Here is a 72,089-nt window from a genome sequence, read left to right as displayed (position 1 = left end):
CCATTTATATTATAAAAATTACAATAGGGCAAGCACACTGGTACAAAGCCTCAGGGTCAATAAGACATTAGGAATTGGTGGATACTGTAAGAGTACATACATACCTTACTTTAATTGGGCAGCCACTATTCCACTTCAACTGATTCACAATGTACACCCAATATTGCCCGATCTTCTAATTTTTTAAGAGAAGAGAGATTTTTTTGTGCATATATGCAATCTCCTAAATTTAGGTTTTGGCCAATAAGAAAAAATTATGCACTGGTGGAATAATTTTGTTTGACATTAGGCAGTACAAGATAAAACAATTGCAAGCCAGATTTGCCCAAGACTCACTGGTCTCTAGATAAGAATAGTTCTCCATCTGGCTAAGAGCAATATGACAGTTCAGCTTTTGAAAAATAAAACATTTCTGGGCCCTATCTTAGATGCTGATTTACTAGAAACAGGAATGAGTCCTGGGCATCTATGTGTTTTTTTGAAGTTCCAGAGTTCATTCTGTTTCACAGCCAGAATGAAGAAGTAGGTAATTAAATTTCAAGTAACAGTGTTTTGTCACATATCCCAACTTCAACACTGTATTCAGAACACTCTGCAGCCTTTCCAGGCTAACTGTACCTGATACTGAGCTCAAATAGTGATGTGGATTTCGGTAAGTTATAGCTGGTGATATACACACAGACAATGAAAACTCTCACAAGGCAGTTTTCCTTGTGTCTAATTAACCCAAGTGGCATCCAATTCTGGCTTTCCCATGTATTGCTTGAGGACATTTTAATAGCTGGCCTTTCTGGAAGAAACTTGGTTGTAAGTATATATGCTTATATATGACAGGAATTTCTTACTCATATGCATGCTCACCATAGGATAAAAACATCTCCCCAAATAAGGGAGACAATGAAGGAAATAGAAGAGGTAGATCAAAGGTGCTACATTTTTACAGGTAATTTAACAGGTAACATGTCTTGCAAAAACCAGTAAAAAGTCAAGGGTCACTAAGATTCCTAACCTGGGACTCTTGCCCTGTCAGATGAATATGAACTTAAAGTAAATAAATTACGAAGGTGCTATGATAGGAACCTGTCCCAAATGTTTTACAGTAAGTTCCTGAAAGCCCAAGACAAATGGGTCTTTATGGAAAATGGAGACAGTCAGTAACCAGATCCTCTCACCATTTGCATTTCAAGCCTCTGACTGGGAGTCAAGTAGCAAGCAAATGAAGAAAAACTGTAAGGAACCATTACCTGGGGAAAACATTGTAATAACACTGAGTGAAGGTCAGAAGATTGCAGAGGAGTATCAGTTCTTGGTGTGGAAACCTGAACATCAGGGCCAAAGAGAATGGCGACGGTAAAAACAGGTGTCACAGGTAAAGACACGTCCAGGTTTAAAACTATCTTCAACATGGGGGTCTCTCCAACAGGGCGCATCACTGGCATTGCTGGGAATGCCTCATCCTGGCCATACATAGGGTCAGGTGGGCCAGGAGCAAAAGACTCCCTGTTAGTGACTGCATTCGGTTTGTGTCGAGCTTTTCCAGGATCTTGTTACAGGTATGGATAATGCTGGGAATACTTACACTCTACTTTTCTGGATCACTTATAACCAAAACACAGTGTATTATCGTTTTCCAAGTCATCATCATTCCTCTCAGCTATTCCAAACTCCGGCTTGCTGCCTGGCTCAGTTTTTTGCCTTTGAATTACAAACTTTATTCACCTTTGTTCTCCATGATGAAGAGGAAAATCATGGTGCTGATGCCTTGTCTTCTGAGGATATCCCCATTCATCTCCTTATGCTTCAGCTTCCCTTCTCCACAGATACCCTCACTGCGTATGAAAACAGTTCCACTCCTATCCCCTCCTCCAACAACACTGAGAAGTACTTTTCTGAGACCAATGTGGTCAACCTGGTTCTTCTCTATGACCTGAGGATTTTCATTCCTCTGATCATGTTATCCACGCTGTCACCCTGCTGATCATCTCTCTCAGGAGACAGACACACTCTACACATGGAAAGCAATGGCACAGGCTTCAGGGCCCACAGCATGGAGGCTCACACGGGAGCCATCAAAGCTATCAGCTGCTTTTTCAATCTGTACATTTTCAATGCAGTCGCTCTATTTCTTCCATGTCCAACATCTTTGACATTGACAGTTCCTGGTATATTTTGTGCAAAATCATCAAGGCTGCCTACCCTGCTAGCCACTCGGTGCTACTGACCTTGGGCAACCCCGGGCTGAGAAGAGCCTGGAAGCAGTTCCAGCACGGAGTTCACCTTACCTATCGGGCAGACTCTGTGGCTGGGGCCCCCAGACTACCACGGGGCCTGGTCCAAACAGCTCTGCCTCATCCCTAACACACTGCCTGGCCCAGAATAAGCTCTTAATTGTTTGCTGTTAATATTCTAAAGTAAGGGATGTGTGGCTGAGAGGCAGGGTATAGAGAATGAGGATATTCAAAGCAAATTGGATGTGAAAGGGTCAGAGCCCACACTGAGCTGGAAGCACGCCGAGGACTCAGCTGCGCCGTGGGCTCCGGGGCAGAACCCAGCTCAGTCCGTAGCAGCTCAGTCATCCAAGAGGTGAGGGATGTGTGGGGGTGCCCTGAAGTATTCAGCTCCTGGACCCACTCCCGGCAATGTCACAGTGACATCTAGTATTCCCAGATTTAAGCCTCTGACAATTATTTGAGTGCCTGTTTTTAACAAAGCAAGGCACTAGGTCAGGGGTCAGCAACTTTCTGTCATGGGCCACATAGTAAATATTTTAAGCTTTGTGAGCCATAAATTCCCTGTGAAAGTCCCTGTCACAAGTACTCAACTTTTCTGTGGTAGCCCAAAAGCTACCAGAGACAACATGTAAATGAATAGAAATGGCTGTGCTCCCATAAAATTTTATCTATGGACTAGGAAATGTGAATTTCATATAATTCTTACACAGGAAATATTCTTTTGATTTTTTTTAGCCATTTAAACATGCAAAAAATATTCTTAGCTTGTGGGCTCTACAAAAAGAGATAGCGGGTCAGATTTGATCCCAAGCCACAGTTTGCCAATCTTCATTTGGCACTTACTCCAGCCCAAGAAGGAGCCAAAATTCACACCAAACCTCAGTTACCTTCACTGTAAACCAGTTATTACAACTTTTGCCATGATTTGAACACTGCAATTTTCAAAATACTTTTGCCACTTTGAATTTCTCCAGCTGGTGTCCAACACTTTGCAATCCCTAAAACACAATCCTTTATGTCTTTGAAAAAACAAACAACTAATGCCATAGTCTCGCCTCTCTTCCAACACCGTGATGCTGTTAAAATAAGACACAGGGCCCCAATTGTGTCTTTAGCTAAAGCTTTGAAAGATACCACCGTGAAGCTTTTCAATCCATAACGGAGTAAAAATTAGTAAGCAGGTTCCTACAGGGTCCTTGAGAATGTTATGAAGGCTACGTCTCCCGCTCTGAAATGACCATGCTCCTAAGAACTCCTGCTGTCAGACTGGACACTAGGCTGCAGTTCTCTTCATGGTTCTGATCCAGCAGGGAAATATTTATATTTTCATGTTCTTTTCAGATGGCTAAGTAACTGGCTGGTATTATATACTGATGGGAAAGGCCTAGAGTCAGTGTGGCACATGAAAAGACCCTAGATTTTCATGTCAAAGATCTAGATTTAAGTACTTACGCTCGGTGATCTTTGTAAAGTCACTAAGCCTGCCCTAGACCCATCTGGAGAACAGAAATGATCACAATAGCATTTCACGGGGTTGTTTTGAGGTTCAAAGGAAATAATATGTGCATAATAAACTATAAGCCACTGTACAAAGATGAGTGCACTTATTCATTCAACAAAAGTGTACTGAGCATATGGGCTACTAACTGAACAAGACGCTGATAACTCAAAGGTTAACACACAAAAATTCATCCTCTAAGAGCTCAGAGTCTGGGAGAGAACACCTCACTAAAAACAACTCAATGTGGGAATACTCCAGTGGAGGTCTATGTATTGAGGGGTCAGGGATGTACCTCAGACCTCAAATGTGCACAATTAAAATTCCTCTCAAAATAAATTTTATATCCTCACCTTCCTATTTATTTCCTTCTGGGGCAGAAAAAGAGACTCAGGACAGAATTCTTTTCTCTCGCTCTCACTGGACTAGTTAGGAAAGATAAGGGCCGAGAGAAGACTGTGCCACTGAGCATCCTCAGAGATCCCTGTCAGAGCCAGGGATGCAAAAGAGAAAAGGGTCCCATTACATCCAGGCCTCCCCAGGGAAAGCTGCTGTTTGCGTGTCCTGCCTAGAGCACTCAGAGACTACAAATAAATCTGCGGTTTATTCAGACCAGGTGCTGGATAATAAACTATGGCTGATGGCCCTGAGTGCAGCTGGGACCATGAATGATAGAAATCCTTATCAGGAGGGTGTGGCAATTCAACTCTCAGAAGCCTAGAGACCTCACAGGATCTCAATCTGGTGCCTTGTCTCATCTCCCTTCTCAGAGAAAAAGGACCTGACACTCGCACTGTACTCATAAATGCAGTGAGAAAAATTTCCTCATTTCTAGATTCAAAGGCCCAGAAAAAAATGCCTTGGAAAACCCAGTATAGCCACCTGGAGGTCAGTTCTATACAGATCCCTGCAACCACCCTCTTACATTTCTACCTAACCATGACCTGGCTCCCCAAGGAACAATGGCATGTCTGTTGGAGGATTCTGTGGGACATGGATGAAAGAGTCTGGATTTGTATCTTTTGCTGAGGCTGGAGATCAGAAGAACCATGACTTGGCTCATACCTCCAGCCCCTCACTCCCCACCTGCTCCCCTGACTCCCTGCCCTAGCAGTGGACTTACCCCGGATTCCCCATCACATGGGAGCAGGTCCAAACAAGCAGTGGCATCGGGAAGCGGAACTGGGTGAAGCCATTTCTCTGCACTCAGGGAGTCTGTGGAGATAGCAGCAGAAAGTAGATAAAGTCAAAAAAGGCTCTGGTCATTAAGTGATTGAGGTGCAGAAAGGAAAGGCCAGAAGACTTTTTGATCGCTTTGAGGTGTGTGAGCAGACAGGTCGATGCTCTGGTGAATCAGGACCCAGATAACCTCAGTGAATAAACCCCAATGTCCAAGCTGCAAACACAAGAGAATATACAACTTGGGATCTGCTCTCCACGCTGCATGGTGCAGCCTTCTGCCAAAAAGAAAAGACATCCACTGTCACACTGGAAAACTCTGACTCCTCTTTCCCATGGCCCAGGACTACCGTCACAGGGAGCACAAAAATGCCAAGTAGACTCAATCAATTAACTAAGACTAGCAAGATGGGCAAGGAGGGTTAGAATTACTTACTCTGGAGTATATTGTTAACTAAATGTTTATGTTTTATTTTTATATTTTTGACTGAGACTTGTTTAACTTTATGTGAGATTTATCTTAATACAGCAAAATATAATATGCAATAAAAATTAAATATTGCCAAAGAGTATTTTAACCTCTTTGTGAACTAATCAAATTGTTAAATGATTTAAATGCCTCTGTCTTTTCATGAGTATGTAATTAATTTCTGCATCTGTATTCTAATATCTAAAAGCACTGACATGACTTACATTTGTGGCACTGATTATTTTAATTGTATCCAATGACAAGAGCTTTTGTTTCTGTTTTCAAAGGCTAAGTAACTGAAGAATATGTCTGGCAAGTCCTGATTCGAAGAAGTCATTCTGAAAAGTCAGACCCTATAGCCTGAGTCTCCACCCTCTCTGGCCCCCCAGGGCATGGAGCATTGTTGACTACCCCCTATTTAAAAACTCTCCACCCTTGGCTTCTGTATCTCTTTAGCTGCCTGACCTTTATCCTGTTCTTTTAACTTTAATTACATAAAATTTCAAACATGCAAAAGAGTAAAGAAGTAGTACAATGATACCCTATGTATCTCAGCCTCAACAACTATCAACGTTTTGCCATTATTGTCCATGGAAGGTTTTTGAATAGGATAATTATATGAGTCAAATATTTCTAGTCACTTTGAGACAGGGACTGGGGGTGTAGGCAGAGTAGGGTGAGGGCCTCCAGAGAAAAAGCAGAGCAATATAATTACAGTCAGAACAATGTAACAACATGCAAAGAAGTCTGTATCAAAACTCTGTGTTAAGCATTATGCAAAATCAGAGTCACACTAATTCTCTAGGGTAAATATTTGTATACATGACTAGGAATATAGACATTTTTCAGTGAAATCGCTTAAAGCTCAAAAGCCCAGGAGCAACTCGACCTGGAATGGTTGAGTGTTCTGCAGATAAAGAAAAGTATCTCAGCATAAACCATCATTTTACTGTATCAATTACATTATGACAATGTAAAATTTACCTTATCCTGCTTAAAGGCCCAGTTTATTTTAATTGTAACTTTGTGCTATTTTCCCTTCTCTAATTGTAATCAAGTAATCTGCAACCTAGGCAAAAGACTACATTGGTAAGCAATCTCAACTATAAACAACCCAAGCAAACAGACAACACAGCCCACCTTAGGGGCAGGGCAGGCGTTCCTACAAGTCTGCACCCCTAACCCTTTACCCTCATTCCTGAAAATCCTCAACCACACATAAAACCCCTAGACAATGAGCCAACCACGGGCTCTCTTGTCCCCTCCTGGCGTGAACCGGGAGCTCTGTCCTCTCACTTTATCTCTAAATAAAAGCCTGTACCCTGTACCTTGCTCTCCTACCTTGAGTGTTTGTGAAGCTCATTCTTCAGCTTTGTGAACAAGAACCCTGGCATCAACTTTAGCCCAAAAGATTTTGTGGGTTCTAAATTAGAAAGTTGTAGCAACTTTGTGTCATTTTCCCTAAATGCCATGGCTATTCTCAGCCTATGATTTGAACCCCTTCAAGCTGGCATATGTGTTTTCTCTGAATTTTCCAATTCTTCTTTGCCCGTTTCAACACTTGTTAATGAGGTCCTGCTGTATTTAACTTAAGTTCCTCTAAAAATTGTTCTGCTTGTTTTCCAGACTCCTCTGTCCCTTTGGCCATTTTTAATGTGTGCTTTGCAACACAGACCCTGCAACTGTTTTGTCTTCTTTCCTCAAAAAGTAGTTGAGCAAATTCACATTACACTCCAGTAAGTCTTTCTTCATTTCAAGGAGCTCTACACCAGTTATAAGCTACCTGTTTCTGTTCTAATACACAAATCAAGAAAAAAAGTCTTAGGATCTTTTATCCTTTTGTTGTTTTCTCAAAAACTAGTTAATTGTCTTCCAAACATCTTTTCCAACTTTCCTAAACAACGCTTATGGCTATGTCTCTGAATTCTTAATTTTTCTCACCCAGAGTGTGTTGGCAAACCAGCTCTCTGGTGGAGAGAGAGAGAAGAGGAAGGAAAGAAAGAAAGGAGAATGGAAGAAAGAAGGGAGGGAGGGATGCATGGAGGGAGGGAAGGAGGACAGGGCCCTGATGTGTAGAATTCTGATTTCCACTGTGTAAATACTCCCACCGTGATGTTATTTGAACTACCAACATGATGTTACTGAATGGAAAGGTGGGGAGAGATGTACACCATCCATGCCCTCTAGCTGGTAGGAGTCAACTCCAGCACACCACTCCTTTCTCACAGGCAAAATAGCAAAGAGATTGAATTTACAGATTCTAGAGCCACACAGTCTCAATTTCAACACAGTACTAGCTCTGTGACCTGGGGCAAGTCGCTTAACCTCGATGAGCTTCAATTTCCTTATCTTCAAAATAGGTGTAATGAATATCTTTTTCTCATGGGGTTATTGCTGTAATGTGGAAATTTCTTAGACCAGTGCCTCACATCCTATAGGCGCTCTGAAGTGTTTTCCGCTATTCCTTAGGACTAAAGATCACACGGTGTAGTACATACTTATTCCCACCAGATGGCATTCTCCTCTTTTTTGTAGCATAAACTGCTTTTACGGAGCTATTTGTAACAGTATTCAAGCCAATTGGATCATATGAATTAATTGATAAAAATTTTCCCCTTTCAGCTCCCACTTTAAGCTTGTTATTTTCCTTTGACAATCTATTAAGAATACATCTATTGACCCTTGTGTGTAGCCATTTCTAAAGCTCTATACAGAATCTATTCTCAATAGAGAGTTTCTAATCTTCTATGATGAGAATTAAAGCCAAAGCCACAACTGTTCCTGTTACAGAAGCGAGTGGTCAACTCCCTGATCTTTGGTCTGTTCTTCCTCCTCTCACTCAGAAGAAGATAAGATGACTTTAAATGTGACCTCCATTATCACATCATTTATTTCCCTGCCCTGTCACTTTGAAAGGAGACCATAAATCAGTTGAATAATAGTTCATATTTACTGAGGTACTGTATATGTGAGACACTACGCCAGATAGTAAAAGTATAAAGGTAAAGAAGAATCATGTAGAAGCAAGGAATTTACCTATCAACAAATCTACTAGATGTTTTCAGAAATAAAATATAATTTTTTAAGAACTCAACAACTTACTTTAAAACTTATATAGAATAAAGATCCTTGAATCTAATCTCTGCCAGATATTAAGGCACACTACTAAGTTATAGTTAGAGGAAAATGCATAGAAATAGACTCATTTATCCATGGGAACTTAAAATATGATTTTTAAAAAAGCAAACCATATATAAGGGGTTAAAAGATTATTTATCAAATGGGAATAAGACTCATTATTTGGGGGAAAACAAAGTTGGATCCCTTCCTTTTACTTCATAAAAAAGTAAATCCAAATGGATAAAAGATATAGATGTGGAAGGAAAATTATAAAATCAATAGAAGAAAATATAGACAAATTTTGTGACTAAAGGGTAGAGAATGGCTTATTAAATCAAATCCCAAAAGCTTAAAAACTGGTTGAATTTCCATTCAGTGAAAGGCACAGATGACAGGGAGAAGACATTTACAACATATAAAAGCTGTAGGAAACCACCAACTAGACTATACAAGGAAAATCAGTGCACACACACACATGCACAGACATATACACAAATAAGGCAGAGGAAACTCAAATGGTCAATAAAAGAAGTGCTCATCCTTACCTGTAACCAGAAATATACAAACTAAAACAGTAAGATAGTATTTCACATTCATCAGAATAGCCAAAAATTACCAAGCTGTGATGAGGATGTGAAGGAAACCCTTGGTGCTGGCTGGCAGGAGCATGAAACTGTACTATCATTCTGAAGAGTGATCTGTTGGTACTTGGTGAAGAAAAGTATTCACAGTCACTTTGACTCAGAGATCTGCTAATGCGTAGGTCCCCAAGAGAAACTCTAGCACAGGTTCACAAGTGGCCATAGATAAGGACGTTCCTTGCAACACTGTTTGTGGAGGTAGTGAGTGGAAGTCACCCCAGATGAGGAGAAGAGTTCAGTAAGGTGGGGTGGACACCTAGTGCAGAATAGCATGCAGCAGTCAGAAGAGGTGAACTCGAACAGACAGCACCAGGAGAGGGTGCCGAGAGAGAACAAGAAGTGGAATAAGTTCTACAGCAAAAACATCACACACAAAGAACAGCAGCATACACTTTAGGAGGTGATATTCATTCCAGGAACCCCATCAACCACAAGAGCACATGTGTCTGGGAGAAGTGCCTAACAGTAGCTAAGGGCACAGATTCAGGAGCCAGGCCACTTGGGTTCAGATGCTGACTCCGCCACTTAACTGTCCTGTCACCTTGGGTCAGTCTCTGAAAAATAGGAGATAATAATCCATAACTACTCTGAGGTTGTTGAAAGGATTAGCTGAGTTAATATAAAGTAATTAAATAATGCCTGTCAGTATGTGCTCACTAAGTGGTGGTGGTGTTATTATTATCCATAACAATATGAGCAGAGGATCAAGAGTGGAAGAGAAGAAATAAAATTTAAAACAAGGTGAGGAGGGACTTGTATGTATGATGACAGTGAGCTGTTAATAGGAGGAGTGATTAACTCAACACTTTCTGTGCTGAGGTTAAAATGTACACATGCACACACACCATGTCTTCCTCCCTGAAGACACTTAAGAAACAGTGGGAGATACTGAAAATTTCAATATACTATGGTAAAGGCAATGATAGGAAAATATATGAGGTGGCACAAGAACCCAAAGAAGGGACAGTTAGCTTAGCCTACAGGTCCACAAAGGGATTCTAAAGGATGGGAGTCTTGGGGTACAGGATCATTTAGGGCTCAATATTTGAGATCTGAGTTTGGGTCACAATAATGCCTCTTACTATTTTTAGCATGCTACATTCCCAGAGTAATCACAACTAGAAAACATCCATGCCCTAAGGATATATTATTAGAAATCAAAGATCTCAGCAGAACCTCACCAAAATCTTAGCTAGGATTAAGCCCTTCTCAAGGTACTTCATATATATTCCACAAAACTTCATATTATCAATCACATGTAACCTAAAGGCCTAAAAATACATCTCCTCACTGGTTTGTACAGAGCATGTTGGAGAATGGCTGTTGTGGCTTTTTGTAATCCTCAACAAAGTGAGGGTGCAGAGGGTGGTGATTACTTAAGAACTTGGAAGCAGAAGGGGTGAGGACTATGATGACTTTTAAAGTAAGGAGGAAGTAATTACCAGTCAGATGAAAGGGTCTTTTTAGCAACTGTCAGCCCAGAGGCTACTACTGGAGTGAGCTCCCAGCTGCTGCATTAAAAGGAGAACCACTAGGAACATGTATTTAATCAGTAGCTAGAACGTTATTTTGTCCTAAGAAGGTTGTTCTTTGTCCAAGAAAGGAGACATAGTCACTAGAGAGTTTACAAATTCCAATGGCAAAACACTCACCAGATTTGTTCATTTTTCCATGGAAGAAATGCAAAGATAAAAATACTTGAGTGGCCTGAATTTTGCTTAGGGAATGACCTTGGAAGTAAAGAAGGAAAAAGACATCACAGACATTCCTTCAGGCAAATTCCCACAGACAGAGGTGAATAACATGTTATCTAGCAGTTTTGAAACGAAAATCATGTATAGGAAAGTAGACAAGTTTATTTCTTTGAAACTGAGAGAAATTTCCAATCCAGAAAGTGGCCACCAAAGTTAAGTGTCAAGGTCATGGGGGCTGGATTGCTCATGTTCATTTCCCACCTCCATCACTTACAGGCATTGTTTTATTTATGGTCTTGCCCAATTTTCTGAATTTCTCCATGCCTCAATTTCCCCATCAATAAAATGGGGACATGGTGATAATAGTACCTACTTGAATAGCCACTTTGAAGAACAGTTTGTCAGACCTATACCCTGAAAACTATAAGACACTCTTAAGAGAAATTAAAGAGGTCACTATCAAAAGGAAACTCATCCCTTGCTCCTGGCTACGAAGAATTAATATTGCCAAAATGGCCACACTTCCCCAAACAATATACAGATTCAATGTAATCCCTATCAAATTACCAACAGGATTCTTCACTGAACTGGAACAAATAGTTCAAAAATTCATATGGAACCACCAAAGACCCCAAATAGCTAAAGCAATCCTGAGAAGGAAGAACAAAGTGAGGGGGATCTCACTCCCCAACTTCAAGCTCTACTACAAAGCTTCAGTAATCAAGACAATTTGGTACTGGCACAAGAACAGAGCCACAGACCAATGGAACAGACTAGAGAATCCAGACATTAACTCAGACATATATGGTCAATTAATATTTGATAAAGGAGCCATGGACATACAATCGGGAAGTGACAGTCTCTTCAACAGATGGTGCTGGTGAAACTGGACAGCTACATGTAAGAGAATGAAACTGGATCACTGTCTAACCCCATACACAAAAGTAAATTCGAAATGGATCAAAGACCTGAACGTAAGTCATGAAACCATAAAACTCTTAGAAAAAAACATAGGCAAAAATCTCTTAGACATAAACATGAGTGATCTCTTGTTGCACATATCTCCCCGGGCAAGGGAAACAAAAGCAAAAATGAACAAGTGGGACTATATCAAGCTGAAAACTTCTGTACAGCAAAGGGCACCATCAATAGAACAAAAAGGTATCCTACAGTATGGGAGAATATATTCATAAATGACAAATCCAATTAAGGGTTGACATCTAAAATATATAAAGAGCTCACACACCTCAACAAACAAAAAGCAAATAGTCCAATTAAAAAATGGGCAGAGGAGCTGAATAGACAGTTCTCTAAAGAAGAAATTCAGATGGCCAACAGACACATGAAAAGATGCTCCACATCGCTTGTCATCAGAGAAATGCAAATTAAAACCACAATGAGATATCATCTCACACCAGTAAGGATGGCTACCATCCAAAAGACAAACCACAAGAAATGTTGGCAAGGCTGTGGAGAAAGGGGAACCCTCCTACACTGCTGGTGGGAATGTAAATTAGTTCAACCATTGTGGAAAGCAATATGGAGGTTCCTCAAAATGCTCAAAATAGAAATACCATTTGACCCAGGAATTCCAGTTCTAGGAATTTACCCTAAGAATGCAGCCCTCCAGTTTGAAAAAGACAGATGCACCCCTATGTTTATCACTGCACTATTTACAATAGCCAAGATATGGAAGCAACCTAAATGTCCATCAGTAGATGAATGGATAAAAAAGATGTGGTACATATACACAATGGAATATTACTCAACCATAAGAAAAAAAAATCCTACCATTTTCAACAACATGGATGGAGCTAGAGGGTATTATGCTCAGTGAAATAAGCCAGGCGGAGAAAGACAAGTACCAAACGATTTCACTCATATGTGGAGTATAAGAACAAAAGAAAACTGAAGGAACAAAACAGCAGCAGCAGCACAGAACCCAAGAATGGACTAATAGTTACCAAAGGGAAAGGGACTGGGGAGGACGGGTGGGAAAGGAGGGATAAGGGCGGGAAAAAAAAGAAAGGGGGCATTATGGTTAGCATGTATAGTGTGGGAGGGGGCACGGGGAGGTCTGTGCAACACAGAGAAGACAAGTAGTGATTTTACAGCATCTTACTATGTTGATGGACAGTGACTGTGAACGGGTATGTGGGGGGGACTTGGTGAAGGGGGGAGCCTAGTAAACATAATGTCCTTCATGTAATTGTAGATTAATGATACCAAAATAAAATGAAAAAAAAAAAGAATTGAGTCCATACTGTATTGAGAGATACAATTTATTTGTTTTGTGTTTGTGTGGCTTTTGTTAACTATTTTTTTGCGGTGTAGTTGATGTACTCGGGTATTGGTCTCAGGTATGCAGTATAGTGGATCTGACAGTTATCTACATTATTAAATGCTCACCACAACTAGTGTAATGAAAATTTGTCAGCACAGAAGGACATTACACAATCAACGGCTGTGTTCCCAATGCCGCGCCGCCGTCCCCGTGATGAGCTGATGTCACACTGAGGTTCTGCACCACTTCATCCCCTCTCCCTCTGTCTCCCACCCACCTAACCCCTCCTCCGCGGTGACCACTAGACACTTCTCAGTGTCTGTGAGTCTCCTGCTGTTTTGTTCATTCTGTTCTGCTTTGCTTTTGTATTCCACAAATAAGTGAAATCATGTGGTATTTTTCTTTCTGCCTTTCTAATTTCACTGAGCATAATACACTTAAGGTCTATCCGTTTTGCCAAAAATAGGATTTCTTTCTTCTTTATGGCTGAATAATATAATATTCCCTTGTATATGTTCACCACCCCTTTATCCATTCTTCTACTTATGGACACTTGAGTTGCTCACACTAAGCAATTTTTATGGATTATTTTGTATTCTCTAAGAACTCTGTAAGTGCTCTGAATCCCATTTTCTGAATGAGGAAATGGAGGGATGGAAAAATTACACATTGTTCCCAGTGTCACTTATCAAGTAAATGTTAAAATGTGACTTTGAAGCTTGTCCCTCAAGCTGACACATTTTATTTCCAGTAATTTACTTTGAACATTGTTTCCTATGCCTTTATTCCATATGTTTCTAAGAACTAAGTATAGGAATTCTATCAGACAAATGAGAACAACACTCTTTAGCAGTAATTTAAAATACAAGCCCATGGGAAAGGGGGAAGTGAACCACTTAGATGTAAGTGTTATATTGTCATGGTTTTTACATTTTCTCCCAGCCTGCTTTACTTGGTGTTCAAAGGCACACCTTTGTAATTCATTCAAGTTTTTATTTAAGTTATATATATGTGTACACACACACACCGAAATATATGTATTTCCCCAGACTCTGGTTGTAGTCGCAATGACCAATCTGTTTTATATCACAACTAAATTCTCTTTCTTAGAACTGTTGAGAAATGATATTTAAAGGTTCTGTTGACTAACGATGAATATGAGGTCCATTGATATGAACTCAAATACATAATAAACATGCTTACTTTTAATGTGCCATCAAAGCTGGGTAAGATTCAACCTCTGTTTCTTAAAAGATGTGTGAGTCCTTTACCACTGCACATGTGCAGCTCATGAGCTATTTCTCATTCTAAATATGGGCACTTCTCAAGTGTTGGGGAATTTGAAAAGAGGAGAAACATGACTGTTTCTTCTGTTAGAGGGGGACACAGCCAGACAGATAGGGCAGAAGTGCTGATCATCAAAACCAAACTGTTATCAGCGATTGCATAACATGTTGGCTTAGAGAATTTTATGGCAAAGCCTAACTTCATTACAGCTACAACAAACAAGGAATGAAATCAGTTTCAAACATTCAGAGAGAAATAACTGCTGAAAAAGCTTCCATGGCCAATGACAATCCAATGTGAGACTCTGAGATATAAATACTATTTCAACAGACTTCAATCCCAAAACAAATGTCTTAGAGCAATACAGGAAATCTCCATATTCACAATGAGTTGGAAATACCCATATCATGTGCATGTTTATGGTAGTACTTTAACCAGTGTGTGTAGAACCTGGATACATGTCCACAGAGATTATCTAGTAAACTCTACAAACCTCAGAAACTGAGGATGTGAGGAGAAGGAAGTTAACTTTTCAAGAATAAGAGTTTGTTTTTCTTGTTTGTTATCCTCCTCAACCAGTGTTAAGATAAAAAAAAGAATGTAATTGCTAATATTCTGTCAAATATGCCATCAGAAGTATTTTAATCTCTTAAGATGGTTGAAGTTGACACAATTAAATTCAGTCATGGAAATTAGATTTTTTTATCCCCAGTTAATTTATCATCAGAAAGGTTTATTTTGGAATATATTAATTAGAAAGTGGCATCTTAAGCCTATTAAATATGATAAGGATAAAATATTTAAACAGGACAACTACTGAGCCTAATTTATAGGAATAAACTCTTAGAAAAAAACACAGGATGAATATTATATGTAAGCAAATGCAACACTCTAATAAAAATTTACTATATACTTGTAAAAAGAACAATATAATTCATATTAATGATATTTTAGATCAGTCATCTGACCATAATGAAATCAAATATGAAATCAGTAATGCAGTGATAATTTCCAAATAGCTTTGGAAATTATGTGCATCCATATCTTTATTGTTTTGAATGCCTTTGGGAGATCCCAATCTCAATTCCTTAATAATGTTTTACATGGAAAATTTTTCCTTTTTTAATTGAAAAATAGTTGATATACAATATTATATTGGTTTCAAGTATACAAGACTCTGATTCAACTGTTACACACATTATTGAATCCTCACCCGAACTAGTGCGGTTACTCTCTGTCAGCATAGAAAACTGTCACAGAACCACTGACTGTATTCTCTCTGCCGCACTACCATTCCTGTGACCACCTTATATTGTGACTGAGATTCTGTGTCTCTTCCCCGCCCCCATGCAGCCCAGCACCCACCCCAAATCCTCCCCTGTGGTGGCCGCCAGTCACTGATCAGTGTCTGTGAGTCTACTGCAGTTTTGTTCATTTGCTCGGTTTTGTTTTTAGGTTCCAAAAATAAGTGAAATCATGATATTTGTCTTTCTCTGCCTGCCTTTTTCATGTAGCATAATACCCTCTAAGTCCATCCATGTTGTTACAAAAGGGAGGATTTCTTTCTTTTTGGGGCTGAATAATATTCCATTGTGCATATGCACCACCTCTTCTTTACCCATTCATCTGTTGATGGACACTTTGGTTGCTTCCATATCTTGGCTATTGTAAATAATGTGGCAGTAAACATAAGGGCGTACATATCATTTTAAATACATTTTATTTTATTTCAGAAAATTCCTAGAAGTCAGTTACTAGGTTGTATGGCATTTCTATTTTTCATTTTCTGAGGAACCTCCACATTGCTTTCTGTAGTGGCTGCAGCAATTTACATTCCCACCAGCAGTGGAGGAAGGTTCCCTTTTCTCTGTATCCTCTCCACCACTTGTTATTTCTTCTCTTTTGGGTATTGGCCAATCTAAACTGATGTGAGGTGGTAACTCATTGTGGTTTTTATTTGTATTTCACTTATAATTAGCAATGTGGAGTATTTTTTCATGTGCCTGTTGGCTACCTTGGCAAAATGTCTGTTCCTGTTCTCTATCCATTTTTAGTTGGATTATTTGGTATTTTTGGTATTGAGTTCAGAAAAATTTTCCAAAATTACTGCTGATATGTTTTTCATAGATGTCTAGAAAATGTAGAGGCAGTATATCAGAGAGCATGAATGGTAAGGTTGTGTGATGTGGGAAGTTATTTTGAATAAATCTCCTTCAAGGGGTAATTTACTTACATTTGGTAGTTTTCAGTTCATAAAATAAATTCAAATCTCAAGTGTACAGCTTGGTGAATTTTACATATGTAATGCCTATGTAACGATGATGAAGATCAAGATTTAGAGTATTCCAGAATCCTGGAGTCTCCCTTTTTCTTCCTTCCAATCAATACCTCCAAAAAGGTAATCACCACTTTAATATATTCTTGTTAATTATATCATACTTCTTTGGCCTAATAATATTTTGGAGACTCATCCATATTGTTTATCCCTTATACATTCCTGCTCAATATTATGTTATATGTCATGCTATTAATATACTTATTTATTAATTCTGCTCTTGATAGGCATTTGGTTTGTTTCTGGTTAGGAGCTACTGTGGATTAAACTGCTGTCAGCATTTCTGTATCTGTCATTTAATGGACTCAACCTTCGGTTCTGTTTGGAAAATACCAGAGTGGAGTTATTGGATGATGTTACAAAAATGTTGAGCTGTACCACATAGTACCAAACATTTTCCCCAAAGTTTTTATGCCAACTTACATGCAAGTTGTTGCACATCCTTGCCAGCCTTGGTATTGCCAGTCCTTTTTTAATTTTAGCCGTTACAGTGAGTAGTTTTCCATTGTAGTTTCATTTCTCTTTTTCTGAAAGAGTTTTCTGTATCACATTTTATATGGTTATTAGATATTGGATATCATATATAACTGTCTGCCAGTATTTTTAGGGTGGGGAGAGAGAGCTAGCCCTCTTTCTTCATTGACTTTTTGGAATTCTTTATATGTTTTGGATACCAGTTGTTTACCCAATATATGTAAAGCAAATATCTTCCTATATACTTATATTTTAGCTCATATTTTTTCTTCTAATGGAGAGCAGAAAACAAACTTTTAGAAAGAAAGATGAATGTATAAAATTTCATATTTCACTTTGAACTTAATAAATATTTATGCCTATAAAAATTCATGAAGATATTCTTCCATGTTAGTTCTATAGTCCATTTGAAACCAATTTTTACATGTGCTACATAAAATCACTCCAAATCAACCCAGAACTGCAGAAAACACTTTCAGTGTCAGCTTTGTCACAGTGAGGCATCTGAATGGGGCAATTAAAGAGTTGTTTTTCCTTTTTCAACTTTTCTATTCTTACACAACACATTGTGTTAATTTGTTACCTCATTACGAGTTTGGACATTAAGCTGTGTAAATATAGTATTTTTCATTTTATATTAATGTCTTCCTATTTTTCTGCTATTTTGTACTTATGTGGAGATTTTATCTATAATTTTTCCAGATTTATTAAGTGTAATTTATAAGTGTAATGTATAAGTTTGAGATATATAACAATTACTTGATATGCTTATGCATTATGAATTACTCACCATTAAGGAGAGTTGAAACATGCTTTCCCTCCCGTAGTTACCTTGCGCGTGTGTGTGTGTGGTTGTGTGTATGGTGAGAACATTTAAGATATAATCTCAATAACTATCAAGTATACACTAATGTATTAAAAGTAGTCATCATATTGTGCATTTGATTCCAAAACTCAGTCATCTTATAACTGAAATTTTGCACCCTTTGAACAGTATCTCCCAATTTCCCCACCCCTCAGCCCTCGGTGACCTACCTCTGATTTGAGTTTGCCTTCTTGAGGTTCTACATGTAAGTGACCTCATGTAACATTGCTCTTGCTCTGACTTTCCTTTAACATAATGCCCACATAGTCAACAAATATGACAAAAGGCAGGGTTTCCTTCTTTATTCTAACTTATTAAATTATATATATACATCCCACATTTTTTATCCATTAACCATGGACAGAAACTTAGGTTATTTCCAGGTGTTTGCTACAATGAATAATACTGCAGTAAACATGTGTGCAGATATCTCTTTGAAGTCCTGATTTAAATTTCCATAAGCTGTAGTGCTGGATCAAATAGTATTTTTAAATATTTGAGGAAATGCCATAGTTTGCCATACTGTATGTATCAACTTACATTAGCACCAACAGTATACAAGTTTTGTGACCCTCTTTTCTCCACACCCTCACCAACACTTGTTATCTTTTTCCTTTTTGATGATAGCCATTCTAACAAATGTGAGATGATGTCTCATTGTGGTTTTGATTTTCATGTCCCTGATTATTTACTTTTGGCCTATGGGAAAATGTCTATTCAGGTTCTTTCTCATTTTTTAAAATGGGTTTTTATTTTTGCTACTGAATTGAAAGAGTTGCATATGTATTTTGAATATTAACCTCTCATCCAACATGTGCTTTGAAAATGCTTTTCTTTTTGGTTGGTTGCCTTTCCATTTATTTTTTTTATTTTTATTTTTGCTCTGCTTTGCTTTTTGGTTTGATGCAGAACTTCTTGATTTTTTGCTTTTGTTGCTTATGCCTTTGGTGACATATCCAAAATAAACCACTGCTAACACTAATGGTAAGTTGCTTTTCCTCTATATTGTCTTCTAGGTGTTTTATGGCTTTAGATACTATATTAAGGTCTTTAATACATTTCCAGTTAACTTCCATATGTGGTGTAAGGTAGAGTCCAGTTTTATTTGGTTGTGCATGAATATCCAGTATTCAAGATACCATTTATTGAAGATACTATATTTTTCTTAAGTAATCTTGGCTCCTGTGTCAACTATTATTTGACCATATATGCATTGGCGTATTTCTGGACTCTTGGTTCTGTTCCACTTATTTGTGCATTTATCTTAATGTTAGTACCATTTTTTTGGTTATTAATATAGTTTTTGAAATCGAGAAGTATGATGTCTCCATCATGTGCTTCTTTCTCAACATTACTTTAGATGTTTAGGGTAATCTGTGATTCCATATGAGTTTTAGGATTTTCTAATTCTGCAAAAACTACCATTAGAATTTTGATAAGGTTTGCATGAAATATACATATTGACATTTTAACATCATTACCTCTTCTGAACCATGAATATGGGAAATCTTTTAATTTGTGTCATTTTCAACTTCTTCAGTGGTTTATGGTATTTCATCATATAGATCCTTGTTAACTTTATTACTACATATTTTATTATTTTTGTTGTAGTATAAATGACATAAAACATTACTTTCAGGTGCACAAGATAACGAGTCCACATTTGTGCATATTGTGAAATGAGCACCACAGTAAGTCTAGTTACACTCTGTCACATTTATACAAAGTACACTTTTTCCCTTGTAATGTGTATGTTTAAGATTTATTTTTTAGCCTCTTTCAGATCTGCAATACAATACTATTGACTATAGTCACTAACCTGTTTATTAACTCCCCATGAATTTATTTTATAACAGGAAACTTGTACTTTTTTTTTAGTGAAGCATAGTGAATGGACAATATTATACTGGTTTCAACTACATAACACAATGATTCAACAGTTACATACACTGGTAAATCCTCACCCCAACTACTGTACTTACTACCTGTGATTATCAAAGATGTTGTGTAATTATTGAGTATATTCTCTACACTGTACTCTCACCACCATGGCTAGTTTATATTATGTTTGAGATTTTGTCTTTTTATTCCCTTTACCTACCCCACCCACTGACTCCAACCCCTCATGCATGGAAACTACCAGGCACTTCTCAGTGTCTACAAGTCTACTGCTGTTTTGTTCATTTTGTTTCCTTTTGCTTTCAGATTTCACTTATAAGTAAACCATTGTATTTGTCTTTCTCCACCTGGCTTATTTCACTTTGCATAGTACCCTCTAGGTCTATTCATATTGTCACAAATGGCATAATTCCTTTTAATTGGGTGAATAATATTCCCTTGTATACATGTACCACCTCTTCTTTTTCTATTCACCTATTGGCAAACACTTTGGTTGCTTCCATATCTTGGGTATTGTAAAATAATGTGGCAATAAACAGAGGGGGTACATATATCTTTTTGATTTAGAGATTGTGTTTTCTTTGTGTAAATTTATAGAATGGAGTTTATTGCTTGTATGGTATATGTATTTTTTCTAATAGATCCGGGACTGAAAAGAGGGAGGTGGAGGCCAGTGAGAGCATGAGAGGAGAAAAATTTTTACAAGAGTTTGTATGTTTAATCTGCATTTTACTAAGTCCTAGAGAATGGCCAAAATGAGAACAATTGAGATAATTCCAGGGAAACTTATGGGCTCATTAGCTGTACCAGGTAGACTTGGAAAGGAACTACTTCCCAAAGAAGGGAGAGAGTGTTCTCAGATGAGATGATCTGGGGAAGCATACAAGGCAGAAAAACAGGGTTACTGTGCAGAACATGGAGGGAGAGTAAAACAATCACCCATAACACAGAATTACTGTACACAAATTGGTCAAGCAGTTTACTGAAATTATTGTTCTAAGTAACATTTCCATTAACATATAAACATTGGTCTATCTGCTTAAATAACTTTTACTATAAAATATGTCTTCTACTTAACAATTAATTGTTCTTTATTATTTTAACTTGATTGTGATACACACTGTTCAAATTATTATTATTATTTTTTTGCCAACATAAAATAGTTTTAATATCTGATTCCAACTCTTTGAATCTTATAGAAAATTTCAAGTGGTGCATCACAAATTTGATCTCTAGATGAGTGAGAATTAATGTCATAATAAGGCACAGTGGTTTCATCCTATTACCCCAGAGCTCCCAGGACTAGAGTATAATTAAGCTCCATACACAGATAGTGCTAACACCCTTTCTGACATTTTCAATCATTTTAAAGTATTCCATTTAACATGTATTAAGGCAAAAATTGGTGAATAATTATCAACTGAAATGACATATATTTGTGATTTAATTCACAAGCCAGGATATTTTATTATTCTTTTCAGAAGAAACTGTTATATGACCATTTATTTATCTATCATCTATCTATCTATCTACCTACCTATTTATTTATTTATTTATATTTTTAAATGAAGTATAGTTGATATACAGTATTATATACATTTCAAGTGTAAAACATAGTAATTCGAAAGTTACTCATATTACTAAATTCTCACCCCAACTTGTGCAGTTACTACCTATTAACATAAAAAATGTTACAGAACCATCGACTATATTCTTCATTTTGCCCTTCTATCTCCATTTATATTAATGCACATTTCTAATGTGAACACCAGGGAAGATACATATGATATAGAAGACATCACATCTGTACCCAAAGCATTTGCAATTCATAATTCAAATATTAAAATGAGAGAGAAACAATGTAACAGGAATTTATAACACACATTTCAACTGAATTCTATGAATGTTAATGTCATATAGTAAAACTTATGTCACACTTCAGTCACTTAGAATTCCCAGAAATCAAAGTGGATTATAAATGTTAGAAGGCAGGTAACTTAAAGATCATGGACAGCTATTGATTTGTCAAATTCATACTATTCATTAGATTTTTAAATTAAAATATGTGGTTTTACTATGTTACAAAAAGCCGTTCCAATACCTATTTCAGTACCCTCAAAACATCCTTGTCTCTTGAGCTATAAATAAATGGGTTCAACACAGGATCAATGTTTGAAAAAAAGAAAAAAACACTGGTACTGCCTGGTCCTAAACAGGCCTATGTGAGAAACCAGGAGTCATGTAGGTGAGACGACACGGCCATAAACCAGGCTTACTACTATCAGGTGGTGGGAGCATGTGCCCAGGCTTTGTTCCTCCTCTTGGGGGAATTCATGTAAGATGGTGGGTAGGAGGTAAAGATGACTCCACAGGGAATAAAGAGTGGCACAATGCCTAACACAAGTCCTGCAAAGAGGTATCCTCACAGGAGAACTTCAGAATAGCTATAACTTCATGGAAGTAATCATCTGTCTCCTTGTAACTACACGTAGATAACTGCATAGTATATTCAGTCTGTTCTCGAGAATTAGGAGCACCCCATCATTTGGCAGACCCTCGTGCTCATGATGACTGGGTACTTCAGTGGGTGACAGATGGCTGCACAGTAATCACAGGCCATGAGAGTCCATGAGAGTCAGGAGAATACACTCTGCTCCTCCCAGCATAAGGAAGAAAAATATCAGGAACCACAGGCCATATTTGTGATATTTTTATTCCTGAGTAAATTCAGTGGCCATGTTGGGGACAGAGTTGGAGATGAATAGCAAGTTGATGAGGGACAGCCGGCTGAGAAGGAAGTGTATGAGCACGTGGACATGGGAATCCACCAGCATACGGGGAATCAGAGCTGAGTTCCCAGTGAGGGCAACAGCACAGATCAGCGTGATCACACCGATCAAGATGTCACAGTGTTTCCTGTCAGGGAGAGTCCCGAAAGAATAAAATCCATCCCTGATGTCTCATTCCTTCCCTTCATGAATTAAAATCAACTGTTTGACCTGAAGCCAAATAGGTTAGAAAAGCAATAAAGAATTATAATATCATGTATTAAAATTTTGTTTATAAAAGCTTTAAAACTGCTGTATTAAACCATCATTCCAGTGAACATTAAGGTGTCCTCCAAGCTAGTGATGCAAACTATACTGCATCTGTTGCATTCACATCTTTACAACAGGATGGAAACTATAGAGAACATACTATACTTTATAGTCACCACTATAAACTATTAATACAACTTGATTTATTATATGTGTAATTAACATCTTCATGTACTCAAAATGAGTGTTCTTAATCCACTCTTGATTGTATTTTGAAACAGAGATGGAGTTTATTTTTTAATAATTTAATTCTTTTGTCTCTTGGACACAAAGATGCAATGCTTCTTCAGTCTCCTTTGAAATTAGTTGTGGTCATTTATGTCATGCTGAAGAAAGCAATGTAAGGGGAAGTTTTTCTTTTCTGAGACAGGCTACTTGGCTAATGTATGTAGAAACCTATCACCACATGTAGAAATCAGGTCACTGGCAAGGAAAGATCCCAAATTAGATCATTTCTTAATTAATTAAATATTAATAAAATATTCTTAACAGAGGTTAAACAACTAAGTGTGCATTTTAAAGAGCAGATAGTAAGAGTATACTCATATTATATATAGAAAAACATGTTACCCTGAAAATGTGAATGTATTTGCATGTATGTTTAGGTTAAAGCTATAAAAGTTAGTTCCGGGAGGCGAAGCCAACATGGCGGCGTGAGTAGGACAGTGGGAATCTCCTCCCAAAAACATATATACTTTTGAAAATACAACAAACACAACTAGCCCTAAAAGAGAGACCAGAAGACGCAGGACAGTGGCCAGACTGCAGCTACACCAGCGAGAACCCAGCGACTGGTGAAAGGGGTAAGATACAAGCCCCGGACTGCGGGACCCGAGCGCCCCTCCCCCCAGCTCCCGGCGGGAGAACAATAGGCAGAGCGGGAGGGAGACGGAGCCCAGGACTGCCGAACACCCAGCCCCAGCCATCCGGGCCAGAGCGCAGACACAGTACATGCCCAGGGGGCCCTGGATACTGGGGGAACAGGGAGTAAGACCTCTGAGCGGGTGCTGAAGCTGATGCCCCTGTGACAAAGAAACGCGGGGGCTTTTTGAAAGTCTTAAAGGGACAGGGACTTAACAGCTTGACGGAAACAACCCAGGTCACAGTACAGCAGCTGGAAATTACAGGGAAAACCGGGTGCACTAACACCCTGGGCAACAGCTCTGAGACCCCTCACGGAGGCAAACAGTCAAGCAGCCCCCCCATCCATTACCCCACCGGGCGCTGCGAAAGCAGAGAAGCAGCCTGAGACAAATTCCGCCCACAGAAAGGGAAATTTCTCCCTTCCGGCCAGGCAAGACACAAAGACCCACTCTACACGCAATTACCCAACACAAGCCACTAGGGGTCGCAGTTGCCCCAGTAAAGAAAGGCCAGTAGCAAGTGAAAATTTTGGCCCTCCCAGCTGACAGTCAATAGCACCTGTCAACATGAAAAGGCAAAAAAAAATGATCCAGACAAGACTAACACAGACAGCTTCAGCATCTGCTACATCTTCCCCTGAGAAGGAATCTGGGGAGATAGATTTAGCCAGTCTACCTGAAAAAGAATTCAAAACAAAAGTCATAACCATGCTGATGGACTTGCAGAGAAATATGCAAGAACTAAGGAAGGAGAATTCAGAAATAAAACAAGCTCTGGAAGGACTTCAAAACAGAATGGACGAGATGCAAGAGACCATTAATGGACTAGAAAACAGAGAACAGGAACGCAGAGAAGCTGATGCAGAGAGAGATAAAAGGATCTCCAGGAATGAAAGAATTTTAAGAGAGCTGAGTGATCAATCTAAAAGGAATAATATAAGAATCATAGGGATTCCAGAAGAAGTATAGAGAGAAAAGGGGATAGAAAATGTCTTTGAAGAAATAATTGCTGAAAATTTCCCCAAACTAGGGGAAGAAATGGCCTCTCAGACCACAGAGGTACACAGAACTCCCATGACAAGGGATCCAAGGAGGGCAACACCAAGACACATAATAATTAAAATGGCAAAGATCAAAGACAAGGACAAAGTATTACAAGCAGCCAGAGAGAAAAAAAAGGTTACCTACAAAGGAAAACCCATCAGGCTATCATCAGACTTCTCAACAGAAACCCTACAGGCCAGAAGAGAATGGCATGATATACTTAATGCAATGAAACAGAAGGGCCTCGAACCAAGACTACTGTATCCAGCACGAATATCATTTAAATATGAAGGAGGGATTAAACAATTCCCAGACAAGCAAAAGTTGAGGGAATTTGCCTCCCACAAACCACCTCTACAGGGCATCCTACAGGGACTGCTCTAGATGGGAGCACTCCTAAAAAGAGCACACAACAAAACACCCAACATATGAAGAAGGGAGGAGGAGGAATAAGAAGGGAGAGAAATAAAGAATCATCAGATTGTGTTTATAATAGATCAACAAGCGAGTTAAGTTAGACAGTAAGACAGTAAAGAAGCTAACCCTAAACCTCTGGAAACCACAAACTTAAAGCCTGCAATGGCAATAAATTCATACCTTTCAATAATCACTCTAAATGTAAATGGACTGAATGCACCAATCAAAAGACACAGAGTAATAGAATGGATAAAAAAGCAAGATCCATCCATATGCTGCTTACAAGAGACTCACCTCAAACCCAAAGACGTGCACAGACTTAAAGACAAGGGATGGAAAAAGATATTTCAAGCAAACAACAGAGAGAAGAAAGCAGGTGTTGCAATTCTGGTATCAGACAAAACAGACTTCAAAATAAAGAAAGTAAAAAAAGACAAAGAAGGACATTACATAATGATAAAGGGCTCAGTCCATCAAGAGGATATAACCATTATAAATATATATGCACCCAATACAGGAGCACCAACATACCTGAAACAAATATTAACAGAACTAAAGGAGTAAATAGAATGCAATGCATTCATTCTAGGAGACTTCAACACACCACTCACTCCAAAGGACAGATCCACCAGACAGAAAATAAGTAAGGACACAGAGGCACTGAACAACACACTAGAACAGATGGACCTAATAGACATCTACAGAACTCTACATCCAAAAGCAACAGGATACACGTTCTTCTCAAGTGCACATGGAACATTCTCCAGAATAGACCACATACTAGGACACAAAAAGAGCCTCAGTAAATTGCAAAAGATTGAAATCCTACCAACCAACTTTTCAGACCACAAAGGCATTAAACTAGAAATAAACTGTTCAAAGAAAGCAAAAAGGCTCACAAACACATGGAGGCTAAACAACACGCTCCTAAATAATCAATGGATCAATGACCAAATCAAAATGGAGATCCAGCAATATATGGAAACAAATGACAACAACAACACTAAGACCCAACTTCTGTGGGACGCAGCAAAAGCAGTCTTAAGAGGAAAGTATATAGCAATCCAAGCATATTTAAAAAAGGAAGAGCAATCCCAAATGAACGGTCTAAAGTCACACCTATCAAAATTGGAAAAAGAAGAACAAATGAAGCCTAAGGTCAGCAGAAGGAGGGACATAATAAAGATCAGAGAAGAAATAAATAAAATTGAGAAGAATAAAACAATAGCAATAATCAATGAAACCAAGAGCTGGTTCTTCGAGGAAATAAACAAAATAGATAAGCCTCTAGCCAGACTTATTAAGAGGAAAAGAGAGTCAACACAAATCAACAGTATCAGAAATGAGAAAGGAAAAATCACAACAGATCCCGCAGAAATACAAAGAATTATTAGAGACTACTATGAAAACCTATATGCTAAAAAGCTGGGAAACCTAGGAGAAATGGACAACTTCCTAGAAAAATACAACCTTCCAAGAGTGACCCAAAAAGAAACAGAAAATCTAAACAGACCAATTACCAGCAACGAAATTGAAGCGGTAATCAAAAAACTACCAAAGAACAAAACCCCCGGGGCCAGATGGATTTACCTCGGAATTTTATGAGACATACAGGGAAGACATAATACCCATTCTCCTTAAAGTTTTCCAAGAAATAGAAGAGGAGGGGATACTCCCAAACTCATTCTATGAAGCTAACATCACCCTAATACCAAAACCAGGCAAAGACACCACCAAAAAAGAAAACTACAGACCAATATCCCTGATGAACGTAGACGCAAAAATACTCAACAAAATTTTAGCAAACCGAATTCCAAAATACATCAAAACCATCGTACTCCATGACCAAGTGGGATTCATCCCAGGGATGCAAGGATGGCACGACATTCGAAAGTCCATCAATATCATCCACCACATCAACAAAAAGAAAGACAAAAACCACATGATCATCTCCATAGATGCTGAAAAAGCATTTGACAAAGTTCAACATCCATTCATGATAAAAACTCTCAGCAAAATGGGAATAGAGGGCAAGTACCTCAGCATAATAAAGGCCATCTATGAAAAACCCACAGCCAACATTATATTGAATAGCGAGAAGCTGAAAGCATTTCCGCTGAGATCGGGAACTAGACAGGGATGCCCACTCTCCCCACTGTTATTTAACATTGTACTAGAGGTCCTAGCCACGGCAATCAGACAAAACAAAAAAATACAAGGAATCCAGATTGGCAAAGAAGAAGTCAAACTGTCACTATTTGCAGATGACATGATACTGTACATAAAAAACCCTAAAGACTCCACCCCAGAACTACTAGAACTGATATCGGAATATAGCAAAGTTGCAGGATACAAAATCAACACACAGAAATCTGTGGCTTTCCTATATACCAACAATGAACCAACAGAAAGAGAAATCAGGAAAACAACTCCATTCAAAATTGCATCAAAAAAAATAAAATACCTAGGAATAAACCTAACCAAAGAAGTGAAAGACTTATATTCTGAAAACTACAAGTCACTCTTAAAAGTAATTAAAGGGGACACTAACAGATGGAAACGCATCCCATGCTCATGGCTAGGAAGAATTAATATCGTCAAAATGGCCATCCTGCCCAAAGCAATATACAGATTTGATGCAATCCCTATGAAACTACCAGCAACATTCTTCAATGAACTGGAACAAATAATTCAAAAATTCATATGGAACCACCAAAGACCCCGAATAGCCAAAGCAATCCTGAGAAAGAAGAATAAAGTAGGGGGGATCTCACTCCCCAACTTCAAGCTCTATTATAAAGCCATAGTAATCAAGACAATTTGGTACTGGCACAAGAACAGAGCCACAGACCAATGGAACAGACTAGACAATCCAGACATTAACTCAGACATAAATGGTCAATTAATACTTGATAAAGGAGCCATGGACATACAATGGCAAAATGACAGTCTCTTCAACAGATGGTGCTGGCAAAACTGGACAGCTACATGTAGGAGAATGAAACTGGACCGTCGTCTAACCCCATATACAAAAGTAAACTCAAAATGGATCAAAGACCTGAATGTAAGTCATGAAACCATTAAACTCTTGGAAGAAAACATAGGCACAAACCTCTTAGACATAAGCATGAGTGACCTCTTCTTGAACATATCTCCCCGGGCAAGGAAAACAACAGCAAAAATGAACAAGTGGGACTATATTAAGCTGAAAAGCTTCTGTACAGCAAAAGACACCATCAATAGAAAAAAAAGGAACCCTACAGTATGGGAGAATATCTTTGAAAATGACACATCCAATAAAGGCTTGACGTCCAGAATATATAAAGAGCTCACATGCCTCAACAAACAAAAAACAAATAACCCAATTAAAAAATGGGCAAAGGAACTGAACAGACGGATCTCCAAAAAAGAAATACGGATGGCCAACAGACACATGAAAAGATGCTCCACATCGCTAATTATCAGAGAAATGCAAATTAAAACTACAATGAGGTATCACCTCACACCAGTAAGGATGGCTGCCATCCAAAAGACAAACAACAACAAATGTTGACGAGGCTGTGGAGAAAGGGGAACCCTCATACACTGCTGGTGGGAATGTAAACTTGTTCAACCATTGTGGAAAGCAGTATGGAGGTGCATCAAAATGCTCAAAACAGACTTACCATTTGACCCTGGAATTGCACTCCTAGGAATTTACCCTAAGAATGCAGCAATCAAGTATGAGAAAGATCAGTGCACCCCTATGTTTATCGCAGCACTATTTACAATAGCCAAGAATTGGAAGCAACCTAAATGTCCATCGATTGATGAATGGATAAAGAAGATGTGGTACATATACACAATGGAATACTACTCAGCCATAAGAAAAGGGCAAATCCAACCATTTGCAGCAACATGGATGGAGCTGGAGGGTATTTTGCTCAGTGAAACAAGCCAAGCAGAGAAAGAGAAATACCAAATGATTTCACTCATCTGTGGAATATAAGAACAAAGGAAAAACTGAAGGAACAAAACAGCAGCAGAATCACAGAACACAAGAATGGACTAACAGGTACCAAAGGGAAAGGGACTGGGGAGGATGGGTGGGTGGGGAGGGATAAGGGGGGAGAAGTAGGGGGTATTAAGATTAGCATCCATAGCGGGGTGGGAGAAAGGGGAGGGCTGTACAACACAGAGAAGACAAGTAGTGATTCTACAACAGGTTGCTACGCTGATGGACAGTGACTGTAAAGGAGTATATAGGGGGGACCTGGTATAGGGGAGAGCCTAGTAAACAAAGTATTCGTCATGTAAGTGTAGATTAATGATTAAAAAAAAAATGCAGTTCCTATGTGGTGACCTCTAATGAGTTCTACACAATGATATAAAGGACATATAAAAGTGTAGGCAAAGGTCTGTTTGTGTTTATACAGAGGATCAAAGCCTAACTTGGCTACCCCGAAAATGAACTAAGATACGATATGAAAAAGAACTTCCAACATCAGCACTGTCGGGAAGACTCATGACAGAAGATGATCAGAAAAAAAAAAAAAAAAACTTCAACAAAGATCCACACACCGTCACAGGTGTAGATGCACTCATCCCACCAGTTCCTGGACTTGCCATGGGAAAGATGAAGGAGATATCTAAGCTGGCCTGTGCATGCAGTAAAACAAAAATTGGACTGGATCTATACTGTTGGAACTCAACCAAGAATTAGGAGAAGTGCAAATTATAGCACTCCAAAATCTTACAACCACAGACTAATTATCGTTAAAAGAACATATGGGATATGAAGAGTCCCCAGGAATGGGGTGTTCTAGTTTATCTGAATTCTCTCAGACTGTTTAAGTTCAGTCAGACAATATCCACCATATCATAGATAAGTTTTCACAAATGCCTAAGGTGCCTAACTGTTTTTCTTGGTTTCACTGGAGATGGCTGGTAATTACAGGTATGCTTTGGTTAGGTAACTATATTCCTATTATGTTAATGTGTGTGCACAATTTAGTTAGTAGTTTAAAACCTATCCATGCTGAAGTTACTCTACAAGAAGATATGTCAAAGAAATAATCAATCTTCCCAGGTTTTCTTCTGCCTGCTACTTCTGTAGCTTTTCTTCTTCCTACCTAATCACAACCTTTAAATAGAACTCGTGCCACATGTCGAATTTACCGAGTATCATTATTCTTCCAAGTGGTAAAGACACCTCAAGACAAATGCTGGGCATAGAAGCCACAGGGCATAAATATGCAAAGAAGTAAAAAGCTAACCTTTTCAAACGATAAGGCTTCTCTCTCACTTACCAACTTAACATTTCCCTGTATGGCCCCGGAAGATGACTGGTTAGCCAGAGACGGGTAAGATTCCTCAAGGGAGGAACAACCTAAGACAGGCACAGTCGCAGGGGGCCATCTGGTGAGAAAATGGGGAGCAGCAGAGGTGAGGCTTAGAACCTCCCCCCTCATGTTCTGAGAGAAATCTTCTGCATTCGTGGATGTTTATTGCCCTCGTCTAGCGCGGATTAACACATAGTCTACAGGCACACACCTGATCATCTACATTTGCTCTCTTACAACACTAAACTCTCTTTTCTACCTTTATCTTGTATCTACCTACCACTTCAGCATTTTATTAAAAATAATAATAATAGAGAAATGTGGTATGCACATATAAATCAGGTTTAAAAGTCAAATGAATATTCATATTTGAACTGACTGTGTATAGTTCATAATGCATTAACAAAACCGAAAGCTTCTGTGATGACTGCCCTTGCACTGTTCACCATGTAACTTATTCACTATGTAAGAATTTGTACTCCATGTAAGAATTTGTTCGTTATGCATCAGAAGATTGGAGACTGATGAAAATTGGGCTTGGGGTGGATTAATGATTGTGCATTGAGTATTGACCCCCCTATACAGAGATTTGTTGTGGTTAACAACTATTTGATCAATAAATATGAGAGATGCCCTCACAATATATATATATAAACACACTTCCAATTGTAAAATAAATAAGTAACCGGGATGTAATGTATAGCATAAGGAATATAGTCAAAATATTGTAACAACTTGGTATGGTGATACCTGGTACCTAGAAATATCATGTATATAAATGTTCAGTCGCTGTGTTGTACACCTGAAACTAATGTAATGCAATGCTGTTGTCAACTACCCTTCAATAAAAAAAAAAAAAAAAAGTTAGTTCCTTCTTCAGTTGTTTTCAATAACATACCTCATTTCATCTCAAATTTATAGATTGAAGCTTGCTTTATTTTGTCTCCACTATTAATCATCAATTTGTCTTCCACATTCTGGATTTTGATTGCATGCTCATATGTGAAATACCTGACAGCTCTTCTTTAATATAGTAACTGGCCTAAAATATTTAACCATGCTTGACAATGCCTTTCATCTCTTCCTGAGCTGAGAGTGCTTCTCATAACCACATGAGTTAATTTGCATTTCCTGTGATTAGCAATACACAGCATTTTTTCATGTGTCTGTTGACCATCTGTATGTCTTTATTTAAAAAATGCCTATTTGAGACTTTTGCCCACTTTTTAATTGGGTTACTTTTTTATGTGGTGTTGATCATTTGAGTTCTTTACATATATTGGGTGTTAACTCCCTATTGGCTATATAATCTATAAATATATACTACCATATTGTAGGTTACCTTTTTAAATTGTTGATGCTTTCCTTCACTGTATAAAAGACTTTTAGTTCAATGTAGTCCCACTGGATTACTTTTGCTTTTGTTTGTGTTGCTGAGGGAAACATGTCAGAGAAAATTATCATGCTTATGTTTAAGAGATTTTTGCATGTTTCCCTCTCTGAGGTTTACAGTTTCATCTATTAAATTTAGGTTTTTAATCCATTTTCAGTTTACTTCTGTGTACAGAGTTAGACAGTAATCCAACTTAATTGTATTGCATATACTGTTAAGTTTTCCCAACATCATTAATTGAAGAGACATGTCTTTTCCCCATTGTATATTCTTACCTTCTTTGTCATATATTAATTGACCATGAATATTTTCTTTATACATATACCAAATTAATTACAATTATGATACAGTGATTATATTTTGAAGTGAGATTTATGCTTTCTTTAATAATGATAAATCAGTCTAATTTATTTTTCATTTTTGAGTTTGAATTAACCTAATTTGGCTTCACACCTTTATATTCAGACACCAGGAATCAGTGTTTTACTGTTAAAAATTTATTATATAACTAGTAATTATTGTACATGAAGCATAGGCAGGCTACAGTTAACTGGTTTGGGGTACAGTTCAGAGAAAGGACACTTCACTGCTTGGACACCCTTTTCTGTGCCACCTGTTATCATGGCAACCACACAACCACACAACTTTTTCCCCTTTGAGTTTGCTAACAAAGGGTCCTTACTGACCTTTGAGCATTTCCCTCAGTTCCTCCAACAGATTAACTATCCAATTAACCACAGGTTCCAAAGGGGGAAGATAAAGTTTTAAGTCTTGCTAATTTTGAAGCGATCTAACAAGGCTCCATGGGTTATCAATTTAGCCAAAGTCATTAAAAGTTTTCTGTCACAATCCCAGAAGCCTGATTTAATGAGACCTTAAATGCTGTGCTTCCAATTAAGGTCATAACCTTCTATGCTTGGAGTACATTGTTATCAGTGATTTCTGCCTTGCTGTCTGTTAGTGACCATCTCATCCCCACTGTAGGAGAAAAAAATGAATCAAAGATTTTTAGAATTTATCTGAACTTCCTGGCAGTTGGAAGTCCATTTAACTTGTCTTACTGATTTTATTAAAGATATATTCAGTAACAGAAGATTCCACAGTCTCTCTCAACACATTTTAGAATGTAAATAGAACTATACATATGTAAGAGATTTGTTAACAGGTCCAACATATCCAATAGTAATTAGGAAGGATTAGGTAGCTACCGCCCAAATCAAAAAGGGAGATGCTCTTATTTCTAGTGTCTCTTGCTTCTTTAAAAACAATTTTATTGAAGTATACTTGATATGCAATATTATATTAGTTTCAAGTATACAACACAGTGATTGACAATTACATGCATTATTGAATGTTCACTCAATTAATGTAGTTACTATCTGTCAAGACAGGAAGATGTTACAAAATCATTGACTATATTCTTCATGCCTGCACTTCCATCCCCATGTCCAATTAATATTATGATTGAGATTTTTGTGCCTCTTTATCCCCTTCACATACGCTACACACCCATCCCAACCCCTCCCCAATGATGACCTCCAGTCATTTCTCAGTGTCTGTGAGTCTACTATTTTGTTCATTTTGTTTTGTTTTGTTTTTATATTCCACAAATAAGTGAAATCATATGGTATTTGTCTTTCTCCACCTAGCTTATTTCACTTAGCATAATACCCTCTGGGTCCATCCATATTATTGCAAATGACGGGATTTTTTATGGCTGAATAATATTCCACTGTGTGTGTATATGTGTGTATGTGTGTGTATATATATATATATATATATATATATATATATACACACACATACACTACATCATTTTTATACTTTCATCTATTGATGGACGCTTTGGTTGCTTACATATCTTGCTAAGCCACTAGAGTTAATTTATTTTTGATGCTTAAATTATCCCATATTTGTCCACTGGATTCCCTTCAAGTTGACTGCTGTTTCCTTTTGACCTACCTTCATTACTATCTGATATATTTTTACTCTCTAAAAAGAGGTTGTATGGTCATCATGTGCACCCCTTTATCAATTGTAGTTGGTGTACCTGGGGATTTCATATAAATACTACACTGGGAACTCTGGTGCCCACTGGTACTGTTGACATGCCTTCAATGCTTCTGCAACAGAGAGTTAGAAAATACATATTATCTAGAAAGAGAAAAATCAATCATGATTTTTTTCATATTTGTAATTCAAGTTAAAATTATATAATTATGCACAAAGTATTTCATTCTATATGTTTAGTATATTTTACCCTACTCTGAAAATTGTGGTTCTTATTAATATTAGCATAAATATTTATTGCTTTTCCCTACAGTATGAGTCTCAAAATAGTATCAACAGTGCTAGAGAAAATAAGGCTATTTAACATAGTTGATATCTCTTAATGATTTTTCTGCCCTTAGAATATATTACATTAGTCTGTTTAAAGATACTGAATTTGTAATATTTACTCTGCAATTATGCCATCAACTTTTCCATCTTAGATAAAATATCAAAATACAGCAATAATATCTAGGTATTATCTCATAAATGAGAGAATATTGAATAGCATTGCTATATTTGGTTATTCTGATACCTTTCAATTATCTTTATTTATTTGATCTGTGTCAAATTGCTAACTTTTGGCCTTTGAGGCCTCTTTATTATGTGCTTTTCTTTTATTGCATATATTCCTATTCTATCCTTATGATTCCCATTCTTTCTTACTTCTTTGGAGATTTTTTTTTCAATTATTGACATATTTATATCAGTACTTACACTTTTTTTAAAGTATAGTATGCAAATATAGTGCTTTATATTTTCTTCTAGAAATCCCTATCTATATCACACACATATTTTTAAAAACTAGATTTTTTATTGAAGTATGCCCTGCACAAAAATGCATACTTTAATGATTACTTTTCATAAAGAAACACATTTATACTCAATAAATAATGTATACCTGCCCTTTCAAAGCACAATGCATATCTTCTAATAGTCCATAAATACTCTTCTCCCTAAAATAGGCGTTTTCATAACTTCCAAAAAACAAGAATCATTTTGCTTGTTTTCAAGTTTACATTAATAGAGTGATACCCTATGCATCCTTTTTTCTGTACTCTTCAGTTAAAGACTATGTTTTTTAGATTCACCCATGTACTGAGTGTGGCATAGGGTGATAAGATACATGTTTAATTACACCAACATAGGCAAATCTTATCCATCAGGTAGGATGCATGCAAGAGAGTGGTCCTGTGATAGGACAGTGTTATAAATGGGATCTGGTCCAGGTCTAGTATACCAGATCTTCACTCCCCTCCCTGTGGGAGTTGCAGATGGGTCAATATATAGGACTAAGGGAGGTACATGAACTGGCCATAAAGATAAAACAAACCTTCACCATAAAATATTCTTACCTCCCAGATATTTTGGGTACAATACCATATTCTTTGGGGACCACTCTGGTGTTACCCCAGGAATACATGAGGCCAGCTTCCAGGCCTTTCCCCCAAGGTGCCAGAGGGCCAGCCATCACTGATCCATGTGTCGAAATGTCCAGGGCCACGTCCACTCAATAGAATCTCCAGGGTTTAACGCAGTTGGGGCTGGCAGCAGGATGTTGCTCTGCTGGCCGTATCCTGGCTTCAGTACCTCAGTACCTCCTCTTTGGTTTGCACATACAGTTGTATAGGAGAGGCAGCAATGTGTGTGAGCATGTCTACAAGGCTCAAGGCTCCTTTATGTGCCTTCTCATTCAAACGCCACAGCACTGCCCTTAAGGGAAGTGACCATCCCTGTAAACTATTAGTGTTCAACTTCAGGCTAGATTTCAACAAACGATTGTACCTCTCTGTCATGCTTGCCACAGTAGGGTTATACGGTACATGAAACTTCCACTTTATTCCTAACTGCTGCATTTGTTCTTGTAACCTATGTCCAGTGAAGTGGGTGCCTTGATTGCTCTCAATCACCTGCAGCCAGCCATAGGTGGTTTGCTGATTGGCACGACATGCAGGAAAAGCAACCAATAGGCCAGTGGCTGTGCCCACACAAGTCATGACATACCAAAGGCCCAGTAGAGTATTTCTGCCACCTGAGGAGGGCTATCTTCCCTCTTACTATTGTCCCATTTTGCTGTGGGACTCGGTGTAAATCTCTCTTAGAGCACACAAGGCCCTTCTTGGCTTGGCTGACTTCTTCAAAGGGCAGTGGCAAGCCCCACAGAAGGGCTACAGCCCACATTGTTTTTTGCCCCACATGCAACAAATGCTGGTGTAACCATTGGGCCACATCAGAGGCAGGCTTTCCTTCTAGCCAGCACACCTGGGCTAATGTGTCTGCTTCATCATTCCCTGGGGATGCCAAAGGCAAATGGCCAGTCACATGATTTACAGTGACTGTCATAGTCAGACCAAAGCCATAGGTCTTGCCACAATTCTTGCGCACAAAGGGACCATTGCCCAACCATCCAGTTGGCATGATATAATGTCAGTAGCCACAGGGTCAAGCCCCTAAAGATGGCCCATCTCTCAGTGCAGACAACTACACGTAAGGCTCCTGGGTGATCACAAGCCATGCTACCCAGGGAAGCCATTCTATCCATTTCAGAACCAGACATAATATATTCCACCCCCATATCCCAGAGACACAAAGTCATGTAGACAGAAGTTCCCATGGCTTCTGCCAAAACTGGATGCTCATGTCCACCTGCTCGTCCTGGGTATAGTTGAGGAACATGGAGGGCTCCACAACCTGGGGAGGTGGCAGCTTCTTCCCTTGAGGAGCCCACTTTTGTTGCATTTTTATTTTCTTAATTACAGCCATGCGGGCCTTTAATTTGGGAGAGGCGGGTGCCTTGGGTGGTGACCTTGGCAACAGCTTGGCCCTCAGCCCCACTCTCTCATCCTCCCCCAGCATCTCCCCTACCATCTTGGGATGAAGGCATCACTCTTTCCTCCCCCTCCCCACGGCCTCCTGCGAGCAGATTCTCCTGGTGTCTCTTCCCTCGGTGGTAATGGACCTTCCATGAGCATGACCTGTCTTCTCAATAATTCTCTCTTTCTGAGGGGCACCCCATAGGTCGTTGCCCAGCTCCTCCAAGTGATGCTGACGTGTCTCTCTCCTCAATAACCTTTTCCACTATCTCAAGAAATGAACATCCCACAATCCTAGCTGTGACACAGCCACTCAGGGCCTCTGAGCAGTCTTCTGTTTCACAGACAGCAAATGCCACCGCTTCCGGTGTCTCCACCCTTCCCCAATTCCAGGGAGGTGCTTTACCCTGTACCAATGTCCCACTAGGGGCTCCCAAGCGGAAGCCCCATGGATAGGGGGTTCCCAGGGGAAGCTGCACCCTCCACCACTGCAGAGGTAAGGGAGAGTCACCACCCCCACTGCAGTCGCCACTGAGGCATCCCCACCATCCCGGGGGCACCCGTTGCACCCATGAAGACAGATTTCTGGTACAGAGATCTGCCTGCTGTCCCAGATGTAAGTCCAGAGGGAAAATATTTCCCCAGCCTGGGGAAAGTTATCTTTGAAACTGAAAATAGTCAAAGGGGGAACTAAAGTTGGAGAAACCTGTTATTTCTTACAAGCAGTCATTCATGTCTGCTCGCCCATGTCTTTTGTGACCCGGCTGCAGAAAGGGGCCCCACCTCACCTGTCCAGTCCAGATTCACCCTGCTCCTCCTTGTAACTCCCTATTGATATTCAGATAGACTAATTCTCTCCATCCCTGCAAACACCTCTTGATACAGAAATGCACTAAGGCCAGGTGAAAGATTCTGGAAGTATTACAATATTACCCACACCATTTCATGGAATTTTGGTTTTGTAGACCCAAATTGCCATGCTTGCAGGATACATCCACGGAGCAGGTGCGGGCCACCTGCTGGGTGGTTTCTTACTGCAAGCCAGGGTTGCAGGGAGTTCTTCCGACGCGGCCAGCTCCCCCTACCAGCTCACAGCTTGTCATGCCTGATCAGCACCCTCAGTATCAAACCTCTCGGGTGCTCTACCAGCTCCTGCTGCTCAAAGTAGTTGAGGTATTACAGTTCTTTGTGGTAGAGTATCTTCCCTGTGTTGTCACATCCAGCACCTCCCTGCCTGAGTTACACTGTAACTTAATCCATTATATTGGCCTAACGGCCAGGAGGCAGAAAGGGCTTTATGGTGAAGAAGCACACGTCCTGTAGGGTCTCTTCCTCAGAGCTCCACTGCTCACGGCTCCTGTTAGACCCTTTTCCCGGGGTCAGTTTTCGCCGGCTGCCCCTCCCGATGAGCCATTCCAAAGGAGCCTCTGTCTTTCAAGTTTAGCCTCCAAATGACAATAATTTCTATCCTCTGGTTATCTTTGTAGATCATCAACAACCTAGCAATAGCCATCCTATTTCAGCTACAGTTACTATTTTCCTCACATTTCAATAAAGCCTAACATGTTCCATTAGCTCATGCAATTCCTTCCACGCATCACCTTGATTCTGCACTCTCAGACGCTTTGAATGTTGGACCTGTATGTGGTAGCATAGACCCAGCCCTCTGCATACACCCAGTGATGGGGGCCTCACTGACTTCTGTGTTAAGTGATCTGACACCAGATTCTCAGCCCTGGCTAGTCTGTAGGGAAGACTGGAGTTGCAATGGCCCTTTAGAGTTGGCTTGCGTTGGTTGACATGATGGATCTTTATAGGCTCTGATCAGGCACTGGTGGGTCTCTCTGGGAAAGGCAGCTTTCCACAGCTGGAGCCCCAAAAGGGGGCAGCTGAATAACAGCTGCCTAAAGCACTCCTGGCAGCTGGACAGCAAATCATCCAGAAAAATAGGAATCCAGGCAGCATATAGGTGGGCAGTGTCTTGGGGACAGTGATGGCCTTAGCATAAGTGTTCTTGAGTTTTTAATAGCATGGGACTAATGGCATGGAGAAGAATTTTATACAGAATTGGCTTCAAGGACAGCTGTTGGAGATGGCGGGACTGAGTTCCCAGGGCAGGTCTGAGGTAGCTGCTCCTAGAAAGGCCCCCCTGCATGGCAATCCAGAGGCTGAAATCCAGGAACTGGGCTTTCAGTATATTCTCAATGAACAGTTAAATAATAGAATGCTTCACCATGTTTGAACCATTAGCACAATCATGGTTTATGCTGAACACCGTTTTACCTTCTGGGAGACTGAAATGTCATGTGCCCAGCAGAGGGTGCCTAGATGGCCATTCCCTAGTAGGAACCTTGGGTTCTGAGTCTCTATGGGATTCCCTGGGCAGAAACATCCCTGTTTGAATTATATTCAAAATATAATTGCTTGGGGAAGTTCACTCTATGTGACACCTCGCGGATAGAGAGCACGTGAGGAGTCTGCACTCGGGTTCCTCCGGATTGTATCTTTGTGTTTATGGCCCTACAGGGTATCCCAACTTTACCATGATAACAAATGTAACCTCTGAGTACTGCCCCTGATGACACTCAGGAATCATTCTTGAGAATCTCTGAATGAGTGAATCTTTAAAGGATCCCATTTTGTCACTGACAAAAATGACACGGAACAAGAAAACTATAGAATTTGTTCAATCAGCTTTCAGACTATATAAATAAACTGAACTGTTCCTTCTTTAGCAGATACAGGACACTGAAAATGATAGTACTGGAAATGAAATGATCTGAATAGTCAATCATGAAAAGAAAATAATAAAATAAAAAAAGAAGGTAAGTTAGCAAGGGTTGATGAGGAATAAATAATGAATAAGAATTCCTTATGATGTTAAATAAAATTATTATATAAGCTTGCTTGAAGAATAAATGGCTAAGATTATCATTTAGAAAAGGAGTAATTATTAGTTCTAATATTAAAATCAAATATTATAATTTTTTTTCTGATGAGTTAGTTCTCTTTCCTATATGCTTAAGTTTGTGGAACAGGCCTGAATAACATAAAAAATATTAATTTTGGGGTTGTTTCCTAAACCTAGCAAAGTCAAATAAAGAAACAAGGAGAAAGTAGATCAATCTAAACTTAGTCTCTATATTAAGAAATAAAATTTTTTTTAAATATCTGTGTTGCCCATATTAATTTGCCAATTAGGGATGACATAAAAATTACAGCATATAAACAAGTATATCTTTTACTCTCTTTTGACTGTTCACCCTTAAAAATTCCAGAAGTGATTCATCATAAATAATTTATTTTTTAAAGTATTACAGGAACTCCAAATACTGGTTTGTTTATGATTAATATTATTTCCCTAAAAAATCTTATATAATGTTAAGATATGTCCAATGACATATTTTTTATTTTCCCTGGAGGAACAACTTTGCAAAGAAGGCATCCCAGGGATTACAAATATTCTTAACTGCATTAACTCCCACCCCCTATAATTTTTTAAGTGAACTACTCTAGTGGCCTATATCAGTTTTTTATTCCTGTGTGAAAAATCACTGTAAACTCAGAGTCTTAAGTTAATGCTTATTTATTATCTCACAGTCATGTAGATCAAAATCCAGGTCAGGTTGGTGGGATTCTGTGTGCAGGTTCTCACAATCCAAAGGCATGACATCAGGTGGCCAGTGCTTACCTGGAGGCCTGTGGGAAAGAATCCATCGCCAAGCTCATTCAGGTTATTTGCAGAATTCTGGTCCTCACGGCTCTAGGACTAAGGTCACTTCTTCTCACTGGCTCTCAGAGAGTTATTTTTAGTGCCCAGAACCTGCACGTGCACATGGCCCCTCTATCTTAAAGCCAGCAATAGCATGCCAAATACTCAGGATTCAAATCTCCTTTCCCTTCTTGTTACCAGACAGAGAACAGTTTTTATTTTAGAGGAATCATGTGCTTAAGGTTAGGTATAAGCATGTAAGATCTTAAATGAAGGTCAATGGCTTATAAACTTACTTACATCTGCAAAATGCCTTTCAGTCATGTGATGAAACAAATACAGGAGAACATCCAAAATATTAACAGGCCAGGATTTGTGTGAGGAATTACAGGCAGCCATCTTAGAATCACAACCTTTAAAAATGTACTATAATTTATCTGCATGTACTTTATCTCTCTTGATTGCAAACTTCCTGGAATCAGAAATAAAATAGTGCTTTTTTTACCCCCTAAAGAGAACAGAGAACATATTTTTAATTGTATAGTTTGCATTCAGTAAAGATTCATTGAATTGTTGAATAAGAAAGAGAAAAGGGGAAGACTGAAGTATATGAAGATACAACAAAATATTACTGATTATAGTTATAAATTATCATAATTAAAAGCCAAAATGAGTAACAACTAAAAAGCCAGTGTGTTAGCACATGTTGGTTTCCATTATGATAATACAAAATGAAGCAAAAATATGCAACAAGGATACACTTCACCTATAGAATAAAAAGAAGCATGTCGATTAGAAAAAATTGCCTAAGAAAATTAAAACTTTAGTGACATAACTATGAATGTAAAAAGAATAAATATGTATTTTTAAAAGTTTTCTTAAGCTTATTTGTGCATAAAACAAGATTAATAGTACACATATGAATATGGTATTGAGGTGGGATTCTATATGCATACACACATATACAAAACACAAAATAAATACACTTAAGGACCCACAATGATTAAAAACCTTATCCTTGCAAAGTGCTTATATGCAATAGACTGCTCTAAGTGCCATGCATATATAAGCTGATTTAATCCTCACAGCTATTCATTATCATTTTTATCACATTGGACAGACATAGAATATGAAGCATTGATGGCATAATTTATTTGCCACTGTTTACATATTAATGACATGAAATGAGTATGAAATCCCAAGAACATATTCCCCAGGAGGCCCTGTCATGCGACTTCTGGACATAAATTATAAAAATATAGATTTGAATGTAAACCATGAGGAGCCAAAAGAGAGTTATATAATCATGAGAGAGATCACCTCCATAAAGATGATCATTAAAATACAGAAAAGGCATGAAGAGTCATAATAAAACAGGAAAGGAATTTCAGCAAATGCGCAACTATTTGCATCTTTAAAGTAAAATACTTTGATGTTACTATCAGTGAAAAAAGGGTATTAATTAGGTAGTCTATTTAAATAGCATAAATAAGAATAAAATGTTAGTCAATAATAAAAAATTAAAAATCTTACGCCAATAATTTTAAAAAATGAAAGACATTTTAGGGAGAAAGAAGTGTATAGAGAATATAGCCAATGATACTGTAATGTCTTTGTATGTTCACAGATAGTAACTACACTACTGCAGTGAGCATTTAGTAATGTATGTCGTTTTCAAGTCATTGTGTTGTACATCTGAAAAAATGTATTGTATATCAACTAATTTCAATAAAAATTTAAAAATAAAACATAAGTAAATTAAAAGATATCACATGTCTATGAATTGTAAGACTTTTATTAAAGTCTCATTAAAATTCAGTATTATGTTAGTTTCAAGCGATTCAACGGTTCTACCCATTATTAAATCCTCACCCCAAGTAGTGCAGTTACTATCTGTCAATACAGAAAGATGACACAGAATCATTGCATTCTCCATGCTGTACTTCAGCCCCACGACCAGCTTATATGAAGACAGAATTTTTGTGTCCCTGTATCTCCCTACTTTCCCCACTCACTCACCCCAACCCCTCCCCGGGTTGACCAGCAGTCACTTTTCAGTGTGTGTGTGTGTGTGTGTGTGTGTGTGTGTGTGTGTGTGTGTGTGTGTGTGTGTCTCTCTCTCTCTTTTTATTTATTTTTTTTTTTTTTATTTTTTATTTTTTGTAGATAGTTATTTTTTATTGAAGGGTAGTTGAAACACAGTATTACATTAGTTTCAGGTGTACAGCGCAGTGATTCAACATTTATATACATGATAATTCTAGGTACCAGCTATCACCATACCAAGTTGTTACAATATTTTGACTATATTCCTTATGCTATGCATTACATCCTGGTTACTTATTTATTTTACAATAGGAAGTGTGTACTTTTATTTGTTGTTGTTGTTGTGAGGGCATCTCTCATATGTATTGATCAAATGGTTGTTAACAACAATAAAATTCTGTATAGGGGAGTCAATGCTCAATGCACAATAATTAATTCACCCCAAGCCTAATTCACATCAGTCTCCAATCTTCTGAAGCATAACAAACAAGTTCTTACATGGAGAACAAATTCTTACATAGTGAATAAGTTACATGGTGAACAGTACAAGGGCAGTCATCACAGAAACTTTCACTTTTGCTCATGCATTATGAACTATAAACAATCAGTTCAAATATGAGTATTCATTTGATTTTTATACTTGATTTATATGTAGATAACGCATTTCTCTCTTTATTATTATTATTTTTAATAAAATGCTGAAGTGGTAGGTAGATACAAGATAAAGGTAGAAAACATAGTTTAGTGTTGTAAGAGAGCAAATGTAGATGATCAGGTGTGTGCTTGTAGACTATGTGTTAATCCAAGCTACACAAGGGCAATAAAACATCCACATATGCAGAAGATTTTTCTCAGATCAGAGGGGGTGAGGTTCTAAGCCTCACCTCTGTTGATCCCCAATTTCTCACCTGATGGCCCACCTGCGTGTGTGACTGTCTTAGGTTGTTCCTCCCTTGAGGAATCTTACCCATCTCTGGCTAACCAGTCATCTTCCGGGGCCATACAGGGAAATGTAAAGTTGGTTAGTGAGAGAGGCAATATTGTTTGAAAAGGTTAGCTTCTTTGCAGATTTATGCCCTGTGGCTTTTATGCTCAGTATTTGTCTTGAGGTATCTTTACCACTTGGAAGAATTATGATACTCGGGAAATTCGATATGAGGCACAAATTCTATTTAAGGGTTGTAATTAGGAAGGAAGAAGAAAAGCTATAGAGTAGCAGGTGGAAGAAAACATGGGAAGATTGATTATTTCTTTGACATATCTTCTTGTAGAGTAACTTCAGCATGTATAGGTTTTAAGCTACTACTTAAATTGCGCAAACACATTAACATAATAGGAGTATAGTTACATAACCAAAGCATACCTGTAATTACCAGCGATCTCCAGTGAAACCAAGAAAACCAGTTAGGCACCTTAGGCATTTGTGAAAACTTATCTATGATATGGTGGATATTGTCCAACTGAACTTGAACAGTCTGGGAGAAATCAGACAAATTAAAACAACCCATTCCTGGGGACTGTTCACATCCCATATGTTCTTTTAACAGTAAATAGTCTGTAGTTGTAAGATTTTGGAGTGCTACAATTTGTACTTCTCCTAATTCTTGGTAGAGTTCCAACAGTATAGATCCAGACCAATTTGTTTTGTTTTTTTTTTTTACTGTATGCACAGGCCAGCTTAGATATCTCCTTCTTCATTCCCATGGCAAGTCCAGGAACTGGTGGGATGACTGCATCTACACCTGTAGCAGTGCGTGGATCTTTGTTGGGGTTTTTTTGATGATCATCTCCTGGCATGAGTCTTCCAGAGAGTGCTGATGTTGGAAGTTCTTTTTCATATCATATCTTAGTTCATTTTCGGGGTAGCCAAATTAGGCTTTGATCCTCTGTATAAACACAAGCAGACCCTTTGCCTACACTTTTATATTCCCTTTATACCCTTGTGTAGAACTCATTGGAGGTCACCACACAGGAACTCCTTTTTTTGTTGTTGTTGTTATCAATAATCTACACTTACATGATGAATATTATGTTTGCTAGGCTCTCCCCTATACCAGGTCCCCCCTATAAACCGCTTTACAGTCACTGTCCATCAACATAGCAAAATGTTGTAGAATCACTATTTGTCTTCTCTGTGTTGTACAGCCCTCCCCTTTCTCCCACACACCCATGCATGCTAATCTTAATACCCCCCTTCTTCTTCCCCTACCCTTATCCCTCCCTACCAACCCATCCTCCCCAGTCCCTTTCCCTTTGGTACCTGTTAGTCCATTCTTGAGTTCTGTGATTCTGCTGCTGTTTTGTTCCTTCAGTTTTTCCTTTGTTCTTATACTCCACAGATGAGTGAAATCATTTGGTATTTCTCTTTCTCCGGTTGGCTTGTTTAACTGAGCATAATACCCTCCAGTTCCATCCATGTTGCTGCCAATGGTAAGATTTGCCCTTTTCTTATGGCTGAGTAGTATTCCATTGTGTATATGTACCACATCTTCTTTATCCATTCACCTATCGATGGACATTTAGGTTGCTTCCAATTTTTGGTTATTGTAAATAGTGCTGCGATAAACATAGGGGTGCATTGTTCTTTCTCAAACTTGATTGCTGCATTCTTAGGGTAAATTCCTAGAAGTGTAATTCCTGGGTCAAATGGTAAGTCTGTTTTGAGCATTTTGATGTACCTCCATACTGCTTTCCACAATGGTTGAACTAATTTACATTCCCACCAGCAGTGCAGGAGGGTTTCCCTTTCTCCACAGCCTCGCCAACATTTGTTGTTGTTTGTCTTTTGGATGGCAGCCATCCTTACTGGTGTGAGGTGATGCCTCATTGTAGTTTTAATTTGCAATCCTCTGATAATTAGCGATGTGGAGCATCTTTTCATGTGTCTGTTGGCCATCTGTATTTCTTTTTTGGAGAACTGTCTGTTCAGTTCCTCTGCCCATTTTTTAATTGGGTTATTTGTTTTTAGTTTGTTGAGGCGTGTGAGCTCTTTATATATTCTGGACATCAAGCCTTTATCGGATGTGTCATTTACAAATATATTCTCCCATACTGTAGGGATCCTTTATGTTCTATTAATGGTTTCTTTTGCTGTACAGAAGCTTTTCAGCTTAATATAGTCCCACTTGTTCATTTTTGCTTTTGTTTCCCTTGCCCGGGGAGATATGTTCAAGAAGAGGTCACTCATGTTTATGTCTAAGAGGTTTTTGCCTATGTTTTTTTCCAAGAGTTTAATGGTTTCATGAGTTACATTCATATCTTTGATCCATTTTGGGTTTACTTTTGTATATGGAGTGAGACAATGGTCCAGTTTCATTCTCTTACATGTAGCTGTCCAGTTTTGCCAGCACCATCTGTTGAAGAGACTGTCATTTCACCATTGTATGTCCATGGCTCCTTTATCAAATATTAATTGACCATATATGTATAGGTTAATGTCTGGATTCTCTAGTCTGTTCCATTGATCTGTGGTTCTGTTCTTGTGCCAGTACCAAATTGTCTTGATTACTATGGCTTTATAGTAGAGCTTGAAGTTGGGGAGTGTGATACCCCTACTTTACTCTTCTTTCTCAGGATTGCTTTGGCTATTCGGGGTCTTTGCTGTTTCAATATGGATTTTTGAATTATTTGTTCCAGTTCATTGAAGAATGTTGCTGGTAGTTTCATAGTGATTGCATCAAATCTGTATATTGCTTTGGGCAGGATGGCCATTTTGACGATATTAATTCTTCCTAGCTACGAGCATGGGATGAGTTTCCATCTGTTAGTGTCCCCTTTAATTTTTCTTAAGAGGGACTTGTATTTTTTAGATGATAAGTCTTTCACTTCTTTAGTTAGGTTTATTCCTAGGTATTTTATTTTTTTTGATGCAATTGTGAATGGAGTTGTTTTCCTGATTTCTCTTTCTATTGGTTCATTGTTAGTGTACAGGAAAGCCATAGAATTCTGTGTGTTGATTTTTTATCCTGCAACTTTGCTGTATTCCTATATCAGTTCTTGTAGTTTTGGGGTGAAGTCTTTAGGGTTTTTTATGTACAGTATCATGTCATCTGCAAATAGTGACAGTTTAACTTCTTCTTTACCAATCTGGATTCCTTTTATTTTTTTGTTTTGTCTGATTGCCATGGCTAGGACCTCCAGTACTATGTTAAATAACAGTGGAGAGAGTGGGCATCCCTGTCTTCTTCAGATCTCAGAAGAAAAGCTTTCAGCTTCTCACTTTTCAATATAATGTTCACTGTGGTTTATCATATATGGCCTTTGTTATGTTGAGCTCCTTGCCCTCTATTCCCATTTTGCTGAGAGTTTTTATCATGAATGGATGTTGAACTTTGTCAAATGCTTTTTCAGTATCTAAGGAGATGATCATGAGGATTTTGTCTTTCTTTTTGTTGATGTGGTGGATGATGTTGATGGACTTTCGAATGTTGTATCATCCTTGCATCCCTGGGATGAATCCCACTTGGTCATGGTGTCTGATCCTTTTGATGTATTTTTGAATTCAGTTTGCTAATATTTTGTTGAGTATTTTTGCGTCTACGTTCATCAGGGATATTGGTCTGGAGTTTTCTTTTTTGGTGGGGTCTTTGCCTGGTTTTGGTATTAGGGTGATGTTAGCTTCATAGAATGAGTTTGGGAGTATCCCCTCCTCTTCTATGTTTTGGAAAACTTTAAGGAGAATTGGTATTATGTCTTCCCTGTATGTCTGATAAAATTCTGAGGTAAATCCATCTGGCCCAGGGGTTTTGTTCTTTGGTAGTTTTTTGATTACCGCTTCAATTTCATTGCTCGTAATTGGTCTGTTTACATTTTGTGTTTCTTTCTGGGTCAGTCTTGGAAGGTTGTGTTTTTCTAGGAAGTTGTCCGTTTCTCCTAGGTTTCCCAGCTTGTTAGCATATAGGTTTTCATGGTATTGTCTAATAATTCTTTGTATTTCTGTGGGGTCCGTCATGATTTTTCCTTTCTCGTTTCTGATACTGTTGATTTGTGTTGACTCTCTTTTCCTCTTAATAAGTCTGCCTAGAGGTTCATCTATTTTGTTTATTTTCTCGAAGAACCAGCTCTTGGTTTCATTGATTTTTGCTATTGTTTTATTCTTCTCAATTTTATTTATTTCTTCTCTGATCTTTATTATGTCCCTCCTTCTGCTGACCTTAAGCCTCATTTGTTCTTCTTTTTCCAATTTCGATAATTGTGACATTAGATCATTCATTTGCGATTGTTCTTCCTTTTTTACATATGCTTGGATTGCTATATACTTTCCTCTTAAGACTGCTTTTGCTGTGTCCCACAGTAGTTGGGGCTTAGTGTTGTTTTTGTCGTTTGTTTTCATATATTGCTGGATATCCATTTTGTTTTGGTCACTGATCCATTGATTATTTAGGAGCGTGTTGTTAAGCCTCCATGTGTTTGTGAGCCTTTTTGCTTTCTTTGTACAGTTTATATCTACTTTTATGCCTTTGAGGTCTGAAAAGTTGGTTGATAGGATTTCAATCTTTTTAAATTTACTGAGGCTCTTTTTGTGGCCTAGTATGTGGTCTATTCTGGAGAATGTTCCATGTGCACTTGAGAAGAATGTGTATCCTGTTGCTTTTCTATGTAGAGTTCTGTAGATGTCTATTAGGTCCATCTGTTCTAGTGTGTTGTTCACTGCCTCTGTGTCCTTCCTTATTTTCTTTCTGGTGTATCTGTCCTTTGGAGTGAGTGGTGTGTTGAAGTCTCCCAGAATGAATGCATTGCATTCTATTTCCTCCTTTAGTTCTGTTAGTATTTGTTTCAGGTATGTTGGTGCTCCTTTATTGGGTGTATATATATTTATAATGGTTATATCCTCTTGTTGGACTGAGCCCTTTATCATTATGTAATGTCCTTCTTTGTCTTTTTTTACTTTCTTTATTTTGAAGTCTGTTTTGTCTGATACCAGAATTGCAACACCTGCTTTCTTCTCTCTGTTGTTTGCATGAAATATCTTTTTCCATCCCTTGACTTTAAGTCTGTGCATGTCTTTGGGTTTGAGGTGATTCTCTTGTAAGCAGCATATGGATGAATCTTGCTTTTTTATCCATTCTATTTCTCTGTGTCTTTTGATTGGTGCATTCTGTCCATTTACATTTAGGGTGATTATTGAAAGGTATGAACTTATTGCCATTGCAGGCTTTAAGTTTGTGGTTACCAAAGATTCAGGGTTAGCTTCTTTACTATCTTACTGTCTAACTTAACTTGCTTGTTGAACTATTATAAATGTGGTCCAATGATTCGTTATTTCTCTCCCTTCTTATTCCTCCTCCTCCCTTCTTCATATGTTGGGTGTTTTGTTCTGTGCTCTTTTTAGGAGTGCTCCCATCTAGAGCAGTCCCTGTAGGATGCCCTGTAGAGGTGGTTTGTGGGAGGCAAATTCCCTCAACTTTTGCTTGTCTGGGAATTGTTTAATATCTCCTTCATATTTAAATGATATTCGTGCTGAATACAGTAGTCTTGGTTCGAGGCCCTTCTGTTTCATTGCATTAAGTATATCATGCCATTCTCTTCTGGCCTTTAGGGTTTCTGTTGAGAAGTCTGATGATAGCCTTATAGATTTTCCTTTGTAGGTAACCTTTTTTTTCTCTCTGGCTGCCTTTAATACTTTCTCCTTCTCTTTGATCTTTGCCATTTTAATTATTATGTGTCTTGGTGTTGCCCTCCTTGGATCCCTTGTCATGGGTGTTCTGTGTACCTCTGTGGTCTGAGAGGCTATTTCTTCCCCTAGTTTGGGGAAGTTTTTGGCAGTTATTTCTTCAAATACACTTTCTATCCCTTTTTCTCTATCTTCTTCTTCTGGTATACCTATATGCAGATATTGTTCCTTTTCGATTGGTCACTCAGCTCTCTTAAAATTCTTTCATTCCTGGAGATCCTTTTATCTCTCTCTGCATCAGCTTCTCTGCGTTCCTGTTCTCTGTTTTCTAGTCCATTAATGGTCTCTTGCATCTCGTCCATTCTGTTTTGAAGTCCTTCCAGAGCTTGTTTTATTTCTGTATTCTCCTTCCTTAGTTCTTGCATATTTCTCTGCAAGTCCATCAGCATTGTTATGACTTCTGTTTTGAATTCTTTTTCAGGAAGACTGGCTAAATCTATCTCCCCAGTTTCCTTCTCAGGGGAAGATGTAGCAGATGCCGAAGCTGTCTGGGTTAGTCTTGTCTGGATCAAATTTTTTTGCCTTTTCATGTTGACAGGTGCTATTGACTGTCAGCTGGAAGGGCCAAACTTTTCACTTGCTACTGGCCTTTCTTTACTGGGACAACTGCGACCCCTAGTGGCTTGTGTTTGGTAATTGCATGTAGGCTGGGTCTTTGTGTCTTGCCCGGCCGATATGGAGTGATCTCCCTTTCTGTGAGCTTGGTTTGCCTTAGGCTGTTTCTCTGCTTTCACAGAGTCTGGTGTGGTAATGAACGGTGAGGCTGTTTGGCTGTTTACCTCTGTGAGGGGTCTCAGAGCTGTTGCCCAGGGTGTTAGTGCGCCCAGTTTTCCCTGTAATTTTCAGCCACTGCTCTGTGACCTGTGTTGTTTCCGTCTAGCTGTTAAGTCCCTGTCCCTTTAAGACTTTCAAAAAGCACTCGCTTTCCTTTGTCACTGGGCATCAGCTTCGGAACCCGCTCAGAGGTCTTGCTGCCCTATTTCCCTAGTTTCCAGCCCTCCACGTATGCACTGTGTCTGCGCTCTGGTGCGGGTGGCTGGGGCTGGGTGTTTAGCAGTCCTGGGCTCCCTCTCCCTCCTGCTGGGAGCTGGGTGGAGGTGTGCTCGCTGGGCTCTCGCATGTGTGGATGTAGTCTGGCTGTTGTCCTGTGTCTTCTGGTCTCTCTTTTAGGATTAGTTGTATTTGTTTTATTTTCAAAAATATATATGTTTTTGGGAGGAGAATGCCACTGTCCTACTCATGCCGCCATGTTGGCTCCACCTCTGTCTCTCTCTCTTTTAATCTACTTTTCTTTTGTTCAGTTTGTTTTGTTTGTTTTCGTATTCCACATATAAGTGAGATCGCATGGTATTTGTCTTTGTACACTTGGCTCAGTTCACTTAACATAAAACCCTCAAGGTTTATCTGTGTTGCCACAAATGGCACAATTTCTTTCTTTTAATGACTGAATAATATTCCATTGCATATATGTCCCATATCACCTTTATGCATTGATCTATGGATGGACATTTTGGTTGCTTCCATATCTTGGCAATTATAAATAATATGGCAGGAAATACAGAGGTGCATATATCATTTTGAATCAGGAATTTTGTTTTCTCAAAGTGGAATTACTGGGTTGTATGGTATTCCTGCATTTAGCTTTCTTAAGAAACACCCTACTGCTTTCCATAGTGGCTGCACCAATTTAATTCCTAGCAACATTGTAGGGGGTTCCCCTTTTCTTCTTGCCAACACTTGTTATTTCTGGCCTCTTGGACAGTGGCCATTCTGACTTGCATGAGGTGATAGCTCACTGTGCTTTTGATTTGCACTTCCCTGATGATTAGAGATGTGGAGCATCTTTTCCTGTGCCTGTTGGCCATATGTATTTCTTCTTTGGAAAACTGTTTAGTTTCTCTGCCCATTTTTTAATATATTAAAAGTTTAGATTAAAAGGTTTAGAAGAATATTGAATATTGAAGATATTGAGAGGTGAGCAAGTCATACTGACTTGCTATTCTGAAATAAGCTTTGAATCACTTGATTTGCAATAAAACACTAAATTCCTGTCCAAATTTTAGCTATACTAACTTGTTTTTATTATAAAAATATCCAACATCATATCATCCCATTAAAAGCTGATCTATTTTAGAAAAATTATTATTTACATTTGTAATAATCAGAGATCCATCAATGTCATGATTTGTATAATACAGAGATTCTTATCTTCCCATTCTAACTTCTTCCTTCCCACATGTCCTCACAGAATAAAGAGTAAACCAGAATTCCTTTTGGACCCTGATGACCCTTCACCCATATCAGCTGGGAGTGATGGGGGAACTACGTAGGCAAGTGAATGGACAAGAATAGCTATTAAATATTTTGGTCCAGGAAGGCTGAACTCAAATCAACCCCCTAAGCAGGTTTAGAAAAATATTGAGACTACTAAGTGGAGAACAAAATGTTCATAACAGATATTTTTGTATAAAGGGTAAAAAGTAGCTGCCTGGGAAATACAATTTGAGTGTGTTCTGAAGGATTCTTGAGGTGTTTCTCAGACTGATTGATCTGCACTAGTACTATATGTAACTTGCATGAATCTTTTCAAAAAGTGGCTCTCATTCCAGTATAGGCTTTTTTGCATCTCCACAGCCATAGCTGTGAAACCTGAGGTAGACCTGTAAATATATCACTTCCTAAAGATACATTTAGGTATTTCCATGGACCCTTGCATGTATGATCTAAGTGTATTGTATTTCCTATACAGTGGTCCAAGCACTGTTAAATCCATGTAGAGCTCTCCACCTAATCTCTGTGTCAATCATTTCCCCTGAAAAGTGGGAATAGTGGAACCAATATGCACCAGTTAAGATTGAATTATAATAGAAATATTTGTTCTGTTTTCAATTATATCAAACAATGTTATAATATTTATGGTTCCTTTGCAAGTTTTAGACATTTTTGGATATGTATTATGTATAGCTGAAAAGTTATTCTGAATGATAACATCAAATTTGATGGTTTCAACTTCATTTCTACATATTAATAAATATTCATTGCTCAAGTGATAGTTTGAATTATATGTACTTCATTAAAAGTTATCAGGAAGAAAACTAAAAAGTGGTTGGAAATATATAAGTGTTTTGTCAAATCTCAAATATTTAATGCTCTATATTAAATAATACATTCCTTGATCTTGTAATGATACTCTTTAATTTTTAAATTTATCTTCTTCTGAGACTGCAGTCCTAAAGAGAACCATTGTCTACATTTTGAAAAAGCAGAATCTCTGAGTCACTCTCCTCCAGGCCCCCATCACCTCCTTGTTTCTCAGGCTGTATATGATGGGGTTGAGCATTGGGGTCAGGACGGTGCAGATCACAGCCAGTACTTTACCCTCTGTTGGATTTCGGAGGGATCTTGGGCACAGGTAAGTGTCAGCAAGGGCGCATAGTAGGAGGTCACCACGGCGAGGTGGGTGCTGCAGGTGGAATAAGCCTTCCTCCTCCCTTCAGGTGAGTGCATGCGGTGGGCAGCCAGGAGGGCACGGACATGGGAATGTGCAAGCCAGTGAGAGGGAGCACAATCCAGAGAGTGGTGCTCAGAGACACTGTGTGCTCGTAGACCCAGGTGTCCATGCAGGCCAGAGTCAGCGTGGCTGCGACATCACAGAAGAAATGGTTGGTGGCCGTGGATGGGGGGTAAGGGATATGGAGGACATGTGTGGTGTGGACACAGGCCTTGATGGAGCCCATTATCCAAGCTCCTGTTATCAGCAGCACACACGCTCTGTTGCTCATAACGGTGGGATAGCGGAGAGGAAAGCAAGTGACCACGTAACGATCATAGGCCATAGATGCCAGTAGTAATCCTTCTGCAGCTGCTAAAGGCAGGAACAAGGAACTCTGAACCCCACAGCCTAGAGGAGATGGACATGTTTCCAGAGAGATAACTGGAAGCCACCTCGGGGACGATGGTGGAGATGCGGCTCAGGCCCATCAGGGAGAGCCGGCTCAGCAGGAAGCACACGGGAGTGCGGAGGTGGGCGTCCAGGAGGGTCGGGGGGATCACAGAGAGGCTGCCCGGCAGGGTCACTGGGAAAATGAGAACAATGAGAATGAAGAGGAGCAAGCCAGCTGGGGATTGTGATTGTAATTCTCTATATTTCACTCGTTTAATTGTTCCTAAAAACGGTGTACATTAAGGTAAATACAGTGTAATTAGCTTTTTTATTAAGGTATAGTTCATATACAATATTATACTGGCTTCAAGTACACAACATAGTGACTCAACATTTATATGCGTTTTTAAATCCTCACCCCAACTATTTTAGTTAATATCTGTCAACATAGAAAGATGTTACAGAAGTACTGACAATATTCTCTGTGGAATACTTTCACCCATGACTAATTTATATATTATGATAGACATTTTGTGCCTCTTTACCCCTTTCCCCTAGTTTACCTCCCCATTCCACCCCTCCCCCATTCCAACCAACAGGAACTTCTCACTGTCTGTGAGACTACTGCTATTTTTTTCATTTCATTGTCTTTTCTTTCTCTTTCAATTTTCCCTTTTAATTTCATTTATTTAAGACTCTTTAAACAACCAGATAATTGTGGAACCAGATAATTGACAATCACTACATATGTCAAGCCTCTGTCATTAAACTAACATTATAATAAAGAAATAAATATGTTATAAATGTAAAGAAAGTGTGGAAGGGAGGAGAGGGGAGATTCAAGGATAAAAAGGGTTCTGTCTTTTGGAAGAAGGAATTTTGATTAACAGTCATGTAAACAGAGAAAAGAGGAAATGGTGTCCTTAGGGTCTTCTGAGAAGGAATGAGCATGTGGATTCTCTTCCAGAGGCAACAGCAGCAATATGTTAGCATAAGAATGTTGCAATATGTCAGTTTTTAATTATTTTCCAGAATCAAAGACAATCATACTGCTGAGGATGTCTCTGAATGTATGAGAGAGGTCACACATACACCACATAAAGACAATACACCTTTAAAGGAAAATTGTTATGTTCAGAAAAATATAAGGAGTTGTTAATTCTGCAGTATTAATAAAATGTGTGATAAAAAGGGTAATAATAAAAGACTTCCAGGAATCAAAAACAAAAGATCAATATTTTGAAAACATAAGAGAATTAAAGAATTGGGATAAGATGGCCTAACATATGCTTATGAGCATTCGTAAAAATGCATATGACATACAAATCATGGAGTGAATATTATTAAAGAAAGCATTTTTTCAGAATAGTTACATATGAGCTAAAATACTCAAATACAATGTAAAAGACAGAAAAATAAGGAGAAATAATTTATTAAAGTAAAGTTTTCCAATGCCTAAATAATTTCTTAAAAAAGAATGTTGTTGGGAATTATCAACATTAGTTATAAAGTTAAATCCTGAAAATGTCTTCAGAGAAATTATAGTAATATGATGACAAGAAATGTATGCATTAATGGCCAATAAGATAGCATCAGGTTTGGTAATAGTCATATTTTTATATGCGGCCAATAAATCATGAAATATGGAATAATGCCATCATCCCATTTCCCGAGACACAAAGTGGGCTGTGCCTATGTTGAGAGCACGCAGGAAGGGAGGATGGTGAAGGGACGGTGTGGGTGGGGTCAGCTCCCCATCTGCAGTCGCCCAGGTCCCAAATAATTGTTTGGCATTTGGGGTTTAGGAGTCAAGCATTAGAACATACAAATACTTTTTAAAACATTGGCAAAATACTGGGGAAAATTACAAAATAATTTGAAGCATTTGCCTTGGAGCTCACAGGGATGGATTTAAGTCAAACAAGAGGACCATTGTTCTACCCTGTGAGTTGTTGATACCCTATCCGTGCATTATTTGAGCAAAATATTAATATGATACAATTATTTCAGTTAATAATATGCATGTACTCAGCTTATTTTATATATGACCCACCAAATAAATTATAGGGATCCTACAGCACAATCCTAGGCAAATGTGGAAAAATTGATTTTCAACAGCTGCCAACAACTTGCAGAGAAAAACTGAGAGAATTCATTTTTTTTATAACATGGCATTTGGATTCAACATGAGAACTTCATATTGACTGATATTGTGGGATATGACTTATTAGTACAAACACTGACAAGATTGAAAATGTAGTATTTGTTATTACCAATTAAGTGCACATTGTATGTATTCCTATCATTTCCATTTCATGCAGGGCTGACTGTGGCAAAGTTCCCCTGAGGTAGTTAATATCACCTCAGTTTAATCATGAGGAAAAAGCACACAGAACAGAAATAATGAATGGCAAGTTAGGTGTATTTTTTGATGCCATGTCGCAGGACTGACAATGTGGCAGTATTTGATTGGCTCTGTCCCTCTGTCCTTTAACATTAAACCTGCATTTGATCATTTAAAGAAGTGTTGCATCTGAAAGGGAAGAAACCTCAGCCATGGAATATGTTTCAAGGTCTAAGGAAAACTGATTGCTTTTGTTCTCCTGTAAAAATATTACATATTTCCCTTTTATTTTTATCTAAGAAATAATAATAAGGAATCTTTTAAAGACCATTTAAATTTGATTTTCACCTGATTTCATTTTTCACATTCCACTTAACTTGTGATTTGGATATCAGGAGAAAAGCAAAATCCCATGGTTTCTCAGTGATTTGGAAAAAAAGCCTTGACCCTAGATGAGGTCCTTACATGGAAAAGAAGTTCAAGCTGTGAACTTTTACTGACCTTCTGCATTTGGTGTGGTCTGATGTGTGTCAAAATTTGTGTCAGAATTAACTTGACTGCTAGCTCTTGAGGCTGATATAATCTGGCAATTTACAGATGATAAGAGTAGATTCGGATATTTAAGTGGTATTATCTGATTGCTCTGCTAGTATTTTAGATGTTAGAGTGATAGATATAGATATTTACATTTTAATTTTTGTCTAAATAAATATCCCATAATTGCCCATAAAATTTTTGAGGTCAACTCTGAAATAAATTTATTATGTCTACTAAAAACTAACCTCAAAAATATCACATAAAATGAAAACTATTAAAATATACATTCACTACAGCTGAAAATGTAAAGAATGTATATGATTTCCTTTATGCCCAAATAAATTGGTTTTGAGTTCAATTTTATTCATTCCCAAATCTTTATCTCTTTCCTGCTCTCTTACCCCTAACCTGCCTTGTCTCCTGCAACAACCCAAACGTAACGACAGGTGCAAAGAGCACGCGCCTCGCCCTCAGAGCCTCTGAAGGAGCTCTGACTCACATCTCTGTTCAACACACAAATGCCCCTGCCTCAGTGATTCTGATTTAAAATAAGCACCTGTATTACTTTCTGTGTAAATCAAAATGTATATCTACATATTCAGGGTATATTCAGTTCCCTTATGATTAATTAAAATTGCTGCAATAAATGGAATACTGTACAGATGTTCTTCAAAAATTTATGCAGCAACCCCACTCATCAGCATATAGCCAGAGGATACAAAATCACTATCCACACTCCTGTGATTATGGCAGCATCTTTCATAATAACTAAGATATAGGAATGACCCTAAATATCCATTGACAAATGAATGAATTGTATGTTTAGCCTTCAAAAGTTAATACTGCCATTTGCAACAACATGGATAAACCTGGAGGGCATCATGCTAAGTGAAATAATCCAGGCTCGGGAAGACAAACACAGCTTGATGACACTTACGTGTCATCAAAAATATCAGAATCATAGAGGAGAGAACAGAATGGTGGTTGTCAGTGGCTGAGGAGAGGGAGAAAAGGTGAGTGTGTAAAATCTGCATTACTATTATTAAAATGAATAAACTCTGAAGATCTAATGCACAGCAATGTGCACATAGTTATGTATTGTCTTGTACACTTGAAATTTGCCAGGACGGATTTCACCAGCTGCTGGTGTTCTCAGCAGACAAAAGAAAAAAAAATTATGTGAGATGACAGATATGTTAACTAGCTTTATTTTGGTGATAATTTTAATGTGTACATATATGAAAATATTAGTTGTACACTTCAAATATATAAAATTTTTATTTTGTCCATCATACCTTAGTAAACTAGGAGGAAAACAACCACTTCATGATTGTTGAGGTAACAAAGTCTGTACAATTTCAGTGTGACATGCACCATCCTCATCAGCAGCTCTGCCCACAGCACGTCCTCATCATAGTCACTGTACCATCTGCTACCTGGATTTCTAAGTGATACAGTTATTGCACTATTTCTATCTACTCTTTCATTTTCACAACATGTCCTATATTGCTAATATATTATTTCACTGGAAGCTCCATGATATGCATAGAATATTAAAAATCAAAGGTAAAAATTAAACAGAAAGCAATTAAATCATGGAAATTTGTAAAGAAATTCTTGATAACCATAAAACCTCCACTATCACTACGAAGGCATGGATTATTTTCCAAAGGTGCCCTTTAAATTCAGAAAATAGTTTATTGCCCCATAGGCAGTTCATCTTGCCCATCACTATTTAACTTAAATGCTTTAATCCATTTTTTATTTCTGAGTTAAAACATAAAGTACCCTTTGCACCTATTTAAGAAACTACTTAAATAGGAAGAACAGTTTCATATAATATAAAAGCATGTTTAAGCAATAAGTTATCCTAGGAACCATTTAACCGCACTGTGCGATGACTGGGAAAAAGAAAGAAAGAAAAAAATCCCACAAACAACCAAGTAAAAATAGGAAATGTTATTCTCAGCAACTGATATTGAGGATTTGGACATATAAGTGTGAATTTTTAATTAAATTTCATGTGAGCCCATCCAGATCCCACCCCAATGTGACTCAACACTGTCTCGTACAAAGACCAGCACAGCATCCACCTTCCCCTCCAGGGAGCATGTTTATGAAACAGCCCCAAATCATTTTATTTTGTAAGAAGTGCTGCCATTCACACCCAAACGGCACTTAAAATATAATTCTGGGCTTGACCAACTCTCACATAGATCACTCGTTTCCTAAACTGATCTCCTTAAATCTGGTAGGATTTCAACCCAGACAACAATCCACACATTTCATAGCAGTATCAGCAGCTATGCAGGCACCTCCCAGTCTGCCATGAAAACATCCCTACTGGTGGGGAATAGTTTCTCTTACCTACACCCTGTAAAGCCTCTCCACTAAGACACAATCCTCCCCAACTCCAGGGGATTCATCACAGACCCGGAACACAAGGCCCCTTACCTTCCTCAGTAAATACACATATCTTTTAAATTCAATTGCATTTCTAAGACAAGTTTTGGCTGAATTATGTATAAATAAATTATCTTCATTTTTAAGTACCCTTTGCACCCATTTAGTATGTATTTTGTCACAAAGTATCTTCTTTTTTTAGTGACCATATCTTCATGATATGATATAATTTAGTTTAGAACTTAATATTATGTTCCATAAGTCCAGGTAATACATTTTTAGGAGTATATAGGTAATATCAGAATTGACTGTATTTTCAATTTCACTGTTTCACTACCACTTTGCAACAATTCTGTCCAGAATTGTATAATGATTTACAATTTAGGTTCATGGCATGTCTTAAAAAAATTGTATAAGTCTTTAAGCAGTTCACTCAAATTTAAACTTAACATATACATATATTGCGTGTTCTATTTTACAGCTAGCAAAGAATTTCTCTGACTTGAGTGGTGAACTAAAAGGCAGTATAGTTCCTCAGATAAGGGAAGCATTGAAATCTTGGGTATTCTTGGGACTAGAGACAATGTTAAATCACAGCGTACATGAGTTTCACATACCATAGAACTCTTTTCCAAACTTACACAATAAAGATGCTTCCGTAGTTATTTTTAGGAAACATATTTTAATGAAAATGAATCTATAGACTTTGCTAATGCTAGTACTTAAATACAGGTTTATATAACTCTTATACAGATTAAGGAACTCATTTCCTAAAATGATAACCTTGAATCTGGAATTATTTCAACCCATACAATAACCACATTGCCAGAAGATCAAAAGCTATGCAACTACGTTACAATTTTTATGAAAAGTACTCTAATTTGTTAGGTCATATTTCCCAGTTCAGTCAAATAAAGTTTCATTTTTTAGGTTCCCTGGTTACTGATATCCCTAAATGCATCAACTGTTTATTCTGATAGTTTATAAACAGCAGTTTCTTAATAAATTATAATAAAAATTCTCTTAAGTGTTTGTTGAATCATTCATTTCTTCTGAGATTAATAACAGTTAAAACACAATTAGAACATATACCTTTTATTGTCCCCACACTTTTAAAAACTCACCAGATTGGTTATCTGACAGTGATCTTACAGTCATCACATGAACAAAGTCATTTTTTTGAGCAGAAACCTGTGAATAGTTTTCAAACCACTGTAATACTCAACTCTCATCCCTGCACATGACATTTGAGATAATGTCATGAAGCATCTGCAGCAACCATGAATCAAGGACATCTTTTCTTGGAAATTAAGTATAACACCTGTTTTGTGCATGTGTATCCACTTGGGAATGTCCACTGGGAGCTGAATAATGTAGGTTAAGTAACTAACAGGGCAGGGTGGCCTTAGGCCACTGTTGGGGAAGGAGTTCTGATCATTTCTTTAGGTGTTTTCATAGATCAGTTGACTTGTAATTCATTAGGGAAACAAACAAATATACTAACACCGTACAAAAAAGTAAGCTCAAAATGGATTAAAAACCTAAATATAAGACATGAAACCTTTAAACTCTTAGAAGAAAACATGGACAAAAATCTCATGAACATAAGCATGAGTAATATTTCCTTTAAACATCTCCCTAGGCAAGTGAAATAACAGAAAGCCCAAATAAACAAGTAGCCTCACATCAAACTAAAAAGCTTCGGTACAGGAAAGGATACCATCAAGAAAACAATTGTGTGAGAGAATATATTTGTAAATGATATATCCAATAAGGGGTTAACATCCAAAATACATAAAGAACTCACATGCTTCTGTAGAATCCTTCACTAAGAATCAACCTTATTGAAGATAGAAAGTTAGCATAAGTATAGCCATCTTAAAAGCTTAGACACCATTTTCTAACCTAGAAGGAAGAAAATAGGAAAATATTAGAACCTTGAAAAACAAGTTAGTCAGCCAGCGTTGATTGCAGTGACCTTTAGTTAGCCAACCTCAATCAGTTAATCATACATACCAAGCTTACCTTACTAAGAACCACCCTAACATTCCGAGGGTGATCTTATCTCTCCAGACCCCCAGGATGTGGCGTCAGCCAAAATGTATGTGTTTTTTTGGAAAAACAATGTGATGTGCTTGTGGAAAAATACTGCCCTTTTTGAAAATGCTATAAAAATCTCTGACTCTAAGTGCTCGGGGTTCTTGTTGAGACCCGCTGCGTCGGGCTGACACTTGGACCCCAGCTAGCTGGTCTCTGAATAAATTCCTCTTGCTTGTTGCATCAAGAGACGCCTTCTGTGAGTGATTTGGGGCGGCGCTCTCCTCTGGGAGAATCCAACACTTCAACATCAAATAAACAATAAACTGAGCAAAAAATGGGCAGAGGCCCTAAACAGATCATTTTTCCTGAGCACATGTACAGATGGCCAACAGACACGTGAAAATAGTCTCCATATTGTTAATCATCAAGGAAATGAAAATCAAAAACACAACTGTCAGAATGTACACTGCCAAAAAGACAAGAAAAGTATGTTGGTGAGGATGTGGCGCAAAGGAAACCTTCCCACGCCGTTGGTGGGAATGTAAACTGGTGCATCCTCAAGCAGAATGGAGGTTGCTCAAAACACTAGAAATATACTTGCCAGAAGACTCAGTTATTCTGTTGGATTCTCCCAGAGGAGGACGCCGCCCCAAATCACTCATGGAAGGCGTCTCTTGATGCAACAAGCAAGAGGAATTTATTCAGAGGCCAGCTAGCTGGGGTCCATGCGTTAGCCCGACGCAGCGGGTCTCAACGAGGACCCCGAACTCACAAAGCCAGAAGTTTTTATAGCATTTTCATAGGGGCAGTATTTTCTACAGTCACAATACAGTGTTTTTTTTTCATAGACACATAAATTTTCGGCTGACGCCTCATCCTGGGGGTCTGATTAGATAAAATCACTTTCGGAATGTTTAGGGTGGTTCTAGCAAGATAAGCTTAACTGATTGAGGTTGGCTAACTAAAGGTCACTACAATTAACACTGGCTGACTAGCTTGTTTTTCAAAGTTCTAGTAATTTTTCTCCTTCTAGGTTAGAAAATGGTGTTTGAGCCTTTAAGATGGCTGTGCTTATGCTAACTTTTGATTCTTCAGGTTCTACATTTCCCCACTTCTCTTTAAGGGCATTCCAATCATGGAATGTTTGTATCTTCTTGTTGGGTGAGTGAATAATATTGTTGCTTCAACATTAGTACATGAATGGCACTCACTCTTTCTCTAACAAAAGTTATCAGCCGATTCAATATGCAGGGTCCTAAAGTGAGGAGCAACACAAGGATGAGTAAGGGCCCAGCCAGAGTGGATATCAAGGTCGTAAACCACGGGGACCTAGTGAACCAAGATTCAAATAGCCCTTGGCCGGCTTCTCGTTCTCTCTTTCTCTGGTCTAGCCTCTCCCTAAGCTTTGACATTGAATCTCTTACTATTCCGGAATGGTCTGCATAAAAGCAGCATTCTTCCTTTAAAGCTGCACACAATCCTCCTTCTTTTAGAAACAGCAGATCCAGCCCTCGTCTGTTCTGCAAGACTACTTCAGAGAGGGAAGTCAGAGATTCTTCAAGTTTAGTAATGGATTGCTCTATGGTTTTTAGGTCTTCATCAATAGCTGTCCTTAGTCCCTCATAATGTTGGTTCCCTTGGATAATAGCAGCTGTCCCTGTACCTACTCCGGCTGTGACTCCTATCCCTAACAACACAGCTAAGGTCAGCGAGACCGGCTCCCTCCTATATCTATGCCTAGGTTCAAATTCAGCTACGAATGAGAGGTCATCATGATACATCAACCTGGGCACCAGCTGAACCATGATACAGAAATCGCGGGAGGAGTTGAAGGCAGAAGTAGAGACACATGGGGTCACTCCAGTGTTACAAGCCCACCACCCTTCTGGAGGAGGGACTAGATACTCATTTTCACCTGAGGAGGTCACAGCTATGGTTTCATTACACAAAGCTTTATGGGTGGGAGGGACTGAACCTAAACATTTTCCTCTTCCAGTTACTTCAGTCAGAGTTAGCTTCTTGTGGCTTCCCCAGCTACAGATCTCGTGACGGGTTGTTCTGTTAAAACTGCCTAACAATCCCAATCCTTCATAATAAGGCGGCCCAGAAGAGAAACACAACCAACAGGATTCAGTAGTGTTAGGGTTGGTGGTATTTAAGACCTGAAAAGCCCCTTCAAGGAGGTTGAGAAGGCGTTGTCCGGTGCCAGGAAAGGAGGTGACTCGGCCAAGAGTGGAGGCGGGGGTGTGGTGGCAGAGTCTATAGGTGGGGCTAGGGCCTGTTTTGGGGCTGGGGCTGGGAGACGCGGTTGATCCCGCAAGACAGTGTTGGGTCCTACTGGGACAGCCGGAAGAGTCTCTACCTTAAGCCTGAGCATAAACAAGACTCCATTATCATAGCCACTCTGGTAGAGTCTTAGTCCCCACATAAGCCCTTTTTCCCAGTTTGTTGCCCTTTTTCCTGCATCTGTGAAAGAGATGTCAATAGGGTTGCAGGTGGGATTAGTCGTGCATTGGGCACGAGTGGTATTCCACTGGATTTTTATGAGGCCTAGAGGAGATCTCCCTGCGCTTCCTGTCAGCCAATGGCATGTCCCTGTTTGTTCACAACCCCAATTTATGCAGAAAAAATCTGTCTTCCCACCACACTGTGAGGCCTTGGCACTATCGGCTGAGGGGGCTGGGCATACATAGAAGCAGGTATTCTGGAGCTCTTTCATAGTCCCAGAGCCCCAATGCACTGTATAATCTCGAGTACCACATCCGGGTACCCCAACTTTATCTTCATACCATGGGTCTTATTTGAAGAGAGTGCACAAATCTACAGTGAGGGTAGGCCACCAAGTTCCCCTAGGGTGTTGTCCTGTTAACTGGACTACTACTTGTTGGGAAGCCGGGGTAATGATTTGCCATGTGAGTAACCTGGGTTCATGGGGGTTAGGGTCCTGGAAGGTGGGAAGTAACTGGGTCATTAGAATTAGAATTGTTAGTGACACAATCATTTTTACACAAGCGAAATTTAAGAGGGTTATCAGTTCGAATTACTTGCCAGTCCGGGTCTGGTTGAGGCGCTTTCTTCAGGTGTGAAGCATGTATCCAGGAAGAGATGCCATCTACTTTCACAGCGGTAGGTGTGGTCAAAAGGACGATGAAGGGTCCTTTCCACCGAGGCTCAAGATTGTCCGTTCGATGTCGCCTTACGTAGACAGTGTCTCCCACTTGGAACGGGTGAGGTACTGAAATGTCCTCTGGCCGATAGGCTTCTCGGATAGAGGCCCACACTTCTTTCTGCACAACTTCCAGAGCCCGTAACCTTTCAAGCAGAAACTTATTAGTCACAGATTCAGGGGATACGTGGAGGTGAGCTGCATTTAGTGGAGCCGGGGCTCCAAACATTATTTCAAAGGGTGTTAGTCTAAAACGGCTGGGGGTGTTTCTAACTCGGAATAAGGCGAAGGGAAGGAGGACCAACCAATCATATAAACCAGTCTCTATGGATAATTTAGTCAGGGTCTCTTTTAGAGTTCTATTCATCCTTTCTACCTGTCCTGAGCTCTGGGGCCTGTATGCACAATGCAATTTCCAATCCATCCCCAAAATCTTGGCCAATCCCTGACTTACCTGGGCAACAAAGGCAGGGCCGTTGTTGGAGCCGATTACCTTTGGGATTCCAAACCTGGGAAATATTTCTTCAAGGATCTTTTTAGACACCGTCTGAGCTGTCTCAGTTTTGGTGGGGAACGCCTCTGTCCATCCTGAAAATGTGTCTAGGAAAACTAAAAGGTGCTTATATCCATACTTAGCAGGCTTGATCTCAGTGAAGTCAACTTCCCAGTAAGCTCCTGGGCGATCCCCTCGAAGTCTTTTCCCAGATGTTACTGGATTTTTACTCACATTTACTAATTGGCAGGGAACACAATTTCTTACAACCTCGTCAGCCAGTTTTCCTAATCCAATAACATGATAAGGGGAGTCTTGAACCAAGGTCTTTAGGTTTTTTGCTCCCAAATGTGTCAATTGATGCAATTGCCTTAAGTATTCTTCTGCCTCTCTCTTAGGCAGGACAACTCTCCCTTTTTCAGACTTGTATATCTCGTGGGGTGAGGAATTTTTAAACCCTAGTTTGTTTATACAAGCGAGGTCTTCGGGTGTATACTGGAAGCTCTTAATACAAGTGGCCTCCGGGTACACTTGGAGGGGTAAGATATTCATTCCCTGGGCTGCTTGTTTTGCAGCTTGGTCCACCCTTCTGTTTCCTTGAGCTATTAGAGAGTCACTTTTTTGATGCCCAGGGCAGTGTATTATTGCCACTTCTCTAGGTCTATGGATGGCTTCTAACAAATTTAAAATTTCTTGTTTGTTTTTAACATCTCTCCCGGCAGAAGTCAATAACCCTCTCTGTCTATAAATAGCCCCGTGTATGTGAGCAGTGGCAAAAGCGTATCGACTGTCGGTATAGATGTTAAGTCTCTTACCTTCTGCCATCTTTAGAGCCTGAGTCAGAGCGACGAGCTCTGCTCGCTGTGCAGAAGTGCCCGTTGGAAGTCCACTGGCCCACACGATTCGGTTATCATCCACTACTGCAGCTCCCGCCATTCTCTTACCATCCATAATGTAACTGCTCCCGTCTGTATACCAAGTCAGGAGTCCTGGTCCTTCTAAAGGTTGATCTTATAAGTCCTGGCAGGTCCCCGCCTCCTCAGCCAGGATTTCCTGGCAGGTATGAAGTACTTCTTTTCCCAAATCGGGGAGCAGAGTAGCTGGGTTTAGGATGGCGGGTGGGGCAAATTCCACACGATCACGATTCAGGAGTAAGGTCTGGTAGTGAGTCATTCTGGCATTTGACATCCATCTTTCGGGTGGTTGCCGGATTATGCTCTCCAACGCATGTGAAGCAACCACAGTGAGTTTTTGTCCCAGCGTTAGTTTGTCAGAATCTTTAACTAGGAGGGCCACAGCTGCTACTACTCTCAGGCAGGCAGGCCACCCACTATTCACGGGGTCTAATTTTTTTGACAGATAGGTGACAGGTCTCTTCCAAGGTCCCCATTGTTGGGTCAACACTCCTCGAGCTACTCCGCTCTGTTCGTCCACGAAAAGGACAAATGGCTTAGTTACGTCTGGCAATGCTAGAGCGGGTGCTGAGAGGAGGGCTTTCTTGATATCATCAAAGGCCTGTTGTTGCTCAGATCCCCAAACAAACGTGGCTGTCCCCTTGGTAAGGGGTTACAGAGGGGCGGCCAAGGAAGCATATCCGGGTATCCACAATCTACAAAACCCCGTTGTCCCCAGAAACTCACGAACCTGGCGTGCTGTAGTGGGGACCGGAATCTGCGTCACAGTCTGCTTCCAGGCTTCAGTAAGCCACCTTTTCCCTTTTCTCAGGGAATATCCCAAATAAATCACTTGTTGTTGGCAGATCTGTGCCTTCTTAGCAGATGCTCTATACCCTAATTTGGCAAGTTCAGTCAAAAGGGCTTCAGTGGCCTCTTGGCAGGTCTCCCGGGTGGGAGCGGCTATCAATAAGTCATCAACATATTGCAGCAAAGTTACCTGTGGGTTTGAAGCTCGGTAGAAAGCCAAGTCCTGATGTAAAGCCTCATCGAAGAGGGTGGGCGAGTTCTTGAATCCTTGTGGCAAACGAGTCCAGGTCAATTGCCCAGTAGTTCCTGTGGTGGGATCTTTCCACTCAAAGGCAAACAGCGGTTGGCTGTTCTGGTGCAAGTGCAGACAAAAGAAAGCATCCTTTAGATCTAAAACTGAATACCAGATGTTTTTTGGGGCCAGGGAGCTTAGTAGGTTATAGGGATTTGGCACGGTGGGGTGAATGTCCTGTGTCCTTTTGTTAACTTCTCTTAAATCTTGTACTGGTCGGTAATCTCCCGTTCCTGCCTTTTTTACAGGCAGCAAGGGGGTGTTCCATGGGGATTGACATTTTACTAATATTCCCTGTTCCATGAGCTTCTGGATATGTGGCCTAATTCCATCCCTGGCTTCTTTACTTATTGGATATTGCCTCACAGTCACTGGCAAGGCTGAAGCTTTTAGTTCTATGATTACAGGGGGCTGGTTCTTGGCGAGCCCCATGCCCGCCATCTCCGCCCAGGTTCCTGGGAATCGGTCGAGCCACTCCTGACTAATTTGGGAGGGCTCTGGTTCCATAAAAAGACAGTATTCGTCTTCCAAACTTATGGTCAGAATACTCCGGTTCAAAGGCTTATTTTCCTGATTAGTCACCAGAGGTTTCTCAGCTTGAAAAGATATTTGGGCTCCTACTTTGGTCAAGATGTCCCTTCCTAACAGGGGCGTAGGGCATTCCGGTATAATGAGGAACGAGTGACTTACTCGTCCTACTCTAAGTCTACTGCTCTTTGGGTGGTCCATGCATATTGTTTCTGGCCTGTAGCTCCAATCACCCAAGACTTTTTGCCAGAGAGAGGGCCCTTGTCTTTAGTTAATACAGAATGTTGAGCACCGGTGTCTACTAGGAACTCAACGGGTTGCCCCTCCACTTTCAGAGTTACCCTGGGCTCAGGGAGGGGTTCCGAGCCCCGTCCTCCCTAATCTTCGTCTTCCAGCAGAGACAACACCTTTTTTGGAGGCTTCTGCAGTGGCTTTTTAGGGCATTCTTTCACCCAATGTCCTTTCTCTTTGCAGTATGCACATTGATCTTTATCCAAAGGAGGCTGGTTGCCCAGGTGCCCTGCCTGACTAGTTCTACCACTAGAGGGCGGGCGTCCCTTACCTTCTACTACTGCGGCCAAGATTTTTGTTAAATTTCTCTCATGCTTCCTATCCCTCTTTTCCTCTTTACTTTCTTTTTCCTTTTCCTTCCTTAATTCCTTCTCTTCCTCAGTCTCTCTCTTATGATAAACTTTCTCAGCTTCTTTCACCAAATCTCTCAACGACAAATCCTGTAAGCCTTCTAGTCTCTGAAGCTTCTTTGTAATATCAGGCGCTGATTGCCCAATAAAGGCAAGAGCCACTGAAGCACTGTGTTCCTCAGAAGTGGGGTCAAAAGGAGTATACCGCCTGAAGGCTTCTATCAGGCATTCTAAGAACACTGCAGGCGCCTCAGCGGCTCCCTGACTAACCTCTCTTACCTTGGCCAAATTGGTGGGGCGCCTTGCAGCCCCGCGAAGACCTGCCGCCAGAGCCTGGCGATAGATGGTTAGTCGCTCCCTACCTTCTGGAGAATTAAAGTCCCAGTTGGGTCTGGTCAGTGGGAACCCCCTTTCTATATCATGAGGGAGTTGCGACGGTCGTCCGTCAGCTCCAGGCACGTTCTTTCGCGCTTCCAGGAGGATCCTTTCTCTTTCTTCCATGGTGAAGAGTACCTGTAAGAGCTGCTGACAATCATCCCAAGTGGGCTGGTGAGAGAACATCAGGGACTCTATCAGTCCCATTAGTCTCTGCGGTTCCTCTGAAAAAGGAGGGTGGTTAGTTTTCCAATTATATAAATCGGCAGAGGAGAATGGCCAGTATTGCAGAGGTTGGAAAGGCGGGTCTCCTTCCTCCCCGAGAATGGGGGCCCCATAAGACCTGAGGGGAAAAATACGTGATGGGTCCAATGCGGCCCCTTGGTGCCGCCGAGTTCCCTGGGCCGGTCCTGGAGCTGGCCCCGATGCCTCGGTACCAGAGGCTAGAGGCATCGGAGGTGCCGGGGCCGGAGGCACTGGGGCCTCGGGCGCCGGGGCCTCGGGTGCCGGGGCAGAGGCAGGAGGGTAAGGAGGGGGATCATCAACCATGAGCAAGTCTTGAGTGTCAGGGTGTATTTTGGTGGTCTCTTTCCCTTTTCCCCGAGGTTGAGCCTGAGCCTGAGCCAATAAGTCTCAAGAGTTCGCTTTCTTTCGCACCCAGGGCTTTAACCAGGGCGGTGGATTTTCCACCAATTCTTGCCAGACCACAATGTAGGGCTGCTGATCCAGATGTCCCCGAGTTGAATTCTGGAAAACAACAGCTTTTACTGCAAGCAGAGTGGAGAGGTCAAAAGTCCCCTCCGGGGGCCATCCAATGTTAAAAGTGGGCCACTCGGAGGTACAGAAAGTCTGCCACAGCCCTTTTTTAACTTCTACCGACAAGTCATGCGCCCTTGCTCTCACTTCTGTCCAATGACCTAACGTCAGGCTAAGGGGGGTCGTCATGGTCTGTCCCATTGCCAGTATAACAATTATTAGACACGTAAAGGACACATAAAACAGAGACACATAGATATTAAACACACAGCGGCCGCTTTTTGTCTTCCTCAGATTTCTGACCAAACCGGAAGGAATCAGTGGGCTGATACTCTCGGCGCCCAAAAACCAACCCTATCTCATCCGGTTCACTTTTGCGGAAAAACAGGTGGGAGGCCACCAGGCGTCCCTGGCCCTCCAAACTCCCCGGGGCGTCCCCCAGGGTTGCAGCCTGCGGTGCTCCAAGTATGTCTACCGACCGCAGTCGCAACCCCTTACGGGACCGGGACGGCTGCCAGACAGAGGGTACCCTTTTCAGAACTCCGACCGGTCTCACTGAAAAGCAGAACACAGAACACAGACAACTCAAGGCGCCACTAATCTTACCTCTTCCTCCAAGAACGGCTTCGGGAGTGAAGCGGGGTGAGTGCACGATCCCGGACGAGCCCCCAAATGTCGGATTCTCCCAGAGGAGTACGCCGCCCCAAATCACTCACGGAAGGCGTCTCTTGATGCAACAAGCAAGAGGAATTTATTCAGATTCCAGCTAGCTGGGGTCCATGCGTTAGCCCGACGCAGCGGGTCTCAACGAGGACCCCGAACTCACAAAGCCAGAAGTTTTTATAGCATTTTCATAGGGGCAGTATTTTCTACAGTCACAATACAGTGTTTTTTTTTCATAGACACATAAATTTTCGGCTGACGCCTCATCCTGGGGGTCTGATTAGATAAAATCACTTTCGGAATGTTTAGGGTGGTTCTAGCAAGATAAGCTTAACTGATTGAGGTTGGCTAACTAAAGGTCACTACAATTAACACTGGCTGACTAGCTTGTTTTTCAAAGTTCTAGTAATTTTTCTCCTTCTAGGTTAGAAAATGGTGTTTGAGCCTTTAAGATGGCTGTGCTTATGCTAACTTTTGATTCTTCAGGTTCTACAATTCCACTCCTAAGAATTAACCCAAAGAAAACAAAAGGTCTGATTAAAAAAATATATGTACCCCTATACTTATTGCCACATTATTTACTATAGCCAATGTATGGAAGCAACCTAAGTGTCCAGCAATTGATGAATGGATAAAGAAAATATGTACATATATACAATGTGATATTACTTGGCCACAATAAAGAAATCCTACCACTTGTGACAACACGGATGAACCTAGAGGGTATTATGCTAAATGAAATAAACCAGCTGGAGAAACACAAATACCATATGATTTCATTTATATGTGGAATCTAAAAATAAAACAAAACAAAATGAACAGAACAGCAGTAGACTCATGGACACTGAGAAGTCACTGGTGGTTACCATGGGGGAGAGATTGGGGTGGGTGGGTGATATAGTTGTTGAGATAAAGAGGCACAAAATCTCAATCAGAATACAAATTAGTCATGGTGATGAAAGTACTGAATAGCAAATATAGCCACTGGTTCTGTAACATCTTTACATACTGACAGTATCTGCACTAGGTGGGGCCAGTATATAATAATGTGTATAATTGTTGAATCACTGTGGTGTGTACTTGGAACCAATATAACACTTATATCAACTACACTTCAATAAAAGAGAATCCAGTTCATTATGAGTTGACGTTGCTCTGTGAACAGCAGTGCCCTGCGGCCAGGTGCTCTGTGTCTGCCGAGACCCAGCAGTGTGGCAAGAGCTGCTTTTAAATGCCATGTAATTTTCCAGTGTGGATGGCATGAATTCACTCTTCCATTTTAGTACTTTTCTTTGTAATTCTCCTATTGGAGCCTGCAGGAAATGTCACCTAACGCCATTTCCTAAAAATATGATATCCAATGTCTTAGATACTAGCAATTGTATGTTTCAAGTTGCAAATTTGCTTGCACTGCACCCTGGAATGCCATAGATCCCTTTCCTGTTATTGACCCTCTAAAGACTCACTATCCTTTTGTGTAACCCAATATTTAGGTCAAAACAATAACTCAGGTGTGCAATATGCTGCTTCCAGTACCCAAAAAGGAGTATGATGCTGTGCTCCCTTCTTTGTGCTGAGAGTAAGACGTGACTTTTCCTTCATTTTGGATACCCATCTCCCTTGGCTGGTGTACACCTTCCTACAAACTATTGTGGCAGTCCTCTGAATATTGATAGAGTTTATCTCCCACACTTTTGAGCACACGTGTCCCACAGGGTCTCCAATATGCTAACCATGTCTTGCTCATTCTTCCATTAAGCATTTTGTAATCAGTCTGGTGGGCCAAGTTATTTTGTGTGAGAGGTTAAGACATCTTGCACTTCTTTCCGTTACATTATTGCAAAGGGCAGGAGAATGAACCTAATATTAGGTAAAGTTGTAAATACAAAATGTTCCTTGTGAATGTGAAATCTTCTTGATCCAATTTTGTGATGGTGATGAAAAACAGGTCTTTCAACAATTCAATAGTGTGCATTTGTCATGTTAATCAGGGTGGGATAAATTGCAGAATTTCTGGAATCTCCCGCCTGGCCTGAGTTCCTTTACATATAAATAGGTGTTTATCACAGCAGAGCCTCCCGTCAATCTCGGATAAGGGGTGGAGAGAAAACAGCCGTTCTCTCTTCCCCTCTGTTCCTGGCCCAGAGTCGGTCGGCCACCTGCCAGTCACCAGGGCCCTGCGGATGGAGTTCCCCAAGGAAGGGGCAGGAGGGAGTAGAGAGTGCCCCAGGCGGGAGAGCGTGAGCCCTGGCTGAGGAGGTGGGCTGTGCTGAGCCTAGCCGAGGAATTCGAGCAAGCTGTGGGCAATAAAACAGTTTCTCCCAACCTACCCTTTCCCTTGACTTCCTTCATTTTCACTGGTTTCGTAAGGGATTCATCCCGGGCCAGGAGCACCCTTCACCCCGGAGGTACAGTCTGCCATAGTAAACGTACAACATCTCACGTAGGGACTCCGACTTGTTTGAGTTTCAGCTCTATTTACTTTTTTAAATTTATTTTTTCATTTAAATATTGATACACAAATTTACATTAGTTTCAAAGGTATAACATTGTGGTTCAACCCCATAGTACTGAACCCTCACCCCCACTAGTGTGGTTACTATCTGTCAGTGTAGGAAGATGTTAACAGAATCACTCGCTCTTTTCTCAGTGCTGCAGTCCTATTCATATGACCAACTTATCTGATGCCTGAGATTTTTTTTGCCCATTTTTTTTCCTCATGTTCCCCACCACCCAAGCCAGACCCTCCCCCATGGTAACCACCAGTCACTTCTCAGTACCTATGAGTCTCCTGCTGTTTTTTTCATTTTGTTTTGCTTTGTTTTTATATTCCACATTGAAATCATATAGTATTTGTCTT

At 39.5% G+C, this 72,089-nt stretch overlaps 1 protein-coding gene and 2 pseudogenes across 1 annotated transcript; 1 reads left to right on the top strand and 2 right to left on the bottom strand.

Moving 5' to 3' along the window:
• The first annotated feature begins 1,341 nt into the window (after nt 1-1,341).
• LOC130680214 (taste receptor type 2 member 40-like) lies at nt 1,342-2,358 on the top strand (annotated as a pseudogene).
• A 50,294-nt stretch (nt 2,359-52,652) lies between these two features.
• On the bottom strand, nt 52,653-53,791 carry LOC130680213 (olfactory receptor 2L3-like; annotated as a pseudogene).
• Nucleotides 53,792-61,635: 7,844 nt separating this feature from the next.
• Nucleotides 61,636-68,767, bottom strand: LOC130680212 (uncharacterized). Its single transcript, XM_057490487.1, is given in 3 exon segments — nt 61,636-62,824; nt 66,032-66,967; nt 66,970-68,767. Coding segments are annotated over 3 exon segments (3,813 nt in total). The 3' UTR covers nt 61,636-61,745.
• Between the last annotated feature and the right edge of the window lie 3,322 nt (nt 68,768-72,089).

Source organism: Manis pentadactyla, chromosome 13 (assembly GCF_030020395.1).
Source record: "Manis pentadactyla isolate mManPen7 chromosome 13, mManPen7.hap1, whole genome shotgun sequence".
NCBI classification, from domain to species: domain Eukaryota; kingdom Metazoa; phylum Chordata; class Mammalia; order Pholidota; family Manidae; genus Manis; species Manis pentadactyla.
The sequence above is the reverse complement of the archived record's forward strand: the minus strand, read 5'-3'. Positions and strand labels throughout refer to the sequence as shown.